This window comes from Ciconia boyciana, chromosome 7, assembly GCF_034638445.1.
Source record: "Ciconia boyciana chromosome 7, ASM3463844v1, whole genome shotgun sequence".
Lineage (NCBI taxonomy): Eukaryota > Metazoa > Chordata > Aves > Ciconiiformes > Ciconiidae > Ciconia > Ciconia boyciana.
In genome coordinates, this window is record NC_132940.1 from 53037402 (window position 1) to 53098349 (window position 60948).

At 50.2% G+C, this 60948-nt stretch overlaps 1 long non-coding RNA gene across 1 annotated transcript; it reads right to left on the bottom strand.

Annotated features, from left to right (window-relative positions):
- Nucleotides 1-15913: 15913 nt before the first annotated feature.
- Nucleotides 15914-60332, bottom strand: LOC140653901 (uncharacterized). The gene is made up of 12 exons (XR_012043270.1): nucleotides 59813-60332; nucleotides 59550-59637; nucleotides 54964-55254; nucleotides 52930-53020; nucleotides 50144-50327; nucleotides 46294-46532; nucleotides 40730-42860; nucleotides 40358-40600; nucleotides 38922-39159; nucleotides 21213-21429; nucleotides 20377-20491; nucleotides 15914-19341 (listed from the first exon to the last, which is right to left on the bottom strand). It is a non-coding gene; the product is annotated as an uncharacterized lncRNA (long non-coding RNA).
- Between the last annotated feature and the right edge of the window lie 616 nt (nucleotides 60333-60948).

The following is a 60948-nucleotide window of genomic DNA, read 5'->3' on the forward strand; positions in this document are numbered from 1 at the left end:
GGATTTGTCAAGAATGAGACACGTCAGGCCAAGTTAATTTCCTTCAGCAGCGGGGTATAACAGGCCTGAGGAGCAGTGGTGGCTGTGGGACGGGAGCTGCGGGCAGGCGTGGGGTGCTCTGCCTGCCCTGCCCGTAGGGCGGTGGGGGAGCAGGGCCAGGCAGGGTGCCGCTGGATGGGTGCGGAGCGAGCAGGGGGACGGCATTGCAAGAGCAGCTCTCAGTGGCTCACTGTGAGGCTGGAAAGCTGCTATTGAGCGCTCCCATTAACAGCCAGCGTGGAGAAACAGAGAGCGTATTTATTACATTTGCATGCCACACAAGGCTGGGGCTGCAGACAGAAAAAGGATTGTGGCAGACTGGAGAAATGGGATGAAAAGCCAGGAGGAGGCTGAAGAGCAGGGGGTAGCGTGCTGCGGCGTGCCCCTGCAAGAAGGGACGCAGGCAGGGGAAGATGCCCCCCGGGTTGCTGCCTGCTGCCACCTCTGCTGCAGCCCTGGAGCTATGGAGGGAGCCCCAAGAGATGCTGCTGATGGGGAAAATGCAGACAGAAGAGGTTCCCATGCAGCCCTGCGGAGCTCACAGTGCCTGGGCAAACGCAGGTGACAGTCACCCATGGGCACCCACCGCATCTTAGCCGGAGTGGGCTGGACTAGCTGCACTCGGCCAAAGCTCTGGTGCACGTGACATGGCACGCAATTTATATACCTTTAATTCACAGTGCTGTGGTCTGAGCCATTTCTGTATTAAATCGAGTTGGTTTAACAGCAGAAGCTGTCAGCACCAGCTGGGCGGCCTCCCTCACAAATGGCCGTGGAGGCAGGGTATAAACCAGCAGTAACCAAAACGCTGCTGCGCTGGTCCCAGGCCACTTGTCCTGCTGCAGCGAGAGAAAGCACGCGTAGAAGCAAAAACCTGGTCCCCAACTGCAGCAAGCTGCCTTCTGCAAATGCTGGGATAAGATACAGCTTAAAATTAGCTACCATAAGTCACGGTGCAAAAGGAAACACAAGCAAACGTGTTTCCCCCAGCCCCTGCCTGCAAGGGGAGGAGGATGCTGAAGGGGCGATGAGGCTGCAGGAAGGCTGGGCACCCCACGGCTGGGAACCGGCGGGAGCTGAGGGGCAGCTGCCAGCCCGGCCAGGGATGCCTTTCACCCACAGCGACTCCAAACAGAAATGGAAAAGGGTTAACTTTTGTCTTTGTCAGTCTGCGGAGCCAGCGTGAAAACAACCCCCCGGATCCTGTTTTTCCGTGCTCCCAGAAGAATGTAAACCTTTTGAAACAAAACCCAAACTTTTTAGCAAAGGAAAAAAAGAAAGAAAGAAAAAAAAAAGGCAGCCCAAACTGTTAATTTGCAGCAAACCCCAGAAATCCTCAATTTCAATAACAGAGAAGCCCCGGGGGAGGCACTGAGACCTGCTGCCGGTTCAGCCCTCCGGTGGGATGGATCCCCTTCTCGCCGCCTGGAGAGGATGCGACTGTCCCGAATCTGTCCTCCCCCAGTCCCGGGGTGGTGGCCGGCCGCATCCTGAGCCGCCGTGGCCCCATGAGGGCTCGTGCCGAGCGCTGGGAGCAGGACCCCGGCTTGGCGACAGGCCGGGGTCACCGGGGGAGGCTGGGGCAGGGCAGGAATTTGCCGGCAGGCGCTGGTTGCCCGGCTGGTCCCCCAACGGAGAGGCCATGTGGTTTCCCCGTGCCGGGCAGCGGTGGGGGAATAAAAGGAAGGCTTTGAAAGTTGGCGTGTGACGGGGCGTCCCCCCGGGGAGCGGGGCGGCAGCGAGCACGTGCGTCTGCGAGGGCCCTGGCCGGCCGCCACGCTCCCCTCCGTTTATTTACGGTGGTTTATCAGGGGCTGCGGGCTGCGATAAAGTTTATGAAAATAAAAGGCGTCTCCAGCAGGCCAGGGTGAGAGCAGGCCCTGCCGTTGCTTTCCCACACTGATTAGGATCTGGGCAGGCTTCGGCTCTCCAGATCTCCGATGAAAGCAGCGGGACCGGCAGCACTTCCCTTCCTGGCCCCTGCTCAGGGCCAGAGGCAGCGAGAGGTCAGCGCGCTGCATGCTGCACACCACGCAGTCTGCATGGTGCCTCGCACGCTGTGCACCACGCACCGGGCACCGTGCCGGGCACACCGGGCACCACGCCATGCACACCCTGCACTGCACACTGTGCGCCAGGCACCAGGCATCACACCATGCACAGCGGGCACTAGGCACTGCACGCCGGGCACCACGCACCATGCACCACACCATGCACACCACGCCATGCACGCCGGGCACCACACACTGTGCACCCCACACTGAGCACCGCACCAGGCACACTGGGCATCGGGCACTGCACACTGTGCACCATGCACCGGGCACCACGCCATGCACACTGGGCACTGTGCACCCCACGCTGGGCACCATGCACACCAGGCAGCAGGCACTGCACACTGCACCATGCACCACACCGTGCACACCGGGCAGCAGGCACTGCACACTGTGCACCATGCACCATGCCATGCACACCAGGCATTGGGCACTGCACACTGTACCCCACACAAGGCACCACCTCAATTGCCTGCACTCCCGCACTCCTAGGACCTGGGGAAGGAGCCTTTCCCTTTGAAGGAGCTCCTGCGTGTGGGGCAGCAACAGGGCAAGGCATCTGGCTGGGATGCAGCTGGGGCAACACCAGATCTGTCCCCTGTGGAGGCAGCATGGTCCCTGCCCTTGCCGGCAGGCAGCCCTCCCCATCCTCGGGACACCGGCCAAGGCCACGGCCCCTTTCCGCCGATTGTTGGGTGGCGGCAGGGCCACGGCTTCCTCCCGGTCATGAGTCCGACCCTCGCCCTGGCGTGAGCGTTGGGGCCAGCGCCTCAGTCCCTGCCGGGTGCAGGCCGGGGGCTTGCACTTCCAGGGCAGGCGGGCTCCAGGAACAGTCTCCTGCAAGTAATACCTCCAAAATTCACTGGGCTGCATTATTGGGCAGTCCAAGCAGAAACACTCAGGCAGGTGAGGAACGAAACCCAAGCAGCATTACTGGCTGGAAAATGGGAGTCTGATCTGAATGCCTCTGGGGTTAGGAGGAATTTGGGCGATGGCAGTAATGGAAGGTTCCGTCCCCCAAGTGCTGCCGGGCTTGGAAATGTTCAGTTAAGTGTGGGTTTTGTGGGGGGTGGTTTTATTGCCCCTTTTCACCTCCAGCACACTCTGGAAGAGTTGCTGGGAACTGAAACACTTAAAAGCAGCTCCGGATGAAACCTCAAACCACACAAATCGCGCTTGGTCTGGGGTTTTCATGCAAGCTTGAAGCGCCGGCTGGGTCCTCAAAGGAGCCGTGAATCTCTGAATGAAGCTGGCTCTCAGCTCGTGGTTTGCAAGAGAAACGCAACTCCTCCTCCCTGCTGCCTTGTCCCCTCTTATGGAGTGTTTCCCGGCCTGGAAAAATCAGGTGGATGCTCAGAGCCAAACCTTGCTTCGGGTGGTGCAGGATCCCTGCATGGACCCTCCTGATGCCCTGGTAGTCCCCCTGCCACCACCCTCTGCAAACCAAACAGCGGGGAGGGCTCTTTCCTTTCTTACAGCAAGTGTCAAGATTTATGGGGCACTGGCACCACATCAAAAGCGAATTCAGTCATTTACAGTAAAATTAAAGTGGGCAGAACAATGAATATGAAGTGAGGTTAAAACACCTTGTTACAGGAACAAATTGTGCAGCTGACATCAAAATAATGAAATTTATGTCCCTGCGGGTTGGAGCCAAATTATTTGCAGTGACATTTGTCTAAGCGCGAGCTCCGGGAGGGGTGCTCGACACTGCTGCCGAGATATTTTGGGGTCAGGCAGCAGCTGAGTTCACACGGCAGAGTGGCAGGTGCGAGGCGGCCGGGGGAGGGCTGTTCGCGGTGCCCAGGGCTCAGGATCAGGCCCCTTCTGACCGTCCCCCCTCCTCTAGGGTGGGATGGTGCGGGGAACCCCCTACGCCTCCCGGGGCAGGCAATACGCTGCCTGTGTGGTCCGTGCAGGACTTGCCCCAGCTGTAAAGCACGGACACGATGCTGTTGCTGGCAGCCGCCCCGGAGATGCTGCGTGCTCGGTAATGAATTCAAGGTGCCCCGTAACCCCAGAGCCGCGTACCAGGCGTGTCGGGTCTGTGCCGCTGCACGCTGCTTGCCAAAGGCTGCTGCCAGCCCGGGCGGCATTGCCAGCTCCTGGGGTAGCAGCCGGCGTTTCATCCAACCCCCCTGGCCCCTTTCTCTTCCCAGCATTTTGGGGCAGCACATCCTTTTTCCTTCCCTGCCTAACCCCAGGTAGGCTTGTGCGTCTTGCACCTGCCCGACCCTGGGACGTCCCGACACAAGACACAGCTGTAAAAAAGCCACCTACTCCCTCCACCTTCCCCCCAGCACAGAAATAACCCCACTGCCACCCCCCCAGGGTATGGGCTGGGGCTGCCCAGTGCCCCCAAGAAGCATCCCCTCCCTGTCCCCTGCCAGTGGCCCTATGCGAGGCTGGTAGTCCCTCGTGTGAGACCGGCCATCCCCGGGAACATGGTGCCCGGGCAGGCGTCACGTGCCCCTCTGGCAGCTCTGCCTGCGTGCCGCATGGCTGGGCTTGTTTGGAAAATATATTGTGAAGCACTTCATTGCTATGGAGACTTATTTTATGGACAAATAAATATTTGGCCCTTTTTCCCCTTGCCTTAAAAGTCTGTCCCTTCTCCCCCTCTCCGCATCCTTTTGGCCATGTTTACATTGCAGGGTCTCTCTGCTCCTTCGGCCTTGCTCATCCTCCTCTCCGCCCCATGCAGCACATCCCTGCATGTCCTTCATCACCCCTCAGTCTCTTCCTCCTCATGAGCCTGCAGCTCGGTGTCCCAGGGCCACTCCAGCATGGGAGACAAGGAGGCTCCCTCCCACCCCGATATTTAAGCATTTATGCATTTTGGGGGAACCAAAATTATTTTATCCTCTTAATTCTTGGGGTTTGCATCCCAGCGGCAACAATGCGGCTGTTTTCGGCTTTCCCAGTCCCAGTCCTGTCTCCTCGGTCGGGCTCCACGTGCCATATCTTGTGTTTCCATCAGGATGGTTCCATCACGGTTGCTCCCCTCTGTATCCCCCACATTTCTTTTGGGCTTTTTGGGGGTTTTCAGGAGATCTGGTGGAATATTTTGCTTGCGCAGAATCTTGCTTGCACAAAGCAGATTGAAAACCCCCAAAAAGCCACTAAAAATAGCAACTGGCAAAGCAACACCACCAATTCACTGAGCAGGGGAAGGGGAGGCAGGACACAAACGAACCTCCTTCATTAATAAATCCTAGCAGCTGTGGAAAGTTTGAGGCAAGTGAGAGCACCCAGACAGAAAATTAAAAAACTAATAAAGTCCTCAGTGTGGGGGCACTGGCATCAGGTCAGCTTTACTTCTCTAGGCACCTCGTAAAGAGACATTCCAGGACACTAACTCATAAGGGAAAGCTGCAGGGGTCAAGGAGAACAGTGGAAACCTAACCATGGTAACTCAAGTATACTGGAAAGGCAGCAGAAAAACAGCAAGGAGTTGGGTTTTTTTTCTTCCCCCTCCTTTTTCTTTCTCTCTCCGTTGGTTGTTGGGTGAGCAGAGCCTGCTGTTGGGGTTGCAGAGGCGTGGGCATGGTGGAGCAGCAAAGCAGAGCCCTAGCAAAGAGCCCGGTCTTTGGTTGGGGATGGGAGCCTGGAGCATGGGCTGCTTCCAAACTGGGACCAGAAGCTGCTCCCTGCCCTCTCCCCCACGCTACCTGTCCCAGCTGCACCACTCCTGCCTGTCTGGGGATGTGCACTAGCCTGAGGCCGTATGCTAAAACACACAATACGCTTCAGCGTTAACTGTAAATCTAAATGATGATGCCTTGATTTCATGGGGGTAAAAAGCTGAAAATTATTCCTTAATATTTTATATTTCTTTTTATGCTGCCAGGCTGGTGCTGGAGCCTGCTCCCTGCCCTCCTGCTGCCCGCCCCAGGCTGACCCGGGCTCTGCCCTGGGCTCTCACCCTCCTGCTGCCGGCGGGGGTCTGCATGCCAGCTTCGGCACTGGGGAAGGTAAAGCAGCCCCACGGCATGGACGCTGCTCCCTGGCAGTTCCCACACAGATTCGGCAGCTCCCCCGGCATCCCAGGGCTGGGGGGTGTTCACCATGGGGGAGATGTGTAGTTGAATGGCAGGAGACCGGCACTGAGCCTGTTGATGGAGAAAAGCAAAGTCCCGTACGGGAGGCTGATGGGTGCTGCTGGTTTTAACAGCTTTGCCCCATCCACATCTCCTCAAAATCTCCCTGGGCACCTGCCAGGGGAGCAGCGTTCCTCCAGCATCCTCCCAATACACAGGCTGGGGCCATGACACCCCCTCGGGTTTCCCTGGATCTCAGGGACTGCTCAAAGACCCATCCCTTATTTGTAAGAACCGGGGTGACTTTGGGCAGGTGGACCACCACTTGTTCCAGCACTGATGGCTGCCCCATGCCAGGCTGCCATGGCTATGGCCAGCCCCGGCCCCTGGCCCATGGGCCACCCTGTGGCTTCAGGCACCTTCCCCTGGAAGGAGGGAGGTGGGAGAGCACAGGGTGCATGTGGCCGGGGCGACCGAGGATGCGGTGGCTGCTGCTGTGTCACTAAGGAGGGACTCTGTGGGGCTCAGCCAGGTTTGGGTCAGGGTCCTGGCTCGAGGGAGAGATATAAATCATTTCATGTAGTTTGTTCTATTGAGCTCTTTGCAGGGGCTGCCTTCTTATTGGGATGATGGCACCAGTTACCTCATTAGGAGAGGGGCAGCTTTTATGGCAGGTTTTGGCAATGTCTGAGCCTTGGGGCAGTTAGCTGTGCCAGGGGGAGGCGGGGGGAACACAGAGCCTGGGGTGGTGGGAGCTGCCCACTTGCAGCACCTCTGCATGGGACCAGGGATGCTTGCAGCCGGGCAGGGGGATGTGCGTGTAGCCCCCTGCAAGGGAAGCTGGGTGCTGTGCCGTTGGGGAGCCCAGCACTGTGCCCGGGGGCTTGCTGGCATCTCTCTCTCTCCTCTTTTCCAGCCTTCCAGGTGGAAAGAGCAAGGGAAGAAAGTAGTCTTGCCTGCCCCAGGAGGTCCTGCTCACAGCAAAATCCCAGCCTGCAAGTGCTCTTGGCAACTCTTTAAAATAGGCAAATGTGTATGTGTCAAGAGCAGCTTCCCAGGAGCGGGAAGGGGTGGGATGAAGGGAGGAGGCCTGGATGCGCGTTTGGTCCGTGGCCAGGCAGCCCCTCCCGGGAGCAAGCGGCCAAGGCAGGGTGGGATGCAGGCTCAGCATGCTGCCAGCCAGGGGAGCCTCCTACAGAGCTCCGGCCACTGCGTAAAAACCTTCTGCCGAGTGCTGGGCTGGCGCCGTCCCCAGGCCACGGCTGCATCTCAGGTACCTGGACCGGGATGCTCAGCTCTTGGCTGGGTTCCTGGGGAGGGCTGCCATGGGACCGTGGGGATGGTGATTGCTGAGGAGCACGAGGTGGCTTCCTGGTCCTGGGCTGGTGGCCAGAAGCGACCAGGAGTTCCAGTCCCACTCCCTCACCCTGTCACAGCTCATCAGTGGCGTTGGCCCCTGGCTCTGGTGCTGTACCTCTGGTTTGCCTCTTGATAAATTCACCTTGGTTTTGCATTGCAGCATCACCCAGGAGCCCGGGATCCCACGGTGCGAGTGCTGGCCAGGCAGCCCTGCCCTGCCTGGCCTGCCCTGCCTGCCCCGGGACGCAGCACTCTCCCTGCAGGCAGGCAGGGACCATTCCCATGGGGCTCGCGGGGCTGCCAGCGCAGCGTGCCCAAGTCCTGCTGCCTGCACCGCTTACCGAGAAAGCCCCCTCCATTGCATGCAGGTGAAAAGCAATGTGCAAACCTGGAAGCAGCCGCATTGAATATTTCAGCAGAAAACCGTGGGTTTCCCTGGCTTGCTAGAGCCCAGCCTGGAGGGCACTTTCACAGCCAAGCTATAAACCTTGCAAACGGGGGTTTCTAATGGAAACATTGACATAACCTGTAGCTGACAGAGCAACTGCTCCGCTCACGTTAAGCCTGCGTTTTAATCCCTAATCCCCCCAGCTCCTGGCCTGTCTCAGAAACGGACCTGTGCAGCTGGCTGAGCATCCCCAGGGACACGGTGGGCGGCTGGACTGGGGGGGTCGCGCGGGTCTGGCTGCCCCCCGCCGTGCCAGCCCCGGCCTGCCGTGCCGCAGGCGAGGGGCCGATGGCCGGGGGCAGAGCCCCTCTGCTGCAGCGCGACGGTCCTCTGCCACCAAAAAGGCGAAAGAAAAAGGCAGAGCGGTTCAGTTGGTTGTAAAAATTAATGAGTTCAGATACAGACTTGCTTTATTCCGGTCCAGCTGCGTAACCACGGCGATTGTGTCCGGCACACTAGACAGTTACATCAGCTCCACACCCCTGTACAATAAGACTCTGTTTGATCTCAGAAACAAGATCAGACTCCTGGGCTTTGCACATCCTGCTTCCTACATATGTAAAATTATTTTATTACCAGCCAGGAGAGTTCATCTAAGCCGCTCTCGCTGTGCAGCTGATGTGGAGAGAACATGCCCTTGTCTGCACTTCGTTTACCAGATGGAGATCTGCAGAAAGATTTCAGAGCTGCTACTCCTCCGAGTTTGTGTTGTTTTTTTTTTAATTCCTCATCTTAGACTGGAAACTCTGGGGCAGGACCTGGGTCTCCTCGTGTATTTGTGCAGCCCCTGCACAGTGGGAGGTGTGTATGGCTCAGCTCTCCTGAATATAAGTGGTAAATAAGCAGCTGTGTGTTTTTGCTTGGCTTTATCCCCTTTTGTCTCATCTGCCCAGGAGAGGAAGTTCCTTATAAAAAATCTGCTCTGCTCTTCAAATGTCTCCTCAAATCCCCCTCTGTTTGTTAGGTCCGTGAACACTGGGGAACTGTCCCTGTATTCAAACATTTACCCTGCCCCACGTGAGTAACCCCATTGTCACCAAGGCAGTTATGAATATGCCCAAGCTGCTACAGGCTCAGCCTGACCAGCCGCAGCACCACGACTCTCTTTTGCTGATTACAGATTGCTCAGCAGCATTACAAGGCACCAGCTCCCCTTTAATCACAGCTATTCCAGTTACACAGTCCCACTGATGCAGCTCTGCTGCTGGCCCCACGTATCCTGACTGCCGAGCTGCAGCACGCAGACGCTTGCTGTTGCACTCGGTGGCAGAGCTGCATCCCACGATGCATCCGCAGCACTGGTGTGCAGCATCACTGCATCCCAGGATGCATCCGCAGTGCTGGTGAGCAGCATCACTGCATCCCAGGATGCATCCGCAGTGCTGGTGAGCAGCATCACTGCATCCCACGATGCATCCGCAGCACTGGTGTGCAGCATCACGGCATCCCAGGATGCATCCGCAGCGCTGGTGAGCAGCATCACTGCATCCCAGGATGGATCCGCAGCGCTGGTGAGCAGCATCACTGCATCCCAGGATGGATCTGCAGCGCTGGTGTGCAGGGAGGGCTGCAGGGCTCACCCAAATGAGAGCACATTCCCAAAGAAAATATGCTTTTCAGCCCAGGCTTCCTCTGCTGCTGATGTCTGCAGGGCTGCGTGGCCAGAGCTCACTGACTCACTGCACACAGGTCACCTGGCAGCTGCTGGGTGGTAACTCTTATTTACTGCTCAGTTGTGGTTAGATTTAAACCAGCAGCACAGGCGGAGGGAGGGGAAATCCCCTCCTTCCCATCCCAGCCCTGCGGAGTCATCCAGTCTAACTGGAGCAGCTACTCTAAGTGCATCTAGTTTAGGGCCTTGCTTTACCTCTGGCTGCTTTCTTCTAGCTCAGCTCTCCTGGTTTTGTTCAGTTTCCAGTCTAGAGGCTTCGGGATGCTTGCAGGTTTGAATAAAGCTCTTGGAGACCCAGCCCAGGTCACACACCCTGTAGTTCACCAAGGATAACACTAGGACAGGTCTGTTCAGCAGCAGCAATGAAAAGCGGTGCCAGTCCATTCCGGTTTGGAAAGGAGAAACTGGTGAACCAGTACCCGACGTAGTAGCTACCAGCGTGGGCACAGGCATCCCTGTCTCGCACAGCCCTGGTCAGTCCCACACCCCTCAACTCCTTGGCGCCTTGGGAGCCCTGACCTGCTCAAATCAGGCATGACAAAAGAGGCTGCTGAATCTTTGTGGCTGAAAGCCACTCCTAGCACATGTGCCAGACCAGATTAAAGTTTAGCTTCCCTGTAAACAACCCCTGAAGACCTTTGCTGTTGTGCACCTAGGGCAGGGCCGCTGTCCCGACTCACGTGCGATGCCAGTCCCCCGTGCCTCCCATCCTTGCCGCCTGGGCCCATGAGTTGAATGGGGATCTCCTCCTCTCCTGGAGGCCTTTTCCTCCAAGCCTTGGTTTGGGGAAACTGAGGCTGGCACTTGTGCAATGAGAGCTGCTCATAGGAGAGGAGGCTACAGGAAGCTCTGGCCAGCAAGGGCCGTCAGCGTGGACCAGCACTGTTGCCAGCTGGTTTCATACTCTTAACAAGTGTGTATTTATCTCATTGCTGCCAGGATAATTGCCAAAGATTTTGCATGTAGCAATGACTTCCTCCTCTCTGGGGCACTCCCTGGCTCTTCCAGCAGCTTTCCAGGCGATTTTCTGCTGCGGATCTCCCCATCCTCTCTAGACCCTGCTTTTTGTAAGCACATTTGGACCTCAGCTCGGGACCACGTGTGCGTGCTTTCACAAGCAAAGCAAACAAAAAAAACCCCAACCACCCCTCCAGCCGTCCCACCGCAACGCCGGAGTGCCTGCCATTTCCAATGGCTTTTCCTGTTGTCGGTTTGTAATTACCCCGGGATGCCATTCCCCACATTGCTCCGACAACCGGGATTTAAGGCCCCGCAAAGAGCAGAGCCACCCGGTCTCCAAACCCTCCCAAGTTTACAGCCAGCATCGTTCTCATCAATCATCTTCTGTCAGATGGGGAACTTGAGCAAACCCAATCCAAATCGGAATATGGAAGGGAGGCCTTCCCCGTCCCACCCTCCCCTCTTTGAGAGCCCAGCTCGAATAAACAAAACCTGAAAGGGCCAAGGCAGCTCAAAAGGAAACTGTAAACGATCCCATCTGTGAGTCTTGGCGAATATCTCCTCCAGGAGGGGGGTGTGGGGGAGAGAAAAGAGGTTGAAGGGTCCTTTTTTTTTTCTCAGAAGGAAATACCGTTGTGTTCAAACGTTGCTACTGCTCCAAATGTCATTCCAGAGCCCAGACCCGGGCTCCTCCTCCGACGGGTTTCTTACCAGAGACAGTGGCAGGAGCCTTCAGGAGAGGTTGCCATTTGCAGGGATAATCATCTGTAAAGCAGTGCTGAACACGTGTGAACTCAGCTCAGGGTGGAAGAAGTAGATCAGGAAAGAAAAGCAGATGATATGTGCAAAAGTCATATTCTATAGTAATAAATGTGTTCATAAGGCAGTAAAACAACATCTCTGCTCGCACTGGAGAACCCGAGCTTGCCTGTCTGTGATTTACAGGCGCTGGTAAGTTCACTCTGTCAGGGTGGAAATGGCCTTGTTTTCTGAGTGCCTCCGCCTGTGGGTGCTCAGCCGGGTGCTGATGCTCGCAGCACGGTGGTGGCTGCTGGGGACCTGCTGGGGAAAGGGCAGGTCCTGGGGTGGCAGCCAGGAAGAGCGGCACCTGCACTTGGGCAGCCAGCCTGGAAAACCCGCCCGTGCCCAAGTTTAGAGTGTCAGGATAAACCATGGGGGTCCAGACGCCCCTTGTCCTTTCCCCATTCTTGAAGCCTGCCTGTTTTTAGGTTTTCCATTTTCAGGGCTACTGAATGGTCTGTTAGCCTTGTCCCCCACCTTTCCCAGGCAGCGTTTCTGCCTTCGGGCCCCAAACAGGCAGGTTGGGCTAAGCACTTGATAAGGGATACTGCAATTGCATTGGCAGCCTCGGTGCATGACAAAAGCACTGGCGATTACAAAGCAGCTTTATCTCACCAGGTTTCCAGCGCTGCTCCCCACTCTCAAAGGCTGGGGATTGTCAGTAAGGGCACTTTGCATCTTCAAAGAGCAGGAGCAGTTCCAGGCTCAGCCCAGGGTACCCTGGAGACCCCAGCAATGCTGCCCTGGGGGAGTCTGAAACCCAGGTGTGGGTTGTGGAGCAGGAGTCCCCATGTGCCACAGGCAGCCAGGCAGCCACCGGGGGATGCGCTTGGGAAATGCTCTGTGCATCACCGACCACCACCACCAACCCCTACTTGGTTTAGTCAGAGAATCAGCTCACCAGAAACAGACGCAGATGGCAAAATATTCCAATGCTTTTGACTAACGATTGGCCTTTAAACACGAGTTAATATTTAATTGTGAATTCAGTTTTCAATCATGCCAGCGAGAGCGGGGAATGAATATTTAAGACAACGTGAATCGTGCTAGAGATGGGGAGCTGAGTCAGGGAGAGGGGGCCAGCAGGTGATGGAGGGCTCAGGGTGAGGACTGAGGACTTTCTGGTCCTTGGAAGGATTTGGCTCCAGCAGAGTGATGCTGCTGCGGCTGAACACCAAGGAGGTCCTGGGACAGATAGGAGAGAGCTGTCACAGGAAAGTACTTATCACCTTCTGGTGCTCACACTGCAAACAGTGTGCTGAAACGTTGGTGAGTACCAAGAGAGTCACAAAAATTATTTGAAGGCAGAAATGAGTGTTCTGGAGTGAGACTTGCAGAGCTCAACCAATTTTGCACAACCCTGAAAAATGAGCGTTTGGTCATACATCTAAAAGTCACAATAGGAAGAAGAAACAGAACAAATATTGAATTTAGTAGAGAATGTTATAACAAGACTCAAAACCAGGAAAGGGAATGAGGGCACATTTAACAGGAACTCAGGCATTTATCTTTAAGGGATAGGGTTAGAAACCACTAATGAGCCAGGAAAAGGAGAGACAGATGCTCAGTCCAAGGAGAGATGCTTTTCTAGCTCTTCCTGGGATCAGTTTAGGCATTTCTGGGCAAAATGTGATGCCTGTGAAATACAGAGCTTCCATCCTGAACAAGTCCAACCAGCTCCTGCAGTTGTAAGCAATACAAGCTCGTAGGCCCAGGGAGAAAATGAGGGAAGCATTCAGGAGCAGAATGGGTGGGTAACAGGAGCTGGTCCTGAGCCCCCTGCAAGAATTGGCTGAGGATGAAGTAAGTGAGCACGAGGGTGTAACTCCATGGGCACATGTCCCCTCGGAGGGGTAGGCGGTTCACTTGGTGCCAGGCTCTTCCCTTCCACCCTCCTGGAAGTGCCACCCCTTCAGCTCGCTGGGCACACGCGTGGCCCTCGCTTGCCCTGGGACACAGAGCCTGGCTGCTCCCCATCCCCTTTATGAGCACTGTAAAGCAGAGGGGGATGCCGTTTCTGCACCTCTGCCTCTGCTCGTTAGCTAGTGTGAAATAAATCCCTTTTATCTTTGCACTCATTTTCTAAGGATAATAATCCCTTTTTGCATGCACCCATTTTAACTGTTTCCAAACTGAGCTGTAATTGCTCATAGTAATTAAGTTAATACATATTTACAGCCATGTAGAGTTATAGAAGGTCTCCTGTAGTTTTATTTGAGGCATTTTCTTTAACCTGCTATAAAATCATTAACAAGTTGTTCACTGTTAATTGCCTCCGATGCCGATCTTGTCCCTTTGCCTGTGGACAAGGCAGGGCAGGCAGATGGCCTGGCCCAGGATGGCCGCTTTCTCCCAGCTCGCATCCTGGCTTTAATGCAAGGCAGAGGTGACCGTCACCTTTCTTTTCTACCCTGTTGCTCCAGTTTTAGCAAATTCATCTCTGTGGCCAACTTTCCAAGCCATTTGCAAAAAGAGCTGTGTGAGGGCTTACATGCCCTGTGTCCATGCATGCCGTGAGGATGGGGGAGCGGGACCCCGGGAGAGCGGGGGACCTGGCAGGGCTCAGCCTCGGCCCCTGCCTGCAGCTCTGCTGAATGCCGTGGCAGCAATCCGCCCCCCGCCCCAGATTTTCTGCTGCTTGCATTTGTGCTTTTCTGCTTGCCAAAAGCCCCAAACCACTCAGCAAACAGCGTGTGTGGTGAGAGATCACCGTGTGTAATCTCCGGGTGAATCTCCCATTATACAGTAGGCTAATTAACTCTGGGCAGCAGTACAGGGTCATGATGAGCTATCGGCTCCAGGAATGTCCTCCCCAAAGGGAAGTAAATATCGCTGCGAGAGCGGGGAGCCCCTTTCTATGGCAGTGAATCCTGATAAAGAGCTTCACTCCATTCTCCTGCTGCTGGCTCCAGCTTAGCGTTTTTAAAGCTAATTCTCCCCTCCGCTAATCTGGAGGATCCATTCAGCCCAAAGCTCAACATCTGAGTCTATTTGCAAAGTGTGCAGCTGTGTCAATTTGCAAAGACAAAGGAAAGCTCCTCTGTCAACAGGTCGGGGAGCTCAGGTAGCACGAGCGAATTGAGGGCAAGAAGTCAAAGTGGTTTCACAAACCATCAGACCATGCTTAAATCCCATCCAGCCCAAGAGGCCGGGGCAGTGCAAGGGATAAAGGGAACACCGAGGAGTGGGCTGAACGGCTGGGGCTGTAAGTCCACCAATTAGTGCTATTAAAGGAAGATAATTAGATCTGCTCCATGGAAACTCCAGAGGACGCAGAATGCAATTTCCATTTGGGCTTATTTTAATAAAAGTTAGAAATGCCAGGAGATGCCAAAATTGCATTGTTGGCAATATTAGCAGGGCCCTTGATGTGCGGTAGAGCAGCTACGGGACAGCAGGAGGGGACCGCAGCCCTCCGGGATGCAGGCAACCATCTGCTTGGTTCGTGCCCAAGGGATGGAAGTTGAAAATTTTGGAAGTGAACACTTCCAGATAAAGAAATCCCATCTCCTTTAGAGCCTCTGCTTATCTGGCAACTTTTATTTTTAGGAATTACTCTGCGCAGGGGCAGATGCCGTGGAGATGCTTAGCGGTGATGTGCTCTGAGCTGAGAGCAGGGCTGGGAGCAGCCCTTCCCAGGGCACGGAGTTTGGAGATGCAAGGAAGGCAGGAGGCATCCCGGTGTCCTCTCAGAGAGCACAAAGAAAATAACTCCTGGGGAGGAAATGGGACTTCTCACCTAGACCCTTAATCTCAGTGCCATCAGGGCAGGAAAATACTTATCCCTGTTTCACTCAGGAGGAAATGGTGTCTCGGGGAAGTCAAGTCTAAGATTTCTGAAGTCAGCCTGTGGTTTGGGATGCCACAGCCCAGCCTGGGCCCTCCCTAGCCATTGGCAATCGAGGACCATGGCAGGGACCAGCCAGTGTTTGAATGGAACATGGCATATCTGCACAGGCATTTGCAACCTTTCGAGAGTTAATGAGAAAAGAGAGTAAGGAGTCATCATGCAGCCACTGTGTGAGAAGGTCCCAAGTCTCCTCATTTCTAATCTTCTAAACTAATTTCCTGCGATTCAGAGATCTGAAAAATAAGCTGTGTTCAAGCAAATCCATTTTGCCACTGAAAACTTCCCCATAAGCAAAACTTCCACTGGAAATAAAGGCAGTCTCCATCTTTCTTTGAATTTTTAAGTCAAAAAATAGGACTCTGGCTTAGAAAGATTTTGCTGAAACTATAACTTTGCCTGCAGGTAGACACTACATGTGGGAAAGAGGAATTTCAAAGAGAAACTGGAAAGCTGAAAACAGCTGACCCTGGCTGATGTTGGTATCAGTCATGTGCTGTTCTCACCCCCAGCAGCTGTCTCTCCCTGTGCCTGCGGAGCAGGGAGTAAGGGTTTAACTTCAACAAGACCCGTTTGGAGGAAATTTAGATATTGTCCATTAGGTAAATATTGTCAGATGTGCAATAATGAACACCATTAAATAGCTTTAATAGGTGCACTTAATCAAAATATACATCACATATACTCTAGGTGTATCTCTAGCGAGCAGGAAAAAGAAGTGAAATCTCATGTTTGTGTTATTTCATGATACAAGGTACAAAATAATATTCTGCCCAGCTACTTCTTCCTTCTAACACAAATTGTCAGGGCACATATATTCAGATGTATAAAATTTGACGAGATGCTACATTTTTCTCTTACAGTTAAGGATATTTATTTTGATAATGTCTGGCAATATAAGACCTGTAACATTAATAAACAGTCATCCCTTTCAAATACATTTTATACCTACTGTACATTTTTATTTTGAGATAATAAATCACATGCGTAAACCTTATTAATCATTTAAACAGCCCCTTAAAACACTGCTGAAAAGATTTTCCAACTCAAACACCTTTTAAGACGCAATGACATCATGTCTGTCGGGACATTGTTATGCAGTGAAGATTGCGAGACATTTTCCCCCCATAAAGTTGCTGTAATGAAGTTTGTCATTGCAGTCATTAAATTCATGTTTTCTCCTCTTACCTTCTTCCTTACTCTGGAGCTACCCATCATCAGGGAAAAAGAGAAAACACGCCACAGTGAAACATTTGGGGGTCTAATCATGAAGTCTGCCACAAAGCAAAATACCCACTGATTTCAACAAGAGTTATCTACCAGTCTGTCTTATATTAACTCCTGGGGTACTTGGCTTCTCCTGGGCAGGCAGAACAAGCATGGAGAGAAAGAAGAAGAAGAGACTCCAATTCTACCTGGAAATGGAGAAAAACTAAGCAAATGCTGTTGTTTCATGGAACTGAACATGCCAGGAGGAACTGGTCCTCACTGGAAGTCTTCACTTGTGCATCTCCTGACCTACAGGAAGATGCTGGCTCAGCTGACAGGTTCAGCAGAGGCTTTGCCTGCTGAACTAGTCCAAAGTTATGTTTGACTAAGCTAAAAGAGAGAGCAGAAGATGCAGGTGATGAGTTTTTATCAGTTGGAGGCTGCAGATGTTTGGGTGGTAGCAGCTTCTAAGTGACCTGAAAGCCATGCTAAATATGATATTTGGAGTCTCTTCCTCCTATTCCGGGAGCTGAGCTCTGTGCTGCTTTGAACAGCCCCAGATGGGTTCCGCACACCCCATGCCAGCAGCACCACATGAGCACGCCCCAGCCCTCGTGGCAGCTGTGGAGCCTGCCCTTTGGTGGTCTGCAAAACCAAAACCTCAGGCATGTCATCGGTGCCTGTGACTCAGACCTGCTGTGTGCTTGGTTCCTCATCCTGTCCCAGAGGAAGAGAAGCACACGTGAGAATGAGTCTGTTGGGTTTGGCTGCTTCCAGAAATGCCTCTCCTGGCAGATGGTCCCTGCTGGGGAGGACAGTGCTGCAGAGTGTCGTGTCCTGCAAGCAGGGACAGGAGTCTGGCAGTGCAATGAGGAGAGCTCCTTGCAGAGTAGTTTCAGCCGCAATGTCTCAAAGCTCAAGGCTAGAAGAGCCTCCTGCATGCACACACAGACAGCCAGCTGAATTCAAACCTGTCGGTCTGTAGAAGACAGCTCCACGCAGCGCAGGGTTGTACGTGCTGCTAGCTGGTCCCAGCAGAGACCGGAGCGGAACTTGTCTGACCCCCCAGCTTCCCAACTGCCCTCCCAAATTAGCATATACAAAAAAGCCTAAGACAAGCTCTGGTCTAGCCCAGCTGCAAGGCCTGTAACAGGTTTCCTTCTCAAAAGATATCCCAGTCAACTTTAAGCCAATTACCAGGGATACAAACACACCTGCCTGATGCTAATCAGAAGCCATCTCAGATGGCCTGAGCCTCTGCCACAGAGCCCAGGGCCCGGCGGAGGGCTGCACCCCTGCTCCAGCCCAGCGCCGGCCGCACGAGGGGTGATCCTGGCTGTCTGCCTCTGGGGACGGCAGCACCTCCTGCACAGTAACCTGCATTCCTGGCTGTCTTCCTTCTCGCCCAAAAAAGTAGGCAGAGCGCATACCCATCACTAACTGAACAATTAAGCTATTAAGTAACTCAGTTAATAAATTCAGATTTTGCCCTAATACATTTCTAATGACCTTGTCTAATAAATTCAAAGCAATCTGGGAAGAATGCTTGTTGCCATATTTTAAAGGCAAAAGTGATTTATGTTTGCTGAGAGGGCAAAGACAGCTGCCTGTGATTTATTACTATCAGTCACTGTATCTTTCATCTCTTTAATTATTTGCTCTACAGGCAGCTTCAAAAATGCTCTTGAAGGCTGAATGGTGGGCGTTTTTCAAGTTCAGATACTACTTAGGTCTGAACTGTGTTTTTGCCTTCCTATCTGTGGCTTCAAATACTAATCATGGAAGCTGCAATTTAGTTTGTTTAGGTTGGACTTAATGCAACAAATGATTTTGCATGCTTGGTACCCCTACCAGAGCCAAATGCCTGAAACCTCTAAGATTTTTGTCCATTGGTGATATTTTCCTGTGGGAAAGCCAGCAATAACTACAAGCCTCCATAGAGCTGACTGGATTTATAATAAGATTTAACTTTTGTTGTCAGACTATAGGCAGGAGTTTTGGGAGCAAGTCTGAAGGCTGCTCGGGCTTTATTGGGTGAAAAGACCAACTTTTCCATCCTTTCAAGAGAAGGGAGCTCACCTGGAGTTGACCATGCAGCCAAAGGGGAAGATGAACTCACTGTTGGAAAGCCTGAGGCCAGGACAGGAGAAGCACGATTACATGAGGAAATTAATCTGGTTTCCAGAGGGAGAAAGGTGGAAATCACCACTTGAAAGCCCCCCTTCTGCCCAGGGACATGGCAGGATTTCCAGAGGAGTCGTGCAGAGTTTGGCTCTCACGTCCCAGAAACACGGGAGAGCTGAGTTCATCTGTCACTCACGTCCTTCAGAAAGCCCAGCCTAAAGCAGCGGGGGAATGCCAGTATTTATATCCTCACTCTCTTATATACCCCAGGACTTCCTAAGATTTGAGAAAACCAGATTTAATCTTTGCCCAGCTTCCAGTCCCCAGCCAAGGCTCAAACTGTGGGAATTTTTTCCACCAAGACTGTCTTCCAGCTATTTCCAGGTAGTCCTCAAAACGGGCCTGGCTGGGATTCAGACAGGAAAAAACATTTCTACAAGATTTCCTGTCTGGCTTTACAAGCCCAAGAGGTCTGGAGAATACCGAGGAATCATCCAAAACCTCAATAAGTGCCTGCCTGACTCACAGACAGGCTGGACATCGGGGATGTAGGACGACACGCGGCTTGGTCCTCGCAGAGGACCCAGAACTGCCTGTCCTGAGATGGCTTCGGCTCCTGTCGGAGGCACAGGGGAAGGAGCAGCTCCAGCCCAGCCGGGGCCGTGTGGCCTGGAAAAGGGTTTGTTTTCCAGAGCTCCCCGTGGGCAGTGTCGCAAGGGCAGGCTTGCACACGCTGCCTTACGTGACACAGTCCCAGCCTCCGGCGTCTCGCTTGGTTCAAGTGCTCTGTGCTAAACAAAACTCTCGGTAAGAAACAAGGAGCTTCCAACGGGTTTCTTCTTCCCCAAATCCCCCCGGTCCTCACTCCGCTCAAGCATGCATCTTCTCAAATAACATGCCCCATTTTGAGTCTCTACAGCCAGAGGAAACTCTTAGCGGCATTTTTTGGGGTCAGTTTTTCATGACTGAGACCTAGTCATGCAAATAAAGATTTATTTTTTTCTGACCAAAACAACATTAAGGAGAAAATTCTTTCCCATGACTAAAGCTGGGCGGGAATTTTTCAACAGAACGTCAAAGCAGAAAGTTTGAGGGAAAGGGTCAGTTTGGTACGATTTTACATGTAATATTTTTTTGTTTTTAAAATGGGAAAATGCACACTTCTGGTATTTAATGATTGTCATGCAAATAAAGTATCACTGTCTTTACCAAGACAAGGGTCCTTGCCAATTCTCACTGCTAGCTAGAACCAGTGCTAGCACCAATTGGGATTGTATTTGACAGCATCGTCTGGCTTATGTGCTAGTTTTCATCATGAATGAGGCTAGGTGCCTAATAATCACAATTATTCAAAGCCAGTCAAAGTTCAGCTGTCCTGTACCAAACACCGCAAAGCTCTGGGGGTATTTAAAAAAGATTGAACATCATCACCCAGCCAAGGGCCGAGATGCACTAACGCCAGGACCTTGGTTTTATCTTTGATTTGAAAGGCAGTAAGAAATAACCAGGGCCACAGCATCCCTTCAGAGGAGTGTGTTAAGGACTGTGTTCAACAGCCTAGCTTCTGTCCTCACAGGTCCCCCACCTAAAGCGGTGGGAATGCAGACTGAGGGGCTCGTTCTTCTGAGCTGCAGTAAAGGGTGAGGACCCGCACCAGGCAATAAGGGGCAATGCCTTGCCTCAACGTCGGAGACCACTACTCCATTCATTCCCATTATTTCAGGGGCTATTAAAAGCAATAATGTGATATTTAAACAAGCTACCACCAACAAAGCTTTGAACAATTTGGCAGTCAAGCTTAGAATAGCACAGAATATTGCTCTTACCATTTTCTGCAATGATGTTATGGCCAGAGAAGCTTGCGGAGGGAGCCCAAGCTGCTGCACTGCAGGAAACTGTAATCCTTCCGAAAGCGGTCCCAAAGCCCAGCTATCCATCTGACTGTCCAAATAAAATGCAGCAACAATGGAAACAGAATTCATTAAACCAAAACAGACATGATTTTATCCTTGTTGGCCTAACCTTGGTTCCTTCTGCATTGAAACCTTCCATTTGTGGGCCTGGACATTAACAGATGAGTTATTAACTAGCCGTGGCTAATTATAGATAGCTGCATCACCTTTTTAAAAGGGAGGCATTGTCAAGGCCAGCTAGGGCCAAAGTTGAGGTCTTGTAAAGTTAATCTCATTGTAAAAATGACTCAATAGAAAATATTTTTTTTTTCCCTTCAACTTCCACCAAAAATCAATTTTATGGGAATTTGAACACTTTCCTAAAGTGTTTGCAAAACAACCAGCAAAGCAGGGCAGAGGTAAAACAGGTTAGTCTTTCTTCGTTGTCTGAGCTGGCACTGAACAGCGTGTATCGGTGAGAAGGAAATCATTAAGCCTTTAAACTTTCTTTCATTTAGATGATATACAATATTGTTAATGAACACACAGTTACAGACATTTGCTTTCCCCAGCTGTATGATTTTTTACTTAGTACCACACTTTTAATCTTCCCACAGACTTAAAGAATTGTTATCCCTGAAAGGAAGCGAGACCTCCCTCACTAATGAAGATTTAGTTTGCTAATGCGTTTTGATGAGGCAGGAACGCAGCGTGGAGGAATTAAAGGAATAATAAAATAAACATTTCTACCCACAGAAAGAGGAACCTACCCTCGCAAAGCACCCTGGCTGGTTCGTGGGTGGGTGTCCTGCCTCAGGGCCACACCAGAGCCTGGGGTCCTCCCAAAAATTCTCAGCGGCGAGGGCAGAGCAGGGTTTGAATGGCATGAATGAAGGGAGAGGGCTAAGCTCTGGGGTGGTGGAAGCCTGAGCTGGCCCCTGAGCCTGCGCTGATTTAGTTGTGAGAGTCCAGACCTCTCCAGAAAACCTGCAAATGAAGACATGTGTGACATTAACTAAGGCTTTCTAATTAGATGGAGAAAACAAATCTGCTCCACCCCAGGCAGCTGCAGCTCCAGCCAGCATGTTACTTATTAGCTCAAATTATTATTATTATAAAAAACACTTGACTTTCTTGTTCAAAAAGTAAAAAGGGATTAGTGGGGTCTCTCAGACGGCTCTCCTCAGACTAACCTCCAACATCTCAGACAAAGGCTCAACCAGAACAGAGGCTTTCTCAGTCCAAGGACAAAACAGACCCCAAACGGCTGCAATAGAAAGTCAAAGGCAATACTTGACACGGCACTCAACTCTTGTTTGCTGACTTTTCCTAATGCATACAATAAAATTCAGCCCAAATATGTCACTGCGGCCAATTACCCAGGGCAACAGCCGGACCCCAGAGCTGGTAAATCAATGGAGGCGCAAGGGAAAGCTGCTTTCCCCAAACCTGAAGTGGGTGGAAGATCATAAAGGCGAGAAGCACACCAGGAAGGATTAGGGGCTGCAGAACAAAACATGCCGGGAGGGCTCCGAGTGAGCGGGTCCCCTCTGCCCACCACCGCTCCCAGCTTGGGCTTTACCCAAGTCTGCACAAACCTGTCCCTGTGGAGGCTGCACCCCAGCTCGCTCCCACCAGGAGTATGGGGAAAAGGGGGACAACTCATCGACCAAACGAGGATGCCAGGAGACCCGCGTAGGAAGCCTGAGCTTCAGCAGCAAGGGGACGGGGCTGGCTAGGACGTCAAAGCCTGCTTTCCCCAGAGCAGCAAAGCTCTGGACCACATGGGAGAGAGCAACCAGGGCTGGTGTTGGCAATTTGATTAAAAATTATTTGATTGGCAAATCCAAGCTGCCTGGGACTTGGTAGATAATGAGCCACAGCTTTGGTGTGAAGAGCTCTTTAACCTTAAAGTATTTCCCTGTTAAGCAAATTGCACCACACGCACCTCCATCTCTGCCAACTCTGCTCACAGACTGAAGCTCTTCCCAGTTTTGCAGGCTGAAATGCTGGAATAAATGGAATTCAACAATTTGTATGGGAATGCTTGATTTGTCTGAACAGCAGTTGGCGTTTTTAATCACCTAGGCCTGCCACATGTGGCTGGGTGCTTTGCAAACACAGTCCTGGGGGTAGCAACACCCCTCTGGATACAGCCCAAGTTTGGAAAATGGCTGAGCCTTTGCCATGATGGTTTCATCACCCGTTCTTCAGTCCTTACGGGGAAAAGCTTTGCCTCCCAAAGAGCCCGCAATGGACTGCAGTAGTTTGCGTCGAAAGGATTTTGAGAAGCGTGATGTTCTGCCACTCCCCTTCTGGGTTTTGCGGCAGTCTGTGGTGTGTAATGGTCCAGAGAAAATCAATTGGACACTGCATTTGAGAGATAAGGGTTGGGATTTTATTCTGAATAACCTGGTGACCCCAATCAATCTCTGTCCCCAAACCTTCTGAAAGTTTGATACTCCAGTCTGCAATTAAGCCTCCACAACCAAGAACTGCAGCAGATGTTCCAGTGAAAACACCTTTATTAACTATTTATTTTTGATGCACATCAGGAGATACCAGCCAATGCATTTAAAGGCAGACAATAGGTTTTGCCTGACTGGTATACAGTCCCATTAAGTTTTAGAGGGTTTTTTCACCTACTTTTTAAGTTTTCAATTTTTTTAAGCTGATAAAACTAAAATAAACTGTGAAATCCCCCAACCTTTCCTCGTGATAGTGACTCTGTGAAAAGAACTTAAGCCAAACTGTTGCAGTGTAAAGAAGAGAGCTTGAAATGTGAAGGGGGTAAGAGACCACTCCATCTCGCTTTCCTGAGAGGGAGCAGGGCCGGGACGATGCTGGGCACAGCTGGGCACTGCCCTGGGTACAGGGCAGCTTCTGTTCCCCACCTGAAGGTCTCTCCGGCCCCACTTCAATCAAGCAAGAAGCTGTACCTGGTAGGAACGGCTGCTGCTCAGGGCAAAGCAGGTGCTAGAGACAAAGACAAGTCCAGAGAACAAGTATTGAACACAAAGGTTAATTATTCTTCAGATAAATACATTTCTGCTGAGTAAAACTTAAGCCTGTTTCCTATTCTGGGATGCCTCTGGGCCAGATGTTCCCACTGGTACACGCTGCTGCTGCTGAAGGTAGTGCACGCCTTCCTCATGTGCTTTAGGGCATGCTTAGCAAGGGACAAGAGAGGAATATGTGCTGTGCTTGTCGGGCAGTGAGAGGGCACCCAAGGAAGATGCACAGGAAAACTCTTTCCCACAGCTGCTGCCTTCAGATATGGCCGGGGCACTCCCTGGTGCAGCAAACCCCCGTGCACATAGGGTCATGCCACCCCACGGGCTGGGGCTTCGGCTCTGCACCATGAAGCAGTGGGACAAGAGCCCTCGAAAGCCTTTCCCATTTGCTGGGCAGCTCAGCCCGGAGTCCCCCTGCACCTCCTGCATACGCAGCAGCCATACGGGTGGCCACACAGCATCCGACCCTGAAGTCCCTGGGGGAGTTTTGCCTGGTGGATATTAACATTGGTGAGTGATGCCCATTTACACACTGAGCACAGCTGGCTCAGCCCAAGCCAATCACCCTCGGGCTGGCCCCGTCCAGGGCTGGGGGAAAAAGGGGCCTTTGGCGGGAAGGTGTTTTTCATCATCCCGAGAGCTGTGTCCGATTGCATTGTCGGAAGCAGCAGGTAGCAGTGAAAGGCAGGGTCACTCCCCCGACCAGCCCCAGCCCCTATTGTGCCGCCTTTCAGTGCGAGCGAAAGGTCAGCCCGCAGCCACGGCTCCCAGCCTTCGCTTTTTTGTTACGATTGTCACAAGGTAAATTAATCAGATTTACGGCATTAAGCCTTGCCGTATCTTGAGCCTTTCAGTCCTTTCTGCCCCCAAAACTTCCCTCATATGAACAGGCTCTTTGTTTATCCTTGCCCATACAATCTTCATTTGGTGATGGGGGAGCAGCAGAGGAACAAAGACTGGAGGAGAGAGCTGCTGCCCGGCAGGTACTCCGTGACAGCAGCGCTCACCGCCCGAAACATTGGCAGCTGCATGGCTTCAAATATTTCTTCCCAGGTAATCAGCTGGGGAAGATCCTGTTTTCAGAGCTGCGGTGCCACTCGCACATCTTTTGGGAAGAACAGCCGCCCCTCCAATAAATAAAGGGCGAGAGGAGTTCCGCAGCGGGGGCAAGCCGCCACCACCGTGAGCACAAAGCACAATTTATGTCCCTCTAACGTACCTACAGCATATGGGACCACTTACACAGTTGTTTGCCTTGGTCAATGGGTCTGCCGAGCCACTGGGGACCTGGGTCTTATTTCACTTTGTGATGGGGATTTGGAAATGACCGGCCCCGCAGCCAGCACGGGGCTCCCCAGCCGTGCTCCCAGCGTGAGCTGGCAGTGGGGCCACGCGGAGGTGACAGGTATCTTTATCCCGCCACCCAGGAGAGCTCCAACGTCCCGCTGGCAGGAATTTGTCTGCAAATTTTCCCCCATTGAAAGGAGCGAGGGGGCCGATATGATTGCTTGATTAAGGGGCAGGCGAGGTGGAGACAGGGGCACTTCAATAGACTGCGCGCTCCGAGGAATTCCTCTCCCTTTGGGAGACTGCGATCCACTTCTCCGCGCTATTTCTCACTCACAGGATCACATCTACCACTGCCAGCTTTGTCAGCGAGTCTCATTTCTCCAGAGCATACAGCTTAAATAAAACTATACTTAATCTATCCATATGGAAAAGCAATCTTTAAAGAAACAGCAATGAAACTAAGAGAGAGTAATAAATGTGATTGCAGTGAAACTAGCAGCCAGAGTGGGAAAGGGTGGGAAACAGTATCAGCGACCTTATCTTCTGCAGGTGCATTTGATTTTGATTTGATTATCCTCAGGGCAACTCATAACCATGAAACATAAAATACATTAATGCATTCGTTTTGAGCAATGGCATGCAGATAAGAGGAAGATTATATGCCACATTTGGATGCTGTGTTTGTATTGACTTTTCTGCTTTAAGTTTTTTAACTTTTACACAAAAAAATGGAAAGCAAGATGATGGTACATAGTGCTTACATTCAAATGACCTCTCCATAATCAGAAAACATTCTGTGTGTATTTAAATTTAAATAAGGGAACCAGAATGACATCCTAAATTCTCGTCATGCATCACTCTTCGCAAAAAGACCTCTTCCCAGAGATGGCTGGCAGGCTGAACCCCTTCTCACCAAAAATAAGCCACGTGGGTGAGTTTGCATATAATCTTTTGGCCTGGTGCTGATACATAACCCAAAGATGCCTGCAACTTTTAGAGCATGAATAGTGTCACGCTGGGTGAAAAATGAGACCTCACGGCGAGCTGAGGTTCCCCCGTGACACAGAGGTGATCTGTGAATAAAGCCAGCAGCATCGCTTCCATCCCCAGTGTGGGGGCTGTTCCCTGCACACCTGCCGACCACGCTCCTCCTCCTGCAACCTCAGCCTGGTGACTCATTAAAACTGGGAGGACTTCAAATATCTGGGTCAGATCTTCCCGAAAGTCAGAGAGGGAAGGTGAGGCTGGCATGAGGCCATACCTCTGCGGAGTGTCTTTTGGGTGGTGGCAATAATTCATCCCCAGATAAGATGCAGTTGAGGGAAATGAATGGATTTTTAATGGAAAATATGGTCCATTTTTGAAGAGGGGACTGAAATTTTTTATCGCTTCCTGTGTCCCACTGGGAAAGCTGCCCAAACTCTCCACCTCCTTTTGCCCATCCAGCACACAAGCTCTACCTGCCTCACAGGGATAAGGTGTTTGCAACAGGTTTTTTGCATTTTCAGATGAAAAAGCCTTAATCAGCGTAACATATTTCCTAAAAGAAGAAGAAAATAGATGTGATTCATGCTTTCAGGCGCTTGTCTACTTAAATGTTTTGCCAGCGTACATCAGCTACAATCATCATGATGATTTCCTCAAGATTAAAAATAAGAAGATGGAAGAACAGGCACTCCTGACTGTGCCTGAATTAAAGAAATGGTGTCATTTTTTTGGCTTTGTTATTATTTTCATTTCCTTCTTCTCTCTCTCCCCTAGAAATTATTAAATCATTAAAATGATTTAAAAAATACCAAAGCAGATGTCTGGCCTGTTTGATCTTGAGCCTGAATAGGGAAGAAAAAGGAGTCAAGGCTCTGATTATGGAAAAAAAAGTAGAAGAGAGAAAAAAAATTGTAACAGGAAAGTCATGAAGGAGAAGATTTGGCTTTGATCTCCGCACCACACCAGCTTTGCCAGGGGTGGGGGGCTCTGCTGAGCAAAGCTGGGCTGCTGTGCGACTGCTTCGTGGGATCACAGGGCCAACACTTTACATCACCTGCTCAAAGGCAAATAAGTCACTCCGAGCGAGATTTCCATCCTTGGGGTATGAGAAAGCAAGCAAAATATGGATTTGATGTGTGTAGAATGAAGGTATACCTCAAATCATGGATGCTATTTTGACTTCTACACAGCTGGCCTCCTTCAGCTGCAGGAGACTGATGAACAGGCTGCCAGCCTTGGCTGGCTCATTCGTTTTAATTCCTAACTTGTATACCCTCCTGTTTGTCCTGCTGCAGGGAAGCCAGGGCTTAGGAAACAGCCATTAGAAATCAGAGCAATGGCAGCAAAGAGCATTAGCAGGCATGCAAAGCTAACCTGCTCACACCGCTCTTGGTAATTTTCAACAGTAAAAGGTACTGTTGGGAACGACAGGGGGTTGTTCCCAGTCAGGCTGGGAACGACAAGGGGTCATCTCCCATGCACTCGCTGCTAACACGGTCTCTAGGTATGTTGGAGAGAGAGAGATTTTGTCTGTTTACATTTTCACCTGGTCTTCATTGCTCCATTTAAATCAGAGTCTCCAAAAGCTGTTTGAGTTGCTTTCTAGCTCGAAGGAAGATGATAAAATCCTAAAGATGGCCTGGGAGCAGGACATATTACTCAAATCCCTCCAGAATTTGGCACTTCTGATAAAAATATGAAGTGGTACCATGGTGTGTTTGGGATTGCAAGATCCCCCCGTACCTCCAACCCCAAAGCACCACCAACACACTCCAGCCCTTTCCTTAGCGAGACAGGCTGACCCTAGCAGAGACACAGGAGGGGAACTATCCCCTGGACCTGTTTTCTGTTTGTCTGAGAAGCAGTTATAATTTTACTGTAGTAAAACTTACTTATCACACCTACTCCTTCCTGGACTATGGGTTTTACCTGCTACTTGCAGACATCTCCCAAGTGGGTCAGGCCCATGGCTGCCCCTCAAATGTTGCAGAAGGAGAAAAAAGTCTCACAAAATGTGGAGCTGAGGAAATCCACCCCACATAGATCCCACCTGCATTACTGGCAGTGACTGACTCAAGCTGTGAGGCGTGTCGCTTCATATGTCTTCAAGGGATGTTTTAGGATTAAGCAGTTTAAAATCTACATGGCTGAAAACAGTGGATTTCTTATTTTTGTCCTGACATCAAGGCAGCTCCAGGGGACAGAGGAGGATGCTGTGATGTCTTGGGCACCAACACCCAACTGAACTTGTTTCTGATAGCAAACCCTCTGTGGGTGGTGACTGTAGAAAGACCTATGGGTGTCTGCATCCATGCAGGACTCCTAGAGAGAAATTCTTCTTTTCAAACATTTGTGCTGAGCCAGTTTCCAGGAGATGATGCTACAGGAGTAATCCTCCAGTGGGATCCACGTTACCCAAACTGTTCTGCCTTTGGGTGTTGAATGCAAACAGCTCCACGCTAGCTGTCCCACCAGCCGTGGCTGCCTCTCTGCATGTTGGAAAACTTGCCCTTAGGAGTTTGAATGGGAGCAGACCCGGCCTGAAAATCTGCCATTTGGACTATACCAGGCGTCTCATTTTCCAACTGGAAAAGTGTTTCACTTTAGCCCTGCTGATGAGAATTAATTGAAGACACATGTTCACAAGACCCAGAGGACATCTGTGTAAGCAGTCAGTGAGAAGATCAAGACTAACTCACACCAAGAAGTCATGTGCTTAACCAGCATCACCTGTACTGCTGACTACAGACATATAGGAGGCAGCCTTGGGTGCCAGGACACCCAGCTTTCATCTTACCCATGCGGGGAACAGCCCTGACCGTCCCCTAGGTATGTTTCCAGCCATCACCTCCGTTGACATGCAGCCACCCCAGAGCAGACAGCGGCACTGGCTGAGCAGCAGAAGCAGCTGCCGAGTGGAGAGGGAGCCCTGTCTAGTGGGATAGGCAAGGGGATGAGCAGAATTCAAAAGCAGGCAGCTAATACAAAAGACGGGCAAAGCACACAATAATGACAGCTAGGCAGAGCTGTATCGGCTGGGAGATGTTTCCAGGCTCGATGTGGGCTGTGGTGAGACTTTCACAGGGATGACACATGGCAGCCAGCTCCCTTTCTGCTGACCCTGTGTCCCAGCCACGTGCCCTGGAGAAGACGGCTGCAGCGGGGAGGGTTCTACAGCCCTGCGTCGGCTGGGGGAGTGCAGGTACCCACTGCGAGGTGGCAGCCACGTGAAGGGGCCCTCCAGAAGGTCAGAGCAGGGACAGATGGGAAATGGTCATCTTTCAGCTTGGAAAGCTTTCCTTTTGGGTGGATCTAGCATAAAGGTGGGGGCTCTCTTCCCCCTTTCCAAAACAAGGCAGCAAACAGAACAAAACTAAAGTAAGAAAACCTCAACCACACCTGGTCAAACAGAACATTTAACTCAATACAAGAGGAAAGGTTTTGTTTCCTTTTCATGCGTTTCACTTTTTTTTTTTTTTTTTAAACAGTAAGCTCATTCATTCATTCAAAAATAGTAAATGCCACATTTCACAGTGGAACAGCAGCTCAAGACAATACAGTGAACTTTCTCAATTCAAAGTACGTTCAAGGCTTTTTTACATTTATTCTCCATCTTTTTTCCTCCCTGATTACCCACTGAATGCGATCCCAGTTCATAAATGGCTTCAGCCGCTGCGAGCTTTGGCCATGCTGCCTTTTCACGGAATCAACGACCAGCTCATGATGTCAGCCAGCATTACTGCTGCCACTGAGAAAAGGTATCTTATATTTCATGAGCATTTCTCACACTGCCTGGGAAGTTTGCCCATTGCCATGCCCAAGGTGAGACCCAATTTTTCAAATCTGAAGGTCCCAAATTGGGCTTTTGAGTAGAGTTTTGGTCAGCTGAAGAGAACAACCTACACCCTACAGGTGCTTCCCATGAGGGCACAGAGCGGGTAGAAAATAGGGAGTTTGCCTCATCAAGGCTCACCAGAGCTCATCTGGAGGCATCCTTGAGCAGTTCAAGGGACCTGTCTACTTTGGGCTAGTTTGCACGTGTAAGTTAAAGCAAGTTAAGTCCAAGTATCAATTTAAATCACGGTTGATCAAAGAACAAAAATGCAAGGCAGCATGACTCCTAGCTAAGAATCTACCCTGCTGTCAAGTGCCCTCCCCAGCACCTCTCCCCGGCACTGTGATCTTTCTGTGGTTGTCACCAGCCGAGAGCCAGAGCGCGGCGGGGATCTTCCACTGACGGCGACTTGAGCACACACTGGTGCTACGAGCACAAACAGGTCTAAAAATGGAGAAGGCTGGGAGGCAGCACTGGGCAGATCCCCCAGCGCTCCCCGCCTCTCGAGCGGTGGGAGCAGCGCTCCTTGCTGCTGAGGGGAACATGTGCTGCACAGACCTGGCTGAAAAACGCGGTGAGAACTCGTCCAAAAACTCGGTGCAGAATGGACTGCTTTAAAACTGAGATTTTAAGGGAATAGCTTCATTGCTTGAAAAGCTTCTAGTCCCAAAACAAGAATTATTGCTCAGTTTTTGTAAAAGAAAGCAGTAAAAGCATTTCTGTGCACAAATCCCAAATGTAGGCTTTATCCAACTATGTTTCCACAGAAAATGCTTCTCACTCTCTTGTCTGTTTTGATGTTGAAAATACCTGGTCTTGCTCACTGACAAAACTGCACCTCACGGACCCCCTCTCACTTCCAAGGAAAACAGCATCGGATACTCAGCCAGGGAGTATCTTAGCACCTCTGCCTCCTGTGGATTTTGCCGCTGGCTTTAAGGGGAGCACGACCCAGCCCAGAGCCCCCAGCATTTGGAACTGCTTTGCTCTGCATCCCGCTCCTCACTTGTCAGGGATTAAGGAAGAGAGGCATTTAAAGCTGTGGGCTGGGGGATGAGCGGGGGCTGTCTCTGGGGCGCAGGCAGGAGCGGCTGCAGGCAGGCCCAGGGAGGCAGCCCGGCTCCGTGGCACAGCGGGCAGACGGCGGTACTGTCCCTGCCAGCTCTGCGGCCCGCAGCACAGCACCAGCCCTCTTCTCCCAGGCGTTTAGCCTCCAGCCTGGTCTCCAGGAGCCTCCTCCGTGTGCAGGAAGCACCTCTGCCCTGGGGCCCGTGGGCAGCCCAGCCCTTACTTTGGAAAGGAAAGCCCTTACTCTGCCCGCTGGCTTAATGCATGAGAGCCTGCATCACATGCTACAAAGCTTCTGCTTGAAGGCCTGTTTAGCACACTTACAGCTTTCTCCTGGTTCTCATAGATGCAAGTGGTGGAAATGCAGTCCAGCCCAAGGCACAGGAGTGTGTTCTTGGGCCAGAGCAGCTGCGAGCGGTCTCCCAATGCACAGATAAGAGCGGTCTCCCAATGCACAGATAAAGCCGGAACCACTTGGACCCCACAGCTGGAGCAAAGCCATAAACAGCTTTGGGAAGACCTGAATATTGAAGTTTGCAGCTGGGCCAGAAGCATCCTGGCAACAGTGTGCTCGTGGCCATGTCCCACGCAGCACCTTTCCTGGGCAGGGTGAAGGGGCGTGGGGCAACACCTCCTCTGAGCTTCGAGGGGTGCGCTGGGTGCATTGCAGCAGCGTGGGAGCTGGTGCTCAGGGCTGCCAGGGCGACGTCTCCCCTCCGCAGCGCTCGCCTCCCTTTGGGACCGGAGAACGAAAACCAGGTCCGACTCCTTCCTCACCTGCTAGCGACCGTTCTGCCGTTCAAGGTGGCATCTGAGCCTGCTTCAGTGCAGAAGCAGAGGCACATGAAAGCTGAGTTATGGAGAGACTCCTGACAGGCTGGCAGCAGTCTCAGTGACTCACTAACTTGTGATTTCCTCTGTGGTGGTTTTCCAGCACAGCTGCTCCCGGCTGCAGCACATGGCGAGCGCTGGCGGAGCGAGCACCGTGTCATTTCTCAGAAGGCCAGGCTATGTGGGCAACCTGTGCATCGCTCATGCAGATCCCCACAACAAACCCCAGTAATTGCCTCGGAGGATAACAGGCCATAAATCTGGGCAGCTGCACATGTGAGGCACGCATGGTCTGGCTCCTGGAATCAAAGCGCGTGTGTTTTTGCTGTTTGCAGTGGCTGAATGTGTTTCTCATTCTGGACTCCCCTTTTCAGAGGAAACTCCCTCCATCCCCCTCACTTCTCTCATCCTCTTTATGAGAGGACCTCAGGCACTCTGGAAACATGGGGAGAGGTTTACACCATTCCTGTGAGATGTCTCGCAACTGCTTCATGCCACTTGACACATGAGGAAGCTGCATACAGAGCAATGGCGTAATTTTCTACACAAAGCTTGCAGGAGATGCTGGAGTAAATTGTAATTCTCTGGCTTCCCAGCCCCATCTTTCTTCTCTAGGTTTGAAATCATAGCATCTTTGTTGTCCACAAATTTGATGACAAAATGCCCAGGCTGCCTGGGTTACAGGTTTATTTGCAAACCTGAAACTTAGCTCTAGGGTCACAGACCTATTTTGAGCAAACTCAAGGCTAAGGTTTGAGTGAATGAAGAAAGAAATCTTTTTCTTCACAACTCCATGGAGGGAAAAAATGAAATTTAAAGAGGCTTTGTCAAACAAAACCTAACCTGGCCGGTCGAGGAACCCCGCACAAAGCGGCATTGTGCTCTGCTTAAGAAATAGCGAGTCCAGTCTGTCAAGACTGTGTCCTGTGCTGCCAACAAGTTCGAGAAAGCTGGACTCAGGTAGCCAAATAACCTGATGACTTCATGTCTGAGAGCTGGGTAAAAAGTATCTTCCTGCCTCCTTTCCCTTCCTGCTTCTTTATGGAAGGGACTCGGCGGGACAGATCAGACTGCAAACACAGCTGGTAGGAGCGAGAGGGAAAACAGTCAGGGGAGCACAGCCAAGCGCAAACCCAGCTAGCAGGACTGATGAGCAGTGAAACTGCTGGCGGGGGGGACCTGCTCACCCACAAGGACAACCAACTACGAACACGGGGAGCAGGAGCAATCAGAAATAAAAGCATGGTTGTTGAGATCAGCAACTGGGAGCAACAAATGCACTGGGATGGCTCTACCCAGTGACAGAGCAGCCCAACACTGTGATACACCGTCGTGCCCCAGGAGCCATCCCCAGGGTGGGCACTCGGATGGTCCCAGCATGCTGCTCCTGGGAGCACGGGCAGAGCAGGGTGAGCAGGGTGCAGGCAGAGGGGAGCTGAGCATGACTGCCTGGGCTGTTGCTCACAGCTGCCAGCGGCCACATGCTCAGGGAATACTGCCTGTGCACACTGGAGGATGCCCCTCTTATTTCTGGAGGACTACTAAGGTTTCCTGACTTGACATGCTATTGCATTTCCCTCTCTCCCCAATATCTAGCAGTGCATGCTGTTGCAGCTCATATATTTCATTTGCTGGCTGAGAGTAGAGAGCACCGTTCACTGAGGACCAAGAAACATGGAGCAGATCTCCAGGTATCTTAGTGGGGGCTTGCATTTAAGTGCCTTAATAAGGAGCCCTAGGAATGGACTCTGTCCCTTGGAAGCAAATCAGTGCCTGTTCCCATTTTACAGTGGAACCAAAGCAGAGCAAACAAAAGCAGCAGCTCAGATCCCAGTGCAGCATCTATGCACATCATCCGTATGGCATCCATACAGTCTCTTACTAGCATCCTGGGAACCTGCAGCATGCAAAGGGCTGCCAGCATCAAGATTTCTCAGTCCAGCCCATTGCAAAGACCCTCAAGCAAAACAAGTGATCTCCCAGAGCTGCATGTTGCATGTGATCTGGTCTCTCTCCCTGCCGTGCTGGTTTCCCGTAACATACCTGAGACTTCAAGCCACGCTTTAAATAAAACAGCTGTTTTGACCACTTACAAGGAGGCAGGGAACCGAGCCACACTTTTCCAGCCATGGAAACCACATGAAAAGCTCTACAAGCAACTTTCCCCAGCATTCCCACTCTCCTTCATACAGGCCAATCCCAAGGATGGCTTGGCCAGAAAGAAGAGATTCGCAGAGCTGCATGTCGTAAATCCAGGGTTTCACTAACATTTGCCAAAGGATTTTCTCTCTTCTAGGAGGCTGCCTGAATCATCCTTGATGTAGGGTTAGGGAACAAAAAAGACCCGGTCTTTATAGTCAACAGTATTTATTTTCTGTTTCTCCCTGATGAATCTGTTAGTTGGATTTCCAAATCCCTCAGAGGAAGATGCCTCCTTTAGTGCATTTGTCTAAATCCCTCCTATCCCTTACTTTTCATTCTTTCTGATATTCTTCCCCTTTTGTTTTCAGCTTTTCTTTTGCATTTTACTGCTGTCAAGCACAGCAGAAATACCGTTTCATTTATAGCTATAATTACGTCTCTGGTGTCCATATGAGACTGTTGATCTAGTTTAATTTGTAGTCTGTGAAAAGTCCCCCTAGAACATAGCAGGATGAAACCTGCAGGTCGTACAGGAACGATTTTAACTGTCTAAACAGCTAAACAGAAAACAAAGCCTTTTCTACCAGATTTTAGAAAAAAAGCTACAGTTTTAACAGGGAATTCCATCTCCATGGACGGATTTATAGGTTGTTTTAAAAATAGTATAGAAAAGTAAGTGCTCCCTGCTTGGTGTTCCCTGGAATTGAAAGCACTCCCACCACAAGCATTTCTCTTACAACTGAGCAAGTATTATGGAACTGAAAATCAAGGGCAACTTGTCTGGTCTGGGACATTCAACAGGACTAAGGTTTGGGGCTGCAGCAAAACCTGCTGAGAAGATCCTGTATCATAGCACAAGTAGGGTGGCTATGCAAGCCAGAGCTGTGCTGCCAAAGTTTCTGGGAACCCCCAGAAATTTTGGGATAAAGAACTGGAAGCATGGGCAGGCCAGAGATGGGCTTTCTGGGCTTGATGGGGTGAGGGCACAAGCCACTTGTGCAGCTGAGCAGAAGCAGGGCTCGAGGAGAGGTATGGGCTTGATCCCTGGGGGTTTGTCCCATGGCCCTGGAGGACCCTGGGATGGTGTTGCAGATGAAATGCTGCCCCGGTTTTAGCCCCTTGGGAGACCTGCCAAAATGAGAGGCCTCCTCAAGCTTCAGCTTGATGGTGCCTTCTGGAAGACATGGGTCTGATTCCATGAGGCAAGAGAAGAAAAACAAACAGGCAAACGAAGAGATTTCCTCCGGGATGAAGCTTTCTCAGAAAGACCTGAAATGATGCTGTGCAGCAAAATATTATACGCTTAGAGAAGACTTTAGCTCATCTGGTGAAAATACTGCGTGTGGGCTTTGGAACGTCCAGCTTAAGAGCTGGCAGGCACTGAGAGGCAGGTGAATACATGGCAGAAGTTTCCCTTCAGCTAGAAAAAACACGACCTCTTCCAGCTCTGACTCAGCCTTGATTACAAGAACGTGCAGATGGTGCCGGGGATCTCGTCACCCCTCCTCCAGCTCGCTCACCCCCACGCACAGGGGGTGGCTGGCAAACTTTTGCTGTGCCCTGGCCCATACCCTGGCTGTTTCCACAGCCATTTGCAACTTTCGTAAAGGACCTGGATGGGCTCACGTAGTCTTGGTGACTTAATTTCATACTGTGCAGGAGGTGGGAAGGCTAGCTTTTGTTCAGGCAGCAGGGCTGGCCAGGGATGCTGGTCACACTGTGAGAACAGCGAGCTGCCGGCTGCTGTGCCCTCCCGAGTACCAGCCACCTCTCCCACATCAGCCTCCTTGCCACCTGTGCAAAAAAAAAATCCACATGTAAAACCATCCTTTGCTGCTTTAACAAGGCTATTACAGAATAGTTTATTTACTTCATTATGCACCACTTGCCTTCTCCCTTGCTTTTGGGCTGCATTAGTAATTTTTCTCCCTGTGAATTAAAAAGATCTCTTTTTCTAGTAGATGCAGTAAAACTGCATTTTGTTCCCGCTCTATTATCTGGGCTTCCCATTTACCATTAAGACTGTTTATCACTTTTAATGGCTGTTCCTTTCTCTCTGCACAACACGACAGATGAGGAGTACTGCCATATCCTGAGCAGTTCTGCAGACCAGCAGAGACTCTCCTCTCAGAGCTGTTCCCAGGCCAGGACTCATCAATAGCTGCCACACTGTGATTGCCGCTCTGTGTCAGCTCATTTACCCCCTCTTGTGTGTTCAGCCCCTTTCCTACAGCACAGCAGTGCCCTTGGTATCTCTACTAATACATCCAGGGCTAAAAACCTTCTTTTTTTGCCCCAAACTGGTGTTACACAAAGGTGATTTCATGTTTGGAGGCAAAACTCATATTCCTCTCCTTGTATTTAAGCTCAGCTGTGAGAAAAGCCTGTAGAAGGTGAATGGGAAAGTGTGACAGCAGTCAGAGTTGCATCCCCTTCAGAAAACCTGGCTCCAGTGTGGTCTCAAGCAGGGCTCAGCCCCCTGCAGTGAGTTGCTCTGCCAGGGCTGGCTTAAAGGATAGACCAAGCAGGCGTCTACCCACCCCCAGGAAAAGCTTGGGCTGCTAAAAAGCAAGCTTGCTGAAGTAAAATATTTATTCTCAATTTCCTGTTAAATTTGGCAGGAACAATGAATTTTTTCTTGTAGTATTTTATTAGGAGATAGGGATTTAATGGGAAAACCCAGCAAAACATAATCTGCCTCCCCTAGCAAACAGACTAAGTCCAGGGCCACGTTTCCCTCTCCCAGCTTTAACAACAACACAGCCCTCGGCTTTACCCTTGGACATTGCAGAGAAACCTCTGATCTGGTGGCTGGAGGCAGGACTTCACAGCCAGCAGGTCGTTACCAACAAGCCCCTCAAAAATACCTTGAGGAATGGCATTTAGGGAAATTAACTGCCTCTGGCAAGAGCAGCCACAGCGCTAAGGTCACCACGTAAGCCGGCTTGCCTGGCGCTGCTCTAGCCTTTGCCAAGCAAGCCAGACTCGCAGCCAAGCTTTCAGACGGCAGCGTAAAAGCAGTCCTGAAACGGCCTCTGGCTTGCAGCAGGCAAAGAGGGCAAAACATGGTGGCTTATTTTCTAGTTGGAAAAAAGCTAGAGTGAAATACCTTTGTGCTGCTTTGACAGAACTGGTAAGTTATTTCTTTCCCCTACTTTCCTTTAAAGCACCGGAATTAAGCTAAAATAGGAATGTGCATCAGTGACCTGAGAGCAACAATAGACATTGCAGACCTCCCCACTTAGGCTTGGTTGTAAACCTAGTGCTTTGTATGAAATATTACAGAGTGATTCATCACAGGGTAATTAGGCTTTAATCCAACTGCAGATTTATCCACTCAATGATTAAACCTGTCCTGGTTGCTAAAGACCTACTAATAACAGAGGCACTGCTGTTTTGTTCTAATTTAGAACATTGAAGTCCCATATCAAGCTATTAACATGAATTGAAGGTTGGTTTATAACATAAGGAAGCAATATAAAACTATCAGCATTCATTTTGCATTGGGCAGCGTGAAAACTGTCGCATTTGCCATGCCACCACCTTGCAGGATAGGTCAGATGAGCACAGGAACTGCGTGCACCCACCAGAACACAGTTCATCTCAGGAAAGCTTTTGATAGCTCCCTGCCTCCTCTTTTCATCCAAGCACATCCCCTTCCCCAAACCTTTCTCCTCAGAGCCTTTTCTCTAGGAGGACAAGATTATTTGCAGTACAAGAGGGCAGTGAGCTAGAGGCTCTGTATCTCCAGAGACACCCATGAGTCAGTCCTAGGCCAGATGCCACCCACGTAGGTTTATCTCCATTTTCTATTTGGAGCCTCTCATTAGAGTCCATCACTTTTCTGTTGCCCTAAGTCTGATCTCAGAGACTCTCTTCTCGCCTCCCTTTCTCTCATCTCTAACACAGAAGCTCCTGGACTGTAGCCAAAGACAGAAAGCTCCCATCCCCAGAAAAGCCTCCCTGCCTCAGAGCACCCCATCCCCATCTCCCTTCCATGGCAGAAAGCCAGGCTGCTCCCCCTGTCAGCTTTTATAGCCAGGACAGCTGTGTAACTCGCCCATCTCAGGCCAGCTCAGCTACCCTGAACGCGACACACCAGTGGGCCTTGTTTTCCAATTGCAGTTCCTCCTCTTGGTTTAAATGTCGCCTTACACATCAGGCACAGCTGAAGGCCAGCAAGGTCTGTGCGTCCTGTGCTTCCCCAGCACCGAGTGAACCAAGAGCACTGCGTGTCTATAAACAGTCACCATGCAGGACCTCACGCTGCTTACACCATGCAAACACTTTTTCTGCACTAATGGAAAGCTTGTTATCGCCTTCCTCGAAAGATCCCACCTTTTAGTTCAGCATGCAGAGGACGAATGCAGTGAACACAGAGCCCTTTTAGCAAGCAGCCGTATGAATACTGTGGATCCTGCAGAAAATTTGGTGAGTGCTGGCAGACGCACAGCACGGGGGGACCAGGATTCACTCGGGACATAAGCGCCCAGCCCTTTGGCAACTCAGGGGCTGCCAAATACAAGCTCCCTCCATTACCAGGAAAGCAGCTGGCTTGCGCACAAGGGAGGAAATTCTGCTACCTGTGAGCTTTCCACTCCCTGCTGGGGAAAGCAGCCAGGGCTTTGCACACAGCAGGCCAGACCATCGCTGGGCTCTCTCCTGAATTTCCAGCTGTCCTGACCTGAGCCAACATAACTCCATTCCTCGGAGCAGCGTGTCTCTGCGGGCAGACTTGCAAGGTCAGGCTGTGCCACCCCTTGCTGGCAGCACTCCTGCCCCTGGGGCCCAGCTCTGGCAAGGAGCGAGGCTGTCTGTGCCCAGGGGTGCTACTGCCCATGGAGTCAGCTCTCATGGACAGGATTTTTTCACCTTGAATTAGTTTGCCCAAAACCGATTGTGAACACAATGGAAAGTTTCATGCTGTGCAAAAAGCTCCTTCCCATAAAGCAAACATCTACAGGTGGAAAGTTTTCATCCAGCCTAATGCCAGAACTGGGAAAGCAGGGCTGCACAGCTGCACCAGGAAAGAAAACCCTGCAAATTGGTGTGCCCTCGATGTGGGGGAGAGGAGGAGACAGTTATATGGGAAGCAAACAAGTGTGGTGGACAGAGATCACCCTGCAAAAGTCCCATTTACAGTTGTCGCCCAGTACACCCCAGTATGCAGTCCAAAGTGCAGGTCTTGGTCTGTGTAACCTGCACGGGCTGATAACACGCCTCCGTTTGAAAGGACCCTCCCCTTTTCCACTCCATCCATTTTGTGTATTTAATGGCTTCAAAGACACTTGTGCTAACGGGCTAAATCTTACCTAGTGAACAAGATAACCATCACTGTGCACCAAAGCCTGCAGCAAAGTCAATATTGACAGAGCTGCCCTGGCTGCATCCTGCCTGGCTGGGACTCCCAGGTGTGCAGTGAGGTTCTCCTCCAGGAACCGCTCAGGTAGGGACCAGTGGAGATTAGACCGGAGCTGCAGAGCTGTTGGACAGGAACAGTGACAGCAACATGGGGTTTTGCAGTTTCTCAGACCTGAGCAGTTCTGTCAGCTACCAACATATAGGAAAAGTTGTGCATGTAAATCACTTTCAGGACAATGCATGCATTATTGGTTTTAATAATCAGATGCAAATGGAAAGAGGGATCAAGTAATTATCCCCATGTGACAAAAAAACACACATAAGCCATAGGACACAACAACTCTGCTGATGGAAGCAGCCTGTAGCTTTACTTTCTCTTTCTGCCTCATGCTATTTTTCACTTGTTCCTCTATCACAAACACATGTTCACCTTCCAACTGCTCTGAGGCTTTCTTTGCAAAACTTCCAGGCTGAAAGGCCAGCCCCCAGGGGTGCGGACAGTCCCACTGGAGCTGGTATCAGCCCCCAGCCTGAACATCACACCTGGCTGCGGTTCACCTCTCAGTAGTCACTCAGCACGCTGCTCACAGACCGTGCTTACAGGCTTGTGGTCCTGAAGCACGCTGGAAATACTGCCCCAGGGCCAGATATGAAACAACCAGAGACAGGAGGTCTGGGGTCAAGCCCAGCTCTCCCAGAAGCAGTTGTGTGGTGCAGGGGTCTCATGCACAGTCGGAAGGGAAAGGCAATGTCGGGTGGTTTAAGTGAGGGATCACGCACTGCAAAGAGCAAACTGCCAAAAAAGCAGCTGCTACAAATAGTTTGCAAGCAGCTTCTGCACTGAAACAGCACTTGAGCGGTCCCGAATGATAAATGTTGAAAGGAAAAGTCAGTTCAAAGAGAAACACTGATCCTCCCGCAGGAAAAAAACCCTTGGGGGGAAAGAGATAAAGATCAGAAACAATTAAAGAGCCCCTGTGATTAGGGCTCCTGAATCTGTTTATCAGGAGTGGGATGGGTGCAATGAATACTGCATAGCCAGGAGCACCCAAATTGTTGATGAATCGTGAAGGGCTCTGTCAAAACAGAGCTTGTCTACAAATGGAAATCCTAGTGTCTCTAGCATTACTGGCTGCTCCAAACAGGAAACATTTAGCGTGAATTTCATGGTAAACATCTATCTCCAGCATTTAGTTCTGCCCTTCAGAGTGAAGACAGCAGAAGCGAGTTTCTTCAGCCAGAGCCTCTTCCAAGTCCACCGTGGAGAACAGGATTTGTGATGAGATCTGTTTTTAGGCTGGACTCAATGGTTAACCAGTCAGATTAATAAATGCCAGAAGGAGGAAATAACAGGCAAGTTAAACAAAGGAAAAAAATGTCTCCCCACCTGGCTAGATAGCAAAAGTTTACAAGAATTCTGTGCCTTGTGGATAATTCTCCCCAGCTCTTATTTAACATTGCCTTAGAAGAGGTGATTGCAGTATCTTTCCAGTACAAAGGTGGTGGGGTTTTCCATGTCAGCACGTTCCTGGAGGATCCCAGCCGTTTCCTTCTCTCTCCCCACTTCCTGGTGGAAATGAAAGCTGGGACATGTGCCAGCTGGCAGGAGCTCTTACTTCAGCAGTATTATCTGATGAAGGATGGTGGGTTATAAAACAACATTTATTTTGTTTCATGGCTAAGTATTATATTTTTATCCACTTATTGTTGAAATTTTCAATGTTTTAAAAATTATTTCACAACTTCTCATGGGAAATACCTGCCATTTTTCCAGCCGTTGCAGAACAGAGGTGCCCAAGCACTTGTCTGGGTTTGTAAGGAGCTGGAGAGCTGTGCCCTGCAGAAAGGAGAGGTGATTCTAGGTACCTGCAAGAAAACCAGTGGAACATCCAGCGGATAGAGGGTTGGGGGAAGCTTTTTGTTCCTGTGATCCGCACTAGCCCATCTGCTGCCCTTATGTGAGGATGTATTGGAGTATTTAGATAATAAAGCCTCTGTTCTTCATGCTTGGGAACAGAGTCCAAAATAGTTACACAGAGCATGTCTACACTGAAGCCAACTACATGACTATGTGGCAATGCAGGGACACTCGTGATGCTGTCAAACTCTCTAGCTCAGATATCATCAGGGACAGATGAAGGTCCTCCTGGGCCATCTGTCCTGGCAATTACCTTGCATTTTGGGAGCACTGTGCTGTGCTCTGTGCCACAGCGACAAGCCCACTAACAGCAGTTCCCAATCTCAAGCTATCCAGTGTATTCACACACACTGCCATCACAGCACTGCCCTACAACACAGAGCATAAAGATTTAGTGACACTGTTAATCAGGTTAAAGTCAGGCAGGTAAATAGTGACTCAGCCCTTACACATATATGCTGTCTTTCAATTTTGATGCAAGAGTCTCTGTATAAAAAACTGGAAAAGCAAGACACTAACATGAAACTGAGCCTGTTCCTGCTAAAATTCCTGGTGAGTTTAGACTAGTGGAAGTGTGAAAATATTCTCCATAAAATGGAAAAAAAATCTGCTACTTTCTAGAGATTTTTCTCCCTACGCTGCCTACTTTTGAGTATTTCAGTCTTCTCTCCCAGGCCAGACTAACAGATGGCTTCTAAGACACTCTGCTGACTCTACCCACCGAGATACTGAAACTGATGAACCAAAGGAAAGCCAGTGGGAAGTAATTCTGGGACTCTGTGGGCTATTTCTGCTACACAAAAGCCTATTGCTCCAGCTCTGTCCTTAACACAAACGCAGCATGCCCCATCCCTGCATCCAGCAGCCGCCACGTGCTCTCCCCACACAGAGGACGATGGCTTGTGCCCGGCGGGTGCTGGGGGACACAGGCTCCTCGCTGGGAGAGGCTCAATAAGGCTCTTGTCTTATTCAGGCTTGTGCTCAGCTGTGTGCTGGAGCTCTGGAGCCCTCTGCTCATCCCGACACAAACCTGGGAATGAAAAAAGATAACAAGGCACAGGAAATTTTTCTGTATGAGCAGAAAGGATGTGAGGATTATACTGTGCTCTTCCAGCTCAGAGAGAGCTGCGAGAAGGGAAAGGATAGAAACTGCTTAATAACTGTTGTTTACTGAGTCCCCAAATATATAACAATAAACTCAACAGTAAAAGCAAAAAGGCAAAACTCAAGGTACGTTACCTGCACTATCAGCTGTTACAGCATATGGAGAGACAAAGCTGGGTGTTTAATGGGGAGATGACACTGACCTTTAATGCTGCTGAAAAAAGTAAGCTGTAAATAAGAAAGCTGCTGAATAATATATTCAGTGATTTTTTTTTTCTCTTTTCCTCTTCAGGTATGTAAGCAGCTTTTGATTTATTTTTGTGTATCTATTTGAAATATTTCTGTAGTCTGACTGAGCCTTGGTTTGGAAACAGTTTTTCAAGTTCAGTGCAAACACTGAATTCAAAATTGGAGCAGCCTGGTTACGTTGGACTGGACACATAAGTCAGGTATCATGATTTCTTTGGCCAAATGAATGCAAATCTTGGAAACACTTCAAATGGTCCTTTTTATAGGTTTCAAACTCACTTTAGGTAAACATTTGCTAATGACTTCGAATTGACCGTGCCAGTAAGCTCATTTGCTAAAACTGCAACAGAAAATTAATACCAAAGGATTGCAAGTACTGCAGTCAGCTGAAATGCAGACCTGAGCAGACTTTGACACTATGGAGATCTCTGTCTGGCTGCACAAAAATTCAAGAGTGTCCTTTCAACAGGACTCATGGTTTCCTTAGCCTGTCATTGCCACGATGTGCTGAAATCTGCAGCATGTCTTTAAGTCACACAGCTCCAAGCGTTGTGCAGCTCTATCATCACACACTGTTATCACGTTGGATGTATCAAGTAACAGTGAAAACGCATAGGGCCTGCAACAGGAAGGTAGTCCGGCATTAGAGCTTGCTTGTGAACTCATCTTTTCTTTCAAACAAATTAATCCAAAGTATTAGTCATTCTTGCCAAAGTATTGATCTGCTCTGCTACTGGTGACACACAGATGCCTGGGAAGCACAAACTCCAGTCCTGCAGTAGTGCCTGGATGTCACCTTGCAGGCTGCAGCTCTTCCACATCATCCAGAAATTTTGCTGACTGTAGCTTTAGGCACCTTGCCTGCCTTTCGTTTCAGTGCACAGCACCCACCTCACTAATGCTCCACATCGCTATACCTCTCACCCCTCAGTCCTATGGCTCAACAGGACCTACACCAGAAATGAACCATGAGCCAGGGGTTGCAGAGATACAGTGAATGCACATTTTACATTTTCAGCCTAAAAATATATTTGTGCAAAGTCCCTTTGAGGCTCTTTTCCATAAGCACTGTTTGCTCCCCATTGCCTGGCTGCAAGGGAAGGTGGGGAAGCTCACGCAGACATGAGATGACAGGATCTACTACGCTCATACAGTGCTGTGGCTCTTTCCATAAGAAGCAAAACACCCACGGATGATCTATAGGAACTTTCCAATGACAGAAAATAAAGGAGCAAAACCACAAGAGCAATGAAAAGTTGTAAGACCTCTGAAGGAAAAAAGCCTGCCCTCCTCAGAGCCTCCATCCTAAACTGCCCGTGCCCTCCACACCCCCTCAGTCCTCGTCCCTAGCAGTTGAGCACATCGTGCAAGGGAGGACAGTCCCGCATCAGGAAGGGGCTGTCACCTCGCATCCAGAAAGGTGATGCTCGGAGCCCAGATGGCTCCATGCATACAGCCCCTGGCTGGCCCTTAGTGACATACAGGGGCCAGACGCATCAGGGAGAGGAGCCGTAGGTGCGGCAAAGGCCACATTTGTAATAAAATCCTCTGAGCACACATTTTATCTCTCAGTCATAACAACAAGCTCCTTTCCTTAGACACCTACTTTTTTCTCAGTCTATCTGTAAAAACGTGAAGTCTTTTTTGTGACACAGTGGAAACGAAAGCACACAGAGCCTGATATTTAAAGGTTAAGATATATTGGCTTAATCCTGTCAGAACTTTAATGTAGATTATATAGGGACAGGCAATGACCAGAGGGAGGGAGAGAGGTGTAAATAATCCAGAGGAGTGTGGACTTGTTGGCAGAGTGGATTTATGCCCTGTCTTAATAAAGTGCCCTTTCATCTCTGGAACCTGGGCTCAGAAGCCAGTCTAGACAGGAATTAATGGGGCTCCTTCTCCACTTACAGTTCTCAAGGTTTCCCAACACCCAGTGTTCTCAAATACAGCGGGGAAGTGCAGATTTACAGGATACACCGCGAGCTCAATCAGCCATGGATACTACTTTTTGCAGTGAGCTTTTAAACACAAACTCTGAGCATTCACCCAAGAGGGTCTGCTGCTAGGCCAGGAGACAAATTAAATTCACTTACTACAGCCTCTTTATGCGATTGCCACCCTAAGATGAAGCCAAGCAATTGGGAGCCCATTGTAAGGAGATGGACTAGGGCATGCCAAGAAAAGAAAATACTGGTGTGCGTTGCTTTGGACCAGGACTTGGTTCTGCCTGGACACCATGCCGAGGAACATGAGTTACTCAAGGCAATACAGCACTAGGGCCTGCAGATGCTGAATTGCATAAAGTCTCCTGTGGTGAAGGAAAATTGCTGACTTCTTTTCTGCTTGCAGTGAACCTTCCCTTCTGTTTGCTTGTCCCCCTTAGAAGTTCAAAAAGTGTAGGTGGGGATGGAGCATTCAAAAGCATTTCTCAGTGAAGGATCTGGGATTTCAGTGGAGTGTGCAGTCAAGAGAAGCAAGTAAAGCTATGAGCAAAGATGTACACATCCAGTGTGATTTAAAGTATTTAAGCAAAATTCTTTGGAGAAAGGTTTGTTAGGGATTATCATTTCTTGAACCCTTCAATTGCTATTCCTGGGAAAAAGGCACATTTTAAACTCTCATCTCCAGCTCTGCACAAGGACCCCCAGATGCAGAGACATTCAGCTCCTAATTTTACATCTGTTTAATTTTCAGCAACAGGAGACAGGGAGCAGCAGGATGCACTGCCGGCTATTAGGAAGCCCTTTTATTATGCAAAATTTGCATCTTGTCTAAGTACAAGGACTCCAACAAGTAAAGACAGAGCCAGTTAAAGAAAAGGGATTGGAGAACAAAGTGGTCTCTAAAGGCACAGCAAGAGGTAAGAGCCCACTGTATTCAGTGATGGACAGTGTGACAGGTTCTCTTCCCAGGGTATTTCTTCTACAGACATTTGGACAGTACAGATGGAGGTGGCCAAAGAACTTCCTTCTGGGAACTCGGTAGCTGTCTGCTAGGCAGAAAAGCTAGCCCAGGACTATGCAATTTGTAAACTCTTAAATTAAGACATGTGAAAGTCACAGGCAATATAGAAGCAGCCCTCTGCATGATATTTTATTCTGTCTATAAAGCCCAGCACTCAGACTGAAAAAAACGTAGACTTTTTTAGTGATAGGTGCCCTGGGCTGCCCAGCATCATGTCCAGGGCAGCAGGAGCTCTCTCCTTCCTTTTTCTCTTCCCTGCAGGGTCAGTTTTGTACAAAAGCTCATGGCACTGCTCCATGAGGCTCCCGTGCCTAGGGAAGGAAGGGTGGCAGAAGCTTTGTGTTTGAGGAATGATGGCTGTGGGAGCATGGCTGATATGCACAGCTCCATCAGTTAGCTAGCAATTGCCCTCTTTGCCCCAACCCAGGAATCTCCTGGGACTGCCTCGCAAAGCAGGGGCTGCTTCCAGAGAACTTGATTTAAATGAGCTCCAGGCCAAAACGCAAGCTAGCTCGTGGCCTGGTGACGAGCAATGTTTCCTCCCCGTGCAAGAACCAGTAGTGAGATCTTGGGAGAGGAAGCATCCAGGCTCAGTTAGCTTGCTTCAGGAGTATACGCTTTTTGCCACCTGCTGAATTGTGCTGTCTACCCCAGATGGGACTTCTCAGGTACAGCAGGAAATGTTACAGGGGTTAGAAGTAAGGAAGGGCCTCGAAGAAGATCAAAGGCTTCTTTGTCATGCAGGGTTTTGCGCATTAGTAGAATTCATTAGTGGAGTCTGATAATAAAGAGCAGTAATAAAGTGCATTAGACCACCTCTGCGCCTCCAGAGCTGTGCAAAGCTAGCCTGCGTCAGGATGCAGCTTTAGGCTCACTTAGCTCATATCTCACTCTGCAGCCAGAGCACAGCGTTTGCCTGGTAGCAGGGGAGGCCCAAAACAGATGAAGCCTTTCTGCCCTAAGCAGAACTAATGGCAGCCAGTGCAACCCTGTTCTCCCAAGCCACTCGCCTGGGTCAGCCGTGACTAAGCTGGAGCACGAAGGAAGGAGTGCAGGCAGTAATGCCTGTGCAGAGTGAACCTTACCTCTCACTGCTTCAGTCCCAAACCTTTGCCACCTCCGTGGAGGCAGGCTGTGCTTCTCTCTGCCAGGTGCCACTCCACAGACAATTTATAAGCTGGTACAGGCTCTTCTGGGATCGTATCACGGATGCCCTGGTGTGTTTTGGGCGCTGTGCTGGCCAGCTTTTGGTTCCCAGCTTCAATCTTGCCCAGGGCTGGGTGCTGTGGTGTAGGAAGAGCAGAGGCAGGGAGGCAACAGAGGTCTGTAGAACAGAGGGAAAATCCTCTATTATACACCCCCTCCTAAGAGCTTCTCCCTTCTGTGCTCACATGGCAATTTAAAACTTCCCACTCCCTGTAAGGTAAGGAAGACACAGAGAAGTGGATGGGAGCTGGATGGCTTTTCATGTAGTGGGACAGCCGGGAAAGCCCCAGGGCCTGACACAACCCACCGTGCTGTGTGCAGCTGATGAGGGTCTTGCTGTTACCCCCACAACACCTCCCTGCTCTGCAGCCCTTTCCATCCACCCAGGAAGACTCGATGCTGTCTTGGGGATATATTAGTGAAGGACCAGCCTGCAAGGTCTCTATTTACAACCCTTTTGGCACCTGCAGCTTTTCTCTGCTGGGCAAGCGAAGGTGTCAGGGACAAGACCTAGGCACTTTTGCACACCACCATCTCTGCAGTTTTTGAGCCCAGGTGGCTGCCATTAGCACGTGCACACGAGGCAAACTTTCCCCTGCCACTGCCGATGGGAAGCTGTCACCTGGTACTCCAGCACTGCTGACATGCTGTCCCCATCTGCCCCGCTCCCTGCAGCTCTGCCACCTGCTCAGCACAGGGCTGAGGGGCTGTGCTGGGGGTGAGCCCTGTGCTGAGGGGGAGCAGGAGGGGCTGGGCTTTCTAAAGAGCAATTTGGGCTTATGGATTCCCAGAGCGCACGGGCAATTTGCACAACTGAGCAAGATGCCGCCCATTGTGGGGCAAAAGGGACCGGCTTGAGGTCTTCCTCCCACCTGCACTGTCCCCTCCAGTGCCTTGCAGATGCTAATCGGCTGCGGGGGAGGCTGCCTCCAGACCCAGGGATGCGCTGCAGTGAAATTTCCTGACTCCCTTAGCTCCTACAAGCATAAATCAAGCAAGACTCAGGGCTACGTGTCCCCGGCAGCTGCAGGTCTTCAGACCCTGTGCTGGACCCAGCACTGCTGGGCTCTCGGTGTACTTGTAGAGAGGACAAGGGGAAGATATGGAGTGAGGAAATGTGAGGACATCTAAAAAGTGTGATAAACCTGGGGCTGGATGGGATGGACCTTACACCACAATGAGACAAACATGGCCTGTGCCCTGGGAGCAAACGTAGCCCAGCAGAGGTGGCTGCTCTTCTCTGGGTTGGCGAGGAGCAGAAGTAAGAGGTGCTGCAAAAGCCATGATGCTCTATAAAGCCTGCACACTCACAGCCCTCTGCCCCATCAGACCAAGGTAAAGGAGCCCAGGAGCAGAGGAGTCCCATGTCCACTTTCTTTACAATCTCTTAACAGCCCTGGCACTTCAGCCCCACTGCTAACTGCCCACTATCTTTGAGGACAGTCACCACTGACTCCCACTTTCAATCAAATGAAAGGTGTCAGAGTGTGCCAGGGAGGGGTGGGTGCTCTCTTGGGGGTGTCCTTCAGGCTTCACAGGGTGCCATTCCAGTGCTGGCACGCTGCCTTGAGCACAGCATGATGACAAGGCAGGATCCCAGCTCAGGGGAAGGGGATCTGGGTTAACTGGGGAGGGAGAGACATGGTTAATACCAGTGTTTGAAAACGGAGTGTGGAGCCATGGATTCGCAGCGTGTGGGCAGCAGTGGGGTCTCCCTAAAGGGACCTGTTTTCAGCCAGCTGTAACTGAACCTTTGGTCCCAAAGGAGTAACTATTTCAGGAGCTTGAACCAATGCGAGTTAAAAATTACTGTTGATTACTGACCCCTGTAATGCTGAATGTGCTGCGTAATGCAGGAGGTGCATGCATGAAACAAAAGCCTACAATTCAATTCCAATGGTGATCGGTGGAGTTTGTGTCCTGTAATGCAGCATTATGGAAGACAAGGCAAACAAGATTAACCCACATTGACAAGGCATTTATCCACGGCTAAGAAGAGACCCATGCCACAGCACCTCTGTCCCACAAGTTTACACCAGCCCACAAGAGCCTAATCCCTCATGGCCTGTCAAGCTATTAGGCAAATCTCTGGCTCTCATTTGCCTAATCCAATAGCCCCTAGCTTCATGAGAAAGACCTCCTAGGGGGCCTTAACAACCATGTTTGTTAGGCCTTATATAAGTAAACAAAGCTCTGAAAGCCAAACAGCTTCCTCTTCCATCTGGGATCTCAACATCCTCTTAACCTGGAGATAAAACCAACTACACTCAAGAAAGAAGGATGTGTTTCTAACAGGTTGAGTTCTGCCTCCTCAATAAACAGCATCAGAAGGATTTTACCATCAGTAGCTCCACACCTAACACTCGCTGCAGAGGTGCCAGGTGCCTGATTTCATCCCAGGTCCTTGTATCATCAGGGATTTACTGCACAGCTGATGGGATCACAGTGCTCATTCCCTTTTCTGCCAGCTTCAGTGGAGGAATAAGCAGTGTTAAAGCATCCTTTCAAGACCAAGATGCTTTGTCTGCATGTGCGAGCATTGCCAGGAGACCAAACACTTTCACAGGCTTGTACACCCAAATCTACAAATGCTTTCTTGGAAGCCCTCTAAATATTTTTCTGAATCCAACCACTGGCAGTGATAGCTCTGACATTAAACAGAGTGCAGGTGTTTTCTAGTCCTTGGATTTTAGGACACCACCACCTCTGTTCTAGGGATATACGCCTCCCTGGTGCTTTGGCCAAGGATCCAAACTGTCTCAAGGCTCTCTGGATCTCCCAGGGCTGAGAGCTACTCTTATCTCTGACACATCCTTAACAATGCCCTTGACAATGTGGTTTGCTCCACAGACAGGCAAATCTTTAGGGAGGATTCAGGCAGACCAATAGTCACTCAAGGCTTGGCTGCCTACCAGTCTTAACCAGGCCTCTGGGGATTTGGAAACTAAGCTGAAAATATCACAGAAAAAGGTTTCCTAAGGGGCCTTCCTGTACAGCTCAAGTGAGACTGGGGTCAGGAAGCCATCACCACATTTTCTCCTACTTCCCCCACAAAGTGTGTTTGCAAAGGCAGAGCAGACTTCGAGGAGTCTTCAGTCCACTTCAAGGAGAAACACATGGCCAACAACACAGAGAGGTCCAGTAAACAGGAACACAAGGACAAACACCTCAATGGAGGACCACCCATGGACCGATACAGACAGGCACTGGAGTGACAGAGACCCCTCAGGCTCTCCTGGCTTCCCGCTGCCTCCTCCACCCTAGGCAATGTGGAGATGAACGGGTTGTGGAGGGAGCAGAAGAGCCTTTGCTATGCTGACAGTACTATCCCCCTCCATGCAACTGCCTTGGCACTGTACAGGCACAGAGGGTGCACACATATTTCCGGAGCTGTGCGTGGGCTGGCAAATCCATTGGGCCATGGAGTACTGGCAGTCAAAGCCTGGCTGCCCTGGCCATGATGGAGGTAGGCTGGCTGGGTCCTCACCTCTGTAGCTCATCTCTTACAGACAAGCATCATCTCTCTGGGCACTGACGCAGGTCTGTGCAACACGTGGAGAGTAAAAAAGCACTTCCATCACATGCATGATAATTTCAAGGGAGAGGGCAAGACTGAAAAGTGAGCATTTTAACTCTAAAATGTAAAAAGTCTTTGAGATGTTTTTGGCCATCTGAACCCCCAACCTCTGCCCCTGCCCAAACTCCAGGCATGTAGATATGAAACATTACATGTTTTCCAGCAGCCTGGAGTGGAGTTTCCTCAGAGACTGGTGGTGAGCAGGGACCTGATCCAGAACTGTAAATCCTTCACATCCACCAGTTGAGCAGCTGTTCAGGTTGGGTCTCATTTATATGCAAAGCAGTTCAGCCATCAGCAAGGATCTCTAATGATGCAAATCAGTCGTGTGTCACCCTAGCAATGAAAGTCAAGGGAGCCGTTATTTGCTTGAATCCAGCACATTTCAGCAAAAGTGCCATTTAGTAAAAGAAAGGGGATTTTTACTGTGGAGTATGGCCCACCACCCTCAGCCACTTTCCAGCTGAGATCACAGCTAAATCGCTTATCTTTACATTTTCATACATATCTGATTATCCTTGAACAGCTAATTGTTTCATAAGTGTCACTTGGAAGCTATCCATTTCCAGCACAAGTAAAGAAATTGCACTATAAAACTGTCTACCTTCACCATGAGTCACTTTAGCACATAGGATGAATATTTGGTACTCTTCACTGTTTCAGATTAACTCGCATATTTATTTTGGAAGAAAAAAATGGACAGCTTTAATTCCTTCCCATCAGAATTCCTCATATTTGCTTAGTTTATTGAAACTTTTTAAATAGACCTTACAGTATGTGAGTATGTTATATAGTGACTGCTGATGAAGGAGACATTCACATCTCCTTTCATGTAAAGAAAAAGCAGAAAAATATCTATGAAGGCGTTTGATACTTCATTAAGAGAGTCAGCAAACCCTACAGATTATGTCACCTGCCATGAAGAAAGGCTTCATCCCTTTGGCTGAGGCCATGGGAACATCAAGAGAGGACTTAAATTCAGTGTTTCCTGGATGGAGTGTGTGTTTCTCTTCCAAAGAGAAATTCTAACATGTTGCAATTAAATTTCTTAAAGATCTGTTCTGAGCTAGGCTGGGAAAACCCCTGAGAAAGAAAAGAAGGTTTTGGTCTTCAGAAAGCAAGTCAATTTTCCAAGGACAGGAGACAGTAATAAAATTCGTGTGAACTATAATCAAATGATCATTTCCATATTACTGCAAAATGTTTTTTCCTGTATAAAACAGAAATTTCCTCAGCTGTTCACTCAGTCTGATGAGAAAGGAGTTATACACCTTTACAAAAGGATATTGCTTAGCCTGTGGAAAAATTTCTATGTATTCTCCCAAGCATGTGACCACATACATTAGCTAAAGTTTAAAAAACCAACTGAGTTTAGCTCAGCATCAGTTAACTATACAGTTTGTTAACATCTTTGGAGTACTATCTAAAACAAAAAAGTACTGTTCTTCTAGGTGGACCGGATCTAAATGTCACATCGAGGAGCTGAAACCAAGAGCTCGTGATTTCAGTTCTGCTTTTTGCCAACTAAAATCCTGCAGGGTGGAAGGACTGCAGGAAGAAGAAACAACAACAGTTGTGGACATCTCCAAAGTGCCATTGGAGATCCAGGACGAGGAACGTGCCTTTTTCCTTCGTGCTTTGTATGCTTGGTCAAGTAATTTATCCCAGTCTGCAAAATGTGGCACTAACGGATGGCTAGTGAAGAAACTGTAGAGTAATATAAGCAAGTGGTATATCATTACGAGAAAGGCTTGTATCAAAATCTAATATTTTTGTAAATGTAGGCGAAATGGATCTATCCAGTGACCTAAGTGAGTACTTGAAAGCTATAGGAAATCAGAGGTACTTCATGCAGGCAGGATCCTTCGGTGCTAAAAGACTCTGCCTCTGCAAGGAGCTACGTGCCCTCCATTCCTATCAACTGAAATGAGGGCTGTGGGTGCTCCTCCCTCCCTAGATCGAAGCCTAAAATTGTCAATTAAGAAAACAAATGTAGGTACTAGACATCTTTTTGTGAGTGTCAGTTCAGCAATCACTTTATTACAAGTAATTTGAGTATTGAATGTAGTGCAATTTCAGTAATTTAGCAAAGTACAATGATGGATTAAAGTGCCTGGTGATAGACGTTTATTTCACCTCCTGAAACACAATTATTATGCACTTTACTCAATAATAGTGTCTTGTTCCAACTAAAATACACGTTGTGTAATTCTTTAAGCCGTAGAATCGTAGCAATTAGAGAGGGAAATGGCTGATTAGGTCACTGATTCCAGCCTGTTGCCAGTCCACGACTGCTCCCTGCCCTGTATCGGCTAGCGTTTCACGCAAACTCCTTGCGTTTACATGTTTCAGTGATGGTGATATTGATCAAAAAATCCCTCCCCCAAAATATGGAGGCTTCAACCACAGGTGAAAGATTCAGCCTTTTACTGCAGAAAAACCTGCATATTCACAGCGGGAAGGATCTGAGGGGTTTTCACCTCCTTCTTATGGCAGATGGCTGAAATACTTTCAACCAGAATGTTCTTCAACAACCTTTTTCCATGGAAACAGTTTTGCTGAAAAAATTTCCCAGTTTCCCTTCTAAATGAGAAGTATAAGTCCTGCTTTTCAGTCTGAAATTCCTCTCGCTACTTTTTGCCTAATGACAGCTCAATATTTAGCATTTTCTAAAACAGAAATGAAAATAAAATTAAGGCTGACTGCAATTTTACTCAAGAAAAGCCACAATTCCTGACCTGTACTGGCAGAGGGGTGGCTGGGATGTGGTTTCAACTGCTCTTTTTAGGGAGCTTAGCCGCCCAAGCCATCTCACTGCTCTGGAGACCAGGGCCCTCTCTGCTGTCAGAGGCTGGGTGCTCCTCACCACATCCCAGAGCAGGGGAACAGAGCAGACACCCAGAGGCTAGCGTTTTATTACATGTACAGATATACCTGCCTGCATTTCCAATGGAAACTGCACTTGTGGTGCTGGCTTTGTGCCTTCTCCATGTTTACCCTTGGGTAGTATCCTTGAAAGCAGGTGTAACCTATGGAAACAGCACATTTTAAGCAAATAAAAGAGAATGTCTTGAGAAAGCAAGCTTTCAACATGAACTCATGCAAACAGCAGGCCGGAAAAATCTGCACTGTAGAGTTGCACTGATTGAAACATTGAAAAGACAGACCAGCAGGGAGCTGCACATGCAGTCCACACAACAGCGTGGCCATCCCTTACAAGTGTTGCCCAGCTGCGGATGGGCCAGCGAGGCATTGCCCAGGCTTGGCAGTCCCAGCAGCGTGCTCAGTCTCTGCCATGCAGCCAGCACCAGCAGAGGACATGATGTTCAGACACAGAATAGGACAAGCTCTCCCATCATGGATAAGCTCAATTAATGAATTAAAAAAGAAAGGAGTGATTCTTCCAGACAACTCAACCAAGCAAGCAAAGCCACGGCATATATCATCCATCCATCCATAAGCCCAGTCCTTACTCCATTGTCCAGCTCAGAAAGCAGCTTACTACATGCTATTGGAGTCAACAGACTGCTCCTGGTGTAAAATACTCTTCTGTGCAAGCTGGTATTAAGCTCAGCCCTATGATGTGCTTTTCACCTGTATCTCACCAGCTCCCTGAGCCTTCCTGCCTGGTTATGCTCCATTAAGGCTATCCTGTAACTGAGCTGCACACAGAAACACGAATACAAAGATGCACTGGTACAACTGACGCAAAATTAAGCACCAAACTACTCCTGTTGAATTTCAGAGGTTCTGAGGCTTTAGCCACAGTGTGAACGCCTGTGAATCTGGAGACTGGGGGAAAAAAATCCCCTGGTGCAACTGTCGGGTGCCATTCAGCTCCAGCCATGAAATCACAACATTTACTTTGTAGGGCTGTGCCTGTGTCTTGTCAGACGCACAGCCTCTCACAGCACAGGAACAGGCTCTGTTCCCAGCTCTACCACAGACTTCCCGCATCTGTCTGGAAAAAAATCACCAAGAAGCACATCTGAAAAAATGTTACACGCTCAGCTCCAGACATTTGATCTAACACCTGGCCAAGCTCTCAGCGGCACCGGACACTGCAAACACTGTTGGCTTCGACTGGGGCATTTCTAAAATCCAGACCTGATGGGCAATGGGGATGGAGGGAACATCTGCTGCTTCACTGTGCTACACAGACTTCACACTAAGGTACCTTTTCTACAGAGCTGTGTACAAGTCAAACCAGTTAAACCAGTGAACAGTTGCTCTTTGTTCTGCACAGATGCCAGAACATTAAAAACTCTCACAGTTTGGCACCAAAAAGACAGAGACCCAAAGCTAGCGACTGCTTTTGGAAACAGGAGCCATAAACTCTTTTACCTCTGTTTTCCCATGTGCAAACAGGGGATGCCAATTCCTGCCTGCTACTTGGGACTCCCAGGCATTTGCAAAGCACTGATGGCATCCCGTAGATGACATAAAAGCAGCTTGCAGTACTTCTTGCTTCATCTGTTTTTAAAAAGTTAGTAAGGTGCTGGCTGGACACCAGTAATGTTTGCTACATCAAGCACAAAACAAGATACTGTTGCATGTGCTATAAAATCAATTACTGTTGACCATGCTGAATACAGTGGCTGCTCTTTGACATATCACCTAGTGCATTATATTCTATCCTAGACAAGGAGTAAGTGTGTGGAAACAGTTGAACACCGGAGATAGCTTTAAAAGAAGAGAAATAGAAAGTTTCAAAACTGTTTCTCTGCCTTGCCAGACTTCTTTGCACATAGAAGTTTTGAGGAGGAATTCGCCTGTGATAGCATTTGCGTTTGACAGGTGCCTTGTTGGAGCAGCATACCTGTGTTGCATGCACTGCACACAGCAGAGCCAAGCGTGCTGCTCTGCAGCCATGGTCTATAAGAAATGAGCACGGGATCTCATGCTCCAGCTGGTATCAGTGGTCTGGATGTGTCGTCTCAGCTAAGTAGGCAGAAACATCCTGGTTACTCACGGCTGATCAGTCCTGACGCCGTGATTTTGCCGGCACCCAAGGAGCTGTATCTTCCACTACAAGAGACCTGGGAATGGGCTTGATGGGCAATGTCTGCTGCTGTGGGGAGAAGAGCGATCTCAGAGCTCCTCCTGCGCGGTGGCAATTGCGGGCAGCAAGGATGTGGCGAGCAAGCGTGCCTGTCGCTCTCCACCTCCCCGGGGGTGAGTCAGGCAGCACACATCCCTCGCTGTCACACTGCACCAAATCTGCTAGGACATGCCATGGCCAGGGATCACTCCTCACTGGGGACTTTTCAAATAAGAAAAAAAAAAAAAAAAAAAAAAGAAATGTCAAATAAAATAGAGTAAGAAAATAAAAGTGGCATCTTGTTTTCCTCTGGTCTCCATTCCCAGGAGTCTCTGATGCCTTAAAAGAGTGGTGACGTTTCTGAAAGCAAAACTTTTTGATAAATGATGCAGTTATTTATTTTGCAGAAAGCCAAGATTTGTCACAATGCTGTTTTCAAAGTAACACAGCATCTAACAAAGAGAATCATAGGCAATTTACTGCATGACACTCCATTTGTCTCAGAGGAAGAAAGACCTTGTTTGACCCTCTCAGGATTTGAACCTGTAATTCCACTGAACCAAGGCCTTTGAAACCTGAAGCTCAGCAGTTTTCTCCCTGAAGATAAGACTAGGTTTTCCTGTTCCCCATGAATCACCACAACCCTGCAGACTGCTGTGGAACATGAATTCTCCATGATTTCTCACAGGAAACACCAGCATCTGTACATCCCATCAGCAAAAGGTGACCAATGTGACTGTGCAGCCATCCATGACACCATCCGCTCCTGCCGGTGCTCCCAGGTTGGATGCTGAGGATGGGGGAATGAGATCTTGCGCACGGGACGCATGCTGTCTTCTCAGTGCTGCACACTTGCAAGCTGTTCCACTGTTTATGTCCACTTCAGCTTCCCCTGAGGCATCTGACAGGCACACAGAGGCTTTTTCCTTGCCTAAAAGAAACAGCTTTGCCCCATGCTACCTGTGCTAGGGTATGCTTTTTTGATTCACCAGGAACAATGTGTCTGCATCCAGAAGCAAGTGGAGGGGTCACCAGTGCCATCCCAGATTTGCATGATTTTAAACAGAAGATGACAAACTTGGAGCTGATCTGGGAGCCCTGCTTAGCCTAAATCCCCTCTGCCCACCCCAGGACCCTGGCACTTCTCTGGCTGAAAATGCAAATGCAAATGGAGACAAATGCAAACTTTACAGTCTGGATCTGCACCCTGCCTCCTCCAGGGAGCATGACCCCATCGGTCTGACTGTTGGTTCTGATGTAACAGCCAGGCATTGCACCAGCAAGGACCTAAGAGACAAGCCCCAGGGCTGCACTATCGTTATGAGGTAAACACACTGAATGTCTCAATAGATCCTATGATGATGCAAAGGTGGAAGAACCTTGCTTTCGTTTGCTGCTCTGCTGAATATCACACCTGCGACCAGCAAACCCATGCTGATGCGAAAGGGTTGCAGCCGCTCGGGGCACGGCGGCCACCCTCGGAAGGAGTAACCCTGCGCCGGGCTGCGTGCAGGCATCCCCGTGCTGCGAGGGAGGGCTGGCTCTGGAAACCCAGCTACTCCCTCAGCTGCTGGCAGTGCTGAATTGTGGCAGCAAGCTGAGCCCAGAAAAGCACTCCGGGGTTTCCGAGGAGAGAGGCATGCAGTTGTTGACAGCGTTTTCCCCAAGTGTTACCCAAATCTGCAACGAGTTGTAACAGGCTTGTCATAAATTTGCCCTGTCAAACCCTCCCTGGAAGAGTCTCTCCTGACACCCAGGAGGGCAGACCTCCCGCCCTGGCGAGGAGGGAAGGAGGAGGCTGAGGTGGGTAACCAGACACTTCGCTGCCTTTTCCCTCTGCCGTGCGCTCAAAGCATCCTGCCACGGGCGCACCTTTGAGGTCGCACACCTCGGGAGGATGGCCGCTCACCAGGCGGCTGCGGGAGCTGGGCGCTCTGCCCGAGACAAGGCCACGGGGAAGGAGAGGCTGTCGCCCGCCCTGGGTGCTGAACGCCCCGCTTTTCCCCAGCTCCCTTGGCCAGCGGCTCAGCCCTACCACCCCTGCTGTGGTTCGCAGGCCCCCTCTGTAGGCCCAGAGGCAGAAAACCCATTTTCCATCCCCAGGGAGGAACGCTGCCCTCACACACAACCAGCAGAGCAACTGTCTTCGTCCTGCCTGCAGGTTGTTTTAAAGATCACACGTTCGCACCAAACAGCCTTGGAAGTACGGAAGGGGGACCAGGCGGGTTGTATCAGGCTTTACTCTGCAAGAGAAGGAGGGGGTTGCAGTTAGAGCACAGGACGGGGAATTAGGACATCGAGGGTGGCATCTCTGCCAACAGACCGGGCAGCCCAGCAGGCATGGTGGCAGCCCACCTCTGTGTGAGCCCGATCCTGCTTGGCTCAAAGCCTCTCTGGTGAGGTCTCCCATGCTGCGCTGATGCTGTCACACTGGCATAGTGTGTCCGAGGGGGATCTGCAAAGCAGCTCTGAAAAAGACTTATTTTCCTCACCAACTGCCCCACTTTTTACAGCCAAGCCAAAGTAAAACATTTCCTGATGTTCTGGTGTGGGGAAATGACATTCACTTTCCCATTTCGGTGGTCAAAAGCACTGGAAATACCAAAGAAACACAGGTAGCTTCCAGGAGATTTTCAGCTGGAGGAGAAGTGGCAAAGTCCTGGGGTGGGGAGGGGGGATTCAGGCCAAGCAGGGCTCCCAGATCAGCTCCGTGTGCTCCAGAGAAGGGCATCCAAACCAGACCTGAACTGCAGCATGGAAGCAATCTGCAGAACGCAGAGACCAACTAGCTCTACTTCAGCATGGAGATGGTGGAGTACCCAAGCACACAACCTGTCAGGCAGGTGCCAGCAGCATCACCCCTCCTCTCCCCCTCTGCCCCCTCCGTTAGCATCATCTCCTGCCCAAGCAGGTGAGCAAGAGCAGAGTGAATGCCTGCATCTGCCAACGCCACGAACCTGGGGTCAGAGCAAGCTGCTGTGAGATACCTGTGCCTGCCCTGCCCCAGGCCCCTGGCACTGCTCCCTCAGCGGAGCCAAACCAGGGCACGCTGGTTACTGACAGGGCTTTAGCAGCAGGAAGAATTAGCAGAGAAGATTTCATGGCCTTGGATCTTAATGAGATTCATTTCCAAAAAAGCCCAGGGTCTCATTGCAGTTTCCAAGCAGAAAGGGAGCACCTGAGGACTTTGAAAGGGAAAGAAGAGGTACTTCATTAGCACTACAAGAGCAGAGCTGGGCAGGAAGGGAGAGCGGAGAGTTGAGCTCAGGCCACGCACATGGCAGGGCAGCGTTTTGCTGCATCTGTGATACAGACGTTCGAGTATGCTGGATTCCAGGTTAAAGGAATAGGCACTTGTCCATATTCTTCTATAAGCAAGTGAGATGCCACTTAAAGGTCACACTGAAACTGGGCTCTCTGTGATTCCCTAGGAGTAAAATAGGATTTGCGGCTATAGTAATTAAAGAAAAAAATACCAGAATTGCTGTTTAGGCTGCACATAGCCTGGGATCTGGTTTCAGGGGCTTTGCAGGGACATTCCATGCCACTTCCAAGGACTTGTTAAAAAATACTTCATACCAGCAGAGTTCTGTGGTATTTTTTTCCAGCTAGTCCTGCAGGCTACCATGGGGAAATTCACTAGAAGGATTTCTGTAAGAGTCTGACTCACGCAGGAACTTTTATTACTGCTTTTAAATATTTGACTGCCTTTTGGCTGCTGGCAGAAAAGTTATTAAATGTTTTACCAGACGTGGCCAGAAACTCTTTATAAAAACATCTTGGCCTGGCATAAAGCATATGTCTCTACTTATCTCCGTAGCATGTGCTTGAAGCTTTCACATGTCCCCTGGCAGTGGAAGAAAGTTGGGACCTTCATGTTTCTAGGCTGTGGGTAAACAGAGCATCCAATGTCCTGTGCTCATGTGAGTAAATCTTCTGGTATGCAAATAGTCCTGCTGCAATAAGCAAGATATATCAAATTTGCAGGACTGAAGAGGCCGGGGCCCCAGTACAGACTCTCGGTTATGGTTCATATGCACAGCTCTGTGGCCTGATCCTGCCAGGATCCACCTACTCAGCCACTCAACCCTTACTCAAGGGATTAAATTGAGTGAGGAGCTCTTACTCTGGCAAGTAGTCCTGTTAATGTCACTAGGTCGGGTGACATTTTCAGTACTGTGTGACACATTGTTTCTTTGCTCACAGCCCTTTCCCCTCCATTATTGTTTTTTCTCCCTTCATCTTCCCTCACACAAATTAAGATGAAACAAAGAAAAAGCATCCCATAAACCAGAGCAGAGATGAACTCCGTCCCAGCGCTGCATGGAAGAAAGCAGGAATAAAATCGCTGCCTGTTTCTACTTTCACAACAGCAGTAAATCAGGATGTTCTGCTAAAGGGGCTGTTCATCAGAAGTACTTGTGCCTGTATTTTGTTGCCCTACTCCCTGATTATTTTGCTGTGTGATATAGTGATCAAAAGCAAGTGGGTTATCACTGAAAGTGCCTGCTGCTTACCTGCTTAGATAGCTGTGCTTTAGGAAAGTAGCAAATAGAGCTTCAACTTCTCTGCATCCCTCTGCGGGCATCCTGGAGCTGCACGCACCTGCAGCGGTGATAAACACAAGCGGGTAAGTGGAAGGAGAGAGGATCTGCACGTCAGGGGCAGAGCAGGCTGGGAGCAGCCCCATTCCTACTGCACGGAGCAGGGGTATGCCCAGACTGCCCCCCACTTTACAGGGGTTACCTCTAAAAGGACCAACTCTGGCACTGCTACCCACCTAACCTCAGCAGCCCAGATTTGCTGCGGATTTCACGCCCAAGCAGCCAGCCTGCTCTGGGCTCCTTCCTATTCTGGCACCAGCGCTGGAGGGAGCAGCTTGGAGCTAGCTCAGGGCTGTCCCTGCGGGCTCCGCTGTAGGCAAGTCTCGCGTGTTACGCAGCTGTCGGTGAGGCTGAACTCTGGTGTAATGCAGGGGGATTGCGGCCCAGCCTCTGATCCGCACCACTTCACTGCACGTTAACCGCAAGTCCCCGCATTTCAGTGGCTTCTGCTTGGGGGCAGACGGCAGGATCGGGCCCCGCTGGGCCGGAGGCGCAGAACGGCCATGTGAGGATCCCAAAAGGCTCAGAGGTGCCCTCCGGGGCGCGAGCCCTCCCCGCTCCCAGCCACGCGCGTGCACCGCCCCGGCGCGCGCCTTCGCCAGCGGCGCCCAGGCCACCGCTCTTTGCGCGTGCGCCTTACCGCCGCCACCCACGCAGGGCCCGTGGGAGCGGGCCGCCAGCGCCGCCGCACCCACCCGCCGAAGCCTGGGGAGCAGAGTGGGTTTGGTGCGCAGGCTGTTTCCTCCCCCAGGTCCGAAAGTGCCCCAGCAGCCCTGCACGTCCCGGGGAGCCGGGCAGGGCAGAGCCCGGCATTAGCAAGGGCCGCTGGTGCCCTCTGTTGTCACAAAAAAATACAGGAGCTGCTGAGAGCACGAGTGGGACCTGCCACCCGGGACGGGGTGCAGGGCACCCACCTCTTTGGGCTGCGGGCGTTGGGACAGGGCTGAGCCTGGCAGCTCCCAGGGAACAGCCCGGGCTGCCTGCAGTAAGAGCTCAATGGGCTTAGCTTTGGGTTTGGATGCCGTTGGCACCCCCATAAGGCAAGAACGGCTGCTTCCCACTCGACTCCTCCGTCTCCTCAGGGATCTGCTGCATCAGCCAGGGGATCTCAGAGCATCCCAGGATATTCCTTCTGCCTTCCTAAATAGTTACGGGGATGCATCTGAAGCAGTCCATGGAAGTCACGTCCAGGTTTCCCAACTAAATTGTACATGTGCAAAAGAATCCACTTTTTCTTTAGAAAAGGAGTGCAGCATTGCGGTGGGTGAGGGCTGATGCGCCAATACGTGCAGTAGCCATGAGTAATCTCTGC